The 72,089-nt window shown below is 48.1% G+C and overlaps 1 protein-coding gene across 1 annotated transcript; it reads left to right on the top strand.

The window, feature by feature from the left end:
• The first annotated feature begins 30,098 nt into the window (after positions 1-30,098).
• Positions 30,099-60,921, top strand: MCM5 (minichromosome maintenance complex component 5). The gene is made up of 15 exons (XM_063934468.1): positions 30,099-30,400; positions 31,483-31,609; positions 32,036-32,164; positions 32,733-32,905; positions 33,117-33,272; positions 33,515-33,681; positions 34,340-34,511; positions 49,546-49,657; positions 49,805-49,948; positions 51,025-51,267; positions 51,839-51,951; positions 52,043-52,171; positions 59,073-59,215; positions 59,566-59,693; positions 60,473-60,921. Exons 1-15 carry the CDS (start codon positions 30,231-30,233, stop codon positions 60,572-60,574), a joined length of 2,208 nt encoding a protein of 735 aa, XP_063790538.1. The 5' UTR covers positions 30,099-30,230; the 3' UTR covers positions 60,575-60,921.
• The last annotated feature ends 11,168 nt before the right edge of the window (positions 60,922-72,089 follow it).

Raw genomic sequence — 72,089 nt, 5'->3', positions numbered from 1 at the left:
TGGAATGGGCTTTTACAGATTTTGGCTGTGGCAGGCCTGCCACAGAATGTGCAAGCTGAATTGTACTACAAATCCAACGAGCAATAGTCTGCTTAGAAGCAGGAGCACCCAGCTTGTTGGGTGCATACAGAATAAACAACGAGTCAGATTTTCTGACTCCAGCCGTCCTGGAAACCTATATTTCCAGGGCTCTGACAACGTCTAGCAACTTGGAGTCCTCCAAGTCCCTAGTAGCTTTCCATGTGAGATATTTTAACTCCACATATTTAAGTGGTTCAAACCAATGTGACTTTTGGAACCCAAAAACTACATTTAGATCCCAAGGTGCCACTGGAGGCACAAAAGGAGGCTGTATATACAGTACCCCTTTCACAAACGTCTGAACTTCAGGGACTGAAGCTAGTTCTTTTTGGAAGAAAATTGACAGGGCCGAAATTTGAACCTTAATGGACCCCCATTCAGGCCCATAGACACTCCTGTTTGCAGGAAATGTAGGAATCGACCTAGTTGAAAATTCCTCCGTCGGGGCCTTACTGGCCTCGCACCACGCAACATATTTTCGCCAAATGCGGTGATAATGTTTTGCGGTTATATCTTTCCTGGCTTTGATCAGGATAGGAATGACTTCATCCGGAATGCCTTTCTCCTTCAGGATCCGGCGTTCAACCGCCATGCCGTCAAACGCAGCCGCGGTAAGTCTTGGAACAGACAGGGTCCTTGCTGGAGCAGGTCCCTTCTTAGAGGTAGAGGCCACGGATCCCCCGTGAGCATCTCTTGAAGTTCCGGTTACCAAGTCCTTCTTGGCCAATCCGGAGCCACGAATATAGTGCTTACTCCTCTCCATCTTATAATTCTCAGTACCTTGGGTATGAGAGGCAGAGGAGGGAACACATACACTGACTGGTACACCCACTGTGTTACCAGAGCGTCTACAGCTATTGCCTGAGGGTCCCTTGACCTGGCGCAATACTTGTCGAGTTTTATAAACATGTGGAAGACTTCTGGGTGAAGTCCCCACTCTCCCGGGTGGAGGTCGTGTCTGCTGAGGAAGTCTGCTTCCCAGTTGTCCACTCCCGGAATGAATACTGCTGACAGTGCTATCACATGATTTTCCGCCCAGCGAAGAATCCTTGCAGCTTCTGCCATTGCCCTCCTGCTTCTTGTGTCACCCTGTCTGTTTACGTGGGTGACTGCCGTGATGTTGTCCGAATGGATCAACTCCGGGTGACCTTGAAGCAGAGGTCTTGCTGAGCTTAGAGCATTGTAAATGGCCCTTAGCTTCAGGATATTTATGTGAAGTGATGTCTCCAGGCTTGACCATAAGCTCTGGAAATTCCTTCCCTGTGTGACTGCTCCCCAGCCTCGCAGGCTGGCATCCGTGGTCACCAGGACCCAGTCCTGAATGTGCGGCCTTCTAGAAGATGAGCACTCTGCAACCACCACAGGAGAGACATCCTTGTGCTTGGTGACAGGGTTATCCGCTGATGCATCTGAAGATGCGACCCGGACCATTTGTCCAGCAGGTCCCACTGGAAAGTTCTTGCGTCGAATCTGCCGAATGGGATTGCTTCGTAGGAAGCCACCATTTTTCCCAGAACCATTTCATTGATGTACTGAGACTTGGCTCGGTTATAGGAGGTTCCCGACTAGCTCGGATAACTCCCTGACTTTCTCCTCCGGGAGAAACACCTTTTTCTGGACTGTGTCCAGGATCATCCCTAGGAACAGAAGACGAGTCGTCGGAATCAGCTGCGATTTTGGAATATTGAGAATCCAATCGTGCTGCCGCAACACTACCTGAGATAGTGCTACACCGACCTCCAACTGTTCCCTGGATCTTACCCTTATCAGGGAATCGTCCAAGTAAGGGATAACTAAAATTCCCTTCCTTCGAAGGAGTATCATCATTTCGGCCATTACCTTGGTAAAGACCCAGGGTGCCGTGGACCATCCATACGGCAGCGTCTGAAACTGATAGTGACAGTTCTGTACCATAAACCTGAGGTACCCTTGGTGAGAAGGGTAAATTGGGACATGAAGGTAAGCATCCTTGATGTCCCGAGACATCATGTAGTCCCCTTCTTCCAGGTTCGCAATCACTGCTCTGAGTGACTCAATCTTGAATTTGAACCTCCGTATGTAAGTGTTCAAGATTTTAGATTTAGAATCGGTCTCACCGAACCGTCCGGCTTCGGTACCACAACAGTGTGGAATAATACCCCGTTCCCTGTAGCAGGAGGGGTACCTTGATTATCACCTGCTGGGAATACAGCTTGTGAATGGCTTCCAAAACTGCCTCCCTGTCAGAAGGAGACATCGGTAAAGCCGACTTTAGGAAACGGCGAGGGGGAGACGTCTCGAATTCCAATTTGTACCCCAGAGATATCACCTGAAGGATCCAGGGGTCTACTTGCGAGTGAGCCCACTGCGCGCTGAAATTCATTGAGACGGGCCCCCACCGTGCCTGATTCTGCTTGTAAAGCCCCAGCGTCATACTGAGGGCTTGGCAGAGGCGGGAGAGGGCTTCTGTTCCTGGGAATTGGCTGATTTCTGCAGCCTTTTTCCTCTCCCTCTGTTTTGCCCGCTTGCCCACGAAAAGACTGCGCCTGATAATACGGCGTCTTCTTATGTTGAGAGGCGACCTGGGGTACAAACGTGGATTTCCCAGCTGTTGCCGTGGCCACCAGGTCTGAAAGACCGACCCCAAATAACTCCTCCCCTTAATAAGGCAATACTTCCAAATGCCGTTTGGAATCCGCATCACCTGACCACTGTCGTGTCCATAACCCTCTACTGGCAGAAATGGACAACGCACTTAGACTTGATGCCAGTCGGCAAATATTCCGCTGTGCATCACGCATATATAGAAATGCATCTTTTAAATGCTCTATAGGCAATAATATACTGTCCCTATCTAGGGTATCAATATTTTCAGTCAGGGAATCCGACCACGCCAACCCAGCACTGCACATCCAGGCTGAGGCGATTGCTGGTCGCAGTATAACACCAGTATGTGTGTAAATACATTTTAGGATACCCTCCTGCTTTCTATCAGCAGGATCCTTAAGGGCGGCCATCTCAGGAGAGGGTAGAGCCCTTGTTCTTACAAGCGTGTGAGCGCTTTATCCACCCTAGGGGGTGTTTCCCAACGCACCCTAACCTCTGGCGGGAAAGGATATAATGCCAATAACATTTTAGAAATTATCAGTTGTTATCGGGGGAAACCCACGCATCATCACACACCTCATTTAATTTCTCAGATTCAGGAAAACTACAGGTAGTTTTTCCTCACCGAACATAATACCCCTTTTTGGTGGTACTCGTATTATCAGAAATGTGTAAAACATTTTTCATTGCCTACATCATGTAACGTGTGGCCCTACTGGAAGTCACATTTGTCTCTTCACCGTCGACACTGGAGTCAGTATCCGTGTCGGCGTCTATATCTGCCATCTGAGGTAACGGGCGCTTTAGAGCCCCTGACGGCCTATGAGACGTCTGGACAGGCACAAGCTGAGTAGCCGGCTGTCTCATGTCAACCACTGTCTTTTATACAGAGCTGACACTGTCACGTAATTCCTTCCAACAGTTCATCCACTCAGGTGACGACCCCCTAGGGGGTGACATCACTATTACAGGCAATCTGCTCCGTCTCCACATCATTTTTCTCCTCATACATGTCGACACAAACGTACCGACACACAGCACACACACAGGGAATGCTCTGATAGAGGACAGGACCCCACTAGCCCTTTGGGGAGACAGAGGGAGAGTTTGCCAGCACACACCAGAGCGCTATATATATACAGGGATAACCTTATATAAGTGTTTTTCCCCTTATAGCTGCTGTATTTTTAATACTGCGCGTAATTAGTGCCCCCTCTCTTTTTTAACCCTTTCTGTAGTGTAGTGACTGCAGGGGAGAGCCAGGGAGCTTCCCTCCAACGGAGCTGTGAGGGAAAATGGCGCCAGTGTGCTGAGGAGAAAGGCTCCGCCCCCTTCTCGGCGGCCTTATCTCCCGTTTTTCTGTGTATTCTGGCAGGGGTTAAATTCATCCATATAGCCCAGGAGCTATATGTGATGCATTTTTTGCCATCCAAGGTGTTTTTATTGCGTCTCAGGGCGCCCCCCCCCCAGCGCCCTGCACCCTCAGTGACCGGAGTGTGAAGTGTGCTGAGAGCAATGGCGCACAGCTGCAGTGCTGTGCGCTACCTTGTTGAAGACAGGACGTCTTCTGCCGCCGATTTTCCGGACCTCTTCTGTCTTCTGGCTCTGTAAGGGGGCCGGCGGCGCGGCTCTGGGACCTATCCATGGCTGGGCCTGTGATCGGTCCCTCTGGAGCTAATGTCCAGTAGCCTAAGAAGCCCAATCCACTCTGCACGCAGGTGAGTTCGCTTCTTCTCCCCTTAGTCCCTCGATGCAGTGAGCCTGTTGCCAGCAGGTCTCACTGAACATAAAAAACCAGCTACACATGACATGCCCCGCAGCAGTGCCAGCTACACATGACATGCCCCGCAGCAGTGCCAGCTACACATGACATGCCCCGCAGCAGTGCCAGCTACACATGACATGCCCCCCAGCAGTGCCAGCTACACATGATAGTGTTCACTTTTTAGGGCATGGTGCTGATCACAGGAAGGGCACATTTTTAAGTTAGGAGGGCAAAGTGATTTACATACTGTAATGCTTGTTTTTCACATACCTACATGCCAAAGCATGGACAGTGCGCGCCGAAGGCGCGCAGCAAAAATTAAGGGGAGTTACTTCGTGGGGAAGGTACGTGGCCACATAATAGTGGCAATTTGCATTACACCACACAGTAGTGCAGCTAATACACACTGCACCAGGTAGAACCTCCTATACACTTTGCGCCAGGCACAGCACTGAGACACATTGCACCAGGGAGAGCACTGAGACACATTGCCTAGCCACAGACGCCTAGCGGGAACACTACATAACATGCCCCCCAGCAGTGCCAGCTACACGTGACATGCCCCCCAGCAGTGCCAGCTACACGTGACATGCTCTCCAGCAGTGCCAGCTACACCTGACATGCCCCCCAGCAGTGCCAGCTACACGTGACATGCCCCCAGCAGTGCCAGCTACATAAATGGCCACACAGTGCCAGATATGCACCCACAGTTCAGATACATAAATGCCCCCAAAGTGCCAGATACATAAATGCCCTCACAGTGCAGATATGCCCCCCAAAGTGCCAGATACATAAATGCCCCCACAGTGCAGATATGCCCCCCACAGTGCCAGATACATAAATGCCCCCACAGTGCCAGATACATAAATGCCCCCACAGTGCCAGATACATAAGTGCCCACACAGTGCCAGATACATAAGTGCCCCCACAGTGCTAGATACATAAGTGCCCACAGTGCCAGATATGTCCCCACAGTGCCAGATATAAAAATGCCCCCACAGTGCCAGATATGCCCCCACAGTGCCAGATATAAAAATGCCCCCACAGTGCCAGATATGCCCCCAATGCCAGATACACATGTCTCATGCCCCCAGTGACAGACATGTTCGCAGTGCCAGATATCCCCCCCTCACCTGCCCCCGTGCTGCTCACCGGTCACCGCGATGGTTGCTGAGGCTGCTGCTAGGTGCTGCTCTTTGGCTGGGGGCAGGGAGGAGAGCGCAGCGTGCGCCTCTCCTAGGAGCCCTCAATCTCCGGCGGCGGTGTACAGGTTCAACTAGGCGCCGGTCCGCAAGCCAATCAAAGCTCGCGGTCCGGCAGCCAATCAGCCTCAGCTGCCGGACCGCGAGCTGTGGTTGGCTCACGGGCCGGCGCCGGTTAGCGGGGAGGGGAGGGGAGCGGACTGCAGCTGTAGCGACGGCTCCAGGCTCCAATATGGCGGCCAGAGCTAGCGGAGCCCATAAAGTTCGGCCGCTCTATTGGAAACATGCCTGGAGCCGGCCCTGATTTCACCGTTGTGACTTTTGCATTCAGTCACTATTTAATATCTGAGAGAGCACTGACTGATGATTGGACTCATTATTGCAGCATTCATTGTGGACAGAAAGTGTGTCCTGGTGATATACGGACATATTTATTCATTCAGGTGGAGGATTGATACATAAAATCATTTAAAAGTCTCTTGAAGATTGATACACCTGACCGCGGAGATCAGTAACCATTGTTACAGTATTAGTGTTATAGATAGTATCAGCTGGAGTTTTAAATACTAATTGCAATAATGATGTTGTTTATGAGAACTGCAAGAATGCTTTTATATATGTGTTAGTGGAATGTGCAACACTGGCTGTGTGTATTGTATGTAAAATAAATTTTTAATATATAAAGTATTGTATTTGATTCTGTTCTGGGACAGCAGCGCTCTAAATAGGTTTAGGTATATCATTATATTTTAAGGGGTTGAAGTGGCCCTTCTTGGCGCAGCAGCTGTCCCAGAGGTGAATTATAAACATAGTATCTCACCGAGAGAGAAGGTCAGCGCCTGGGATTATTTCCCCTACCACTGAGAGGTAAGGGGAAAACATATACTTGATTATTTTGTGATCACGCTGCTACTTTGTGAGATCAATGTCCCTTTATAAAGTAAGGGAAGTAGGGCACTAATTTATAATTTGCAGGGAGGTGCCGAAAACACTAGCACTGTCCCTGGCATCGCTTAATGTGAGGGGAGGGGGGAAAGGTGCTACGGTAAATGAGTTCCACCACCTCTCCAGGACCACTTTAAGCTCTGCTAGCGAGGCAGGGTCAAGGTAAGGGTTACCTGGTATATGCAAGGTCTGTAGTTGTATACTGTATGTGGATTGCATCACTACTATCCACTTGTCATAGGTCATAGTGTGGTTCACTGCTATCCACTTGTTGAGTGTGTGGTGTGGGTCCTATACTCACTTCTCCAGAGTCCGACGTCCACGCTGCAGCCGTATCAGAAATCACCGGGGAAATTATGTGGTGGCCTTTTTTCCAGAGATTTGCACATGTGCATTGGAGTAGTCACTGGGAACAAGGCGTTGGTGCAATGTTCATGTAGACCTGTGTATACGCAGTAAACTGTGTCACAAACCTGGAATATATACGGTGCCGCAAAAAGGAGTGGGACCGCACAGCCTGCACACGGGCCCTCTCCTCTCTTAGGCCATGTACACACTAGATGACTCGCAAACAATGTGATGTCGTCAGTGACGGGATCTGGCAGGGGTGCCGGCATCGGCAAGTGCATACACACTTGCTGATGCTGGCAGTGACGAACACCGTTGGGGAGGGGGGGTTAGAGGTTGAGCGGCAGGGCTGCATGGCCCTCGCTGGCGATGTCGCCTGTCGGACAGACTATGTCGCTGATGCTTACTTGAAATGGCATGAATCTCATCTCAAGACAGTACTTAATGGGGGAGATTCAATTATTTGAAAAGTCAGTTGGGTGTCTGTTTATTCCTATCTAATAGACAGGAAAAAAAAGAAACCCAACCGACTTTTCAAACATTTGAATTCAACCCATTTTGTCCTGAAATGACATGTTTGAAAGCTGAGAGAGGTATGCTATTTGGTATTAAGAAAAGACTAGTGATACAGATCATAACCAGGTATATATACATGTCTACAATGGATCATGATTAATTTCTACTAGTCTCTAACTATTAAGACTTCAATACACGGCAGCAGTAGTAATGTAACACAGCTCGGATACCACAATAAAGTGGGTGTGGTATGGAGGGTCGACCACACTTAGGTCGACAGTGTTTAGGTCGACCACAATTGTCCGACAGTAACTAGGTCGACAGTGATTCTAGGTCGACATGAGTTTTTTTATTTTTTGGGGTGTTGTTTTCTCCGTACAGTGACCGGCAACCCCAATTAGTGCACCATGTCCCCTCGCATGTCTCGCTTCGCTTGTCATGCTTCGGGCAAGGTGCCTCACTGCGCTTGGCACAGGTTACTATTCCTAATCGTAGTCCACGTGAATCGTTAAGTATGCAAATGTTCAAAAGAATAAAAAAACTAAGAATTTACTCACCGGTAATTCTATTTCTCGTAGTCCGTAGTGGATGCTGGGACTCCGTAAGGACCATGGGGAATAGCGGCTCCGCAGGAGACTGGGCACAACTATAAAGAAAGCTTTAGACTACTGGTGTGCACTGGCTCCTCCCACTATGACCCTCCTCCAGACTTCAGTTAGGATACTGTGCCCGGAAGAGCTGACACAAGAAGGAAGGACTTTGAATCCCGGGTAAGACTCATACCAGCCACACCAATCACACCGTATAACTCGTGATACAATACCCAGTTAACAGGATGATAACAACTGAGCCTCTCAACAGATGGCTCAACAATAACCCTTTAATTAGGCAATAACTATATACAAGTATTGCAGACAATCCGCACTTGGGATGGGCGCCCAGCATCCACTACGGACTACGAGAAATAGAATTACCGGTGAGTAAATTCTTATTTTCTCTAACGTCCTAAGTGGATGCTGGGACTCCGTAAGGACCATGGGGATTATACCAAAGCTCCCAAACGGGCGGGAGAGTGCGGATGACTCTGCAGCACCAAATGGGCAAACTCTAGGTCCTCCTCAGCCAGGGTGTCAAACTTGTAGAATTTAGCAAACGTGTTTGACCCCGACCAAGTAGCTGCTTGGCAAAGTTGTGGAGCCGAGACCCCTCGGGCAGCCGCCCAAGAAGAGCCCACCTATCTCGTGGAATGGGCTTTTACTGATTTAGGATGCGGCAGTCCAGCCGCAGAATGTGCAAGCTGAATCGTACTACAGATCCAGCGAGCAATAGTCTGCTTTGAAGCAGGTGCACCCAACTTGTTGGGCGCATACAGGATAAACAGCGAGTCAGTCTTTCTGACTCCCGCCGTCCTGGAAACATAAATTTTCAGGGCCCTGACTACGTCCACCAACTTGGAAGCCTCCAAGTCATTAGTAGCCGCAGGCACCACGATAGGTTGGTTCAGATGAAAGGCTGATACCACCTTAGGGAGAAATTGGGGACGAGTCCACAATTCTGCCCTATCCATATGGAAAATCAGATAAGGGCTTTTACAAGACAAAGCCGCCAATTCTGATACACGCCTGGCCGAAGCCAAGGCCAACAACATGACCACTTTCCACGTGAGATATTTCAATTCCACGGTTTTAAGTGGCTCAAACCAATGTGATTTTAGGAAATTCAACACCACGTTGAGATCCCAAGGTGCCACTGGAGGCACAAAAGGGGGCTGAATATGCAGCACTCCCTTAACAAAAGTTTGAACTTCAGGTAGAGAAGCCAGTTCTCTCTGGAAGAAAATCGATAGAGCCGAAATCTGGACCTTAATGGAACCCAATTTTAGGCCCATAGTCACCCCTGACTGTAGGAAGTGCAGGAAACGGCCCAGCTGAAATTCCTCCGTTGGGGCCTTTCTGGCCTCACACCACGCAACATATTTTCGCCATATGCGGTGATAATGGTTTGCGGTTACTTCTTTCCTAGCTTTAATCAGCGTAGGAATGACTTCCTCCGGAATGCCCTTTTCCTTCAGGATCCGGTGTTCAACCGCCATGCCGTCAAACGCAGCCGTGATGTTGTCTGACTGGATCAGTACCGGCTGGTTTTGAAGCAGGGGTTTTGCCTGACTTAGGGCATTGTAAATAGCCCTCAGTTCCAGAATATTTATGTGCAGGGAAGTCTCCTGACTTGACCATAGTCCTTGGAAGTTTCTTCCCTGTGTGACTGCCCCCCAGCCTCGAAGGCTGGCATCCGTGGTCACCAGGACCCAGTCCTGTATGCCGAATCTGCGGCCCTCTTGAAGATGAGCACTCTGCAGCCACCACAGCAGAGACACCCTGGTCCTCTGAAGATGCGATCCGGACCACTTGTCCAATAGGTCCCACTGAAAGGTTCTTGCATGGAACCTGCCGAATGGAATTGCTTCGTAGGAAGCTACCATCTTTCCCAGGATCCGTGTGCAGTGATGCACCGACACCTGTTTTGGTTTTAGGAGGCCTCTGACTAGAGATGACAGCTCCTTGGCCTTCTCCTCCGGGAGAAACACTTTTTTCTGTTCTGTGTCCAGAACCATCCCCAGGAACAGTAGACGTGTCGTAGGGATCAGCTGTGACTTTGGAATATTTAGAACCCAGCCGTGCTGTTGTAGCACCTCCCGAGATAGTGCTACCCCGACCAACAACTGCTCCCTGGACCTCGCCTTTATCAGGAGATCATCCAAGTACGGGATAATTAAAACTCCCTTCTTTCGAAGGACTATCATCATTTCGGCCATTACCTTGGTAAAGACCCTCGGAGCCGTGGATAGACCGAACCAGAGCCGGCCATAGGCATAGGCAAACTAGGCAATTGCCTAGGGCAGCCGTGGCCAACCTGTGGCTCTTGAGCCGCATGCGGCTCTTTCTTTATTCAAATGTGGCTCCCGACACTCAGTCACCTGACCACAACAGATCCTAGAAACTGGTGCACTCCAACCAGACACACAGCAGCACTTCGGCAACTGAAAACTGAGGGAGCCAGATACTGGGCTGTAGTGACATATGAGGGTGGGCTGGAGTGACACAAGTGGGAGCTGGCTGGTGTGACACAGAAGGATCCTGGTAGGCGAGACATAATGGGGGAGCTGACTGGAGTGATAAAGGAGGGTGCTGGCTGGAGTGACTCATGAGGGTGCTGGCAGGAGAGACACAATGGGGAGCTGACTGGAGTGACACAGGAGGGTGCTGGCTGGAGTGACACAGGAGGGTGCTGGCCGGAGTGACACATGGAGGAGCTGAAGTATATTATGGGAATATGGCTTTTTCAATATCTTTTATGTGGATCTGGATTTTTACATTATTTTATGGGGAGGTGTATTTTTCAATGTATTTTATGTTGATTCTGGCTTTAAAATGTATTTTATGTGGATCTGGCATTTTCATTGTCTTTTATACCAGGGGTGTGGCCTAGCAGGCACAAGGTCACACCCCATTTTTGCACACGCGCCTTCGGCTTGATGTCGGCTCTTTGACGTACCTAACAAGATTTGTTGGCTCTTTGTCTCTGACTGGTTGGCCACCCCTGGCCTAGGGCATTTGATATGCCTAGGGGCATCAGCAGCTTCTGCTGATTAAAATGATATGTGGCATGCCTATATTCTGTGTGTAGCATTTCATATGCAGATACAGCCACAGCCTCACACAGTATATAGGCATGCTGCATATCATTGTAATCAGCAGAAGCGGCTTGTGCATCCTAGCCACATAGCAATGCAAATAAGATGCATTTTCATTAAAAACATGTGCCCAATGTTAGCACTGAGGCAAGATTTATGAGGACGCATCTGTATCCAAGCAGAGGCAGAGGTCACAGTGCTAGTGGCAGTGTGAGTGCTGTGTGCATGTGAGTGGGTTGGTTGTGCAGTAGTGTTCGGAATATGTGTAAGGAGCATTATGTGTGTTATGTAAAAATGCATAAAAAATGTGCAACATATGTGTAAGGAACACTATGTGCGTCATTATGTGTATAAGGGCATTAATAATGTGCGGCATATGTGTAACAGGGTACTACTGTATGTGTGTCATTATGTGTATAGGGGCACTAATAATGTGCAGCAAATGTGTAGGGGGCACTATGTGTGTCATTATGTGTATAAGGTCATTAATAATGTGCAGCATATGTGTAAGGGACATTATGTGTTAAAGGGCATTAATAAAGGTTGTCATAATGTGTAAGGCACATTATGTTTATAAGGACATTAATAATATGTCTCATATGTGTAAGGGACATTACTGTGTGGCATTATGTGTATAAGGTGCTCTACTATGTGGCATTGCATATAGAAAGGGCACTACTGTGTCGTCTAATGTGAATAAAGAGCAATAGGGTGGGGTGTAATGTGAATAAGGAGCAATTCAGTGTGATATAATGTGAATAAGGGGCTCTACTGTGAGGAGTAACGTTTATAAGGTTAAGTGATACTACTGTGGGATGTAATATGAATTATGGACACTATTGCATGATCAAATGTGGATAAAGTTGCAGTACTGTGTGGCGTAATTGGAATTGGGGTTGCTATTGTGTGGCCATGCCCCTTGCCAGCAAAAACACACCCCTTTTTGGGCTGTGTGCCAAATGTGCGAACTGTTCCTACTTAAAATATAGGGGGTACAAACACCAAAATAAGGACTGCTATGGATGAGGGGTGGTGGTGCTGGGAAAGAGGTGCAAGGTCAGAGGCGGAACCAGCGGTGGTGCTAGGGGGCACCAGCCAAAATCTTGCCTAGGGCATCATATTGGTCAGGGCCGGCTCTGGACCGAACGGCAACGTCTGGAATTGGTAATGACAATCCTGTACCACAAATCTGAGGTACTCCTGGTGAGGATGGTAAATGGGGACATGCAGGTAAGCATCCTTGATGTCCAGTGATACCATGTAATCCCCCTCGTCCAGGCTTACAATAATCGCCCTGAACGATTCCATCTTGAACTTGAATTTTTTTATATATGTGTTCAAGGATTTCAAATTTAAAATGGGTCTCACCGAACCGTCCGGTTTCGGTACCACAAACATTGTGGAATAGTAACCCCGTCCTTGTTGAAGTAGGGGCACCTTTACTATCACCTGTTGTGAATACAGCTTGTGAATTGCCTGTAGCACTGCCTCCCTGCCTGAGGGAGTGGTTGGTAAGGCAGATTTGAGGAAACGGCGAGGGGGAGACGTCTCGAATTCCAGCTTGTACCCCTGAGATACTACTTGAAGGATCCAGGGATCCACCCGTGAGCGAGCCCACTGATTGCTGAAATATTTGAGACGGGCCCCCACCGTACCTGGCTCCGCCTGTGGAGCCCCAGCGTCATGCTGTGGACTTAGAGGAAGCGGGGGAGGACTTTTGCTCCTGGGAACTGGCTGTATGCTGCAGCTTTTTCCCCCTACCTCTGCCTCTGGGCAGAAAGGACGCGCCCTTAACCCGCTTGCCCCTATTGGGCCGAAAGGACTGTACCTGATAATACGGTGCTTTCTTTGGCTGTGAGGGAACATGGGGTAAAAATGTAGACTTCCCAGCTGTTGCTGTGGAAACGAGGTCCGAGAGACCATCCCCGAACAACTCCTCACCCTTATAAGGCAGAACTTCCATGTGCCTTTTGGAATCTGCATCTCCTGTCCACTGCCGAGTCCATAACCCTCTCCTGGCAGAAATGGACATTGCACTAATTTTGGATGCCAGCCGGCAAATATCCCTCTGTGCATCCCTCATGTATAAAAGTGCGTCTTTAATATGCTCTACGGTTAGCAATATAGTGTCCCTGTCTAGGGTATCAATATTTTCCGACAGGGAATCTGACCACGCAGCTGCAGCACTGCACATCCATGCTGACGCAATAGCTGGTCTCAGTATAACACCTGTGTGTGTATATATAGACTTCAGGATAGCCTCCTGCTTTCTATCAGCAAATTCCTTCAGGACGGCCGTATCCGGAGACGGTAGTGCCACCTTTTTTGACAAGCGTGTGAGCGCTTTATCCACCTTAGGGGATGTTTCCCAGCGTGACCTAACCTTTGGCGGGAAAGGGTACGCCATTAGTAACCTCTTAGAAATTACCAGTTTCTTATCAGGAGAAGCCCACGCTTCTTCACACACGTCATTTAACTCCTCAGATGGAGGAAAAGCTACTGGTAGTTTTTTCTCTCCAAACATAATACCCTTTTTTGTAGAGATGAGCGGGTTCGGTTCCTCGGAATCCGAACCCGCCCGAACTTCAGCTTTTTTTACACGGATCCGAGCGACTCGGATCTTCCCGCCTTGCTCGGTTAACCCGAGCGCGCCCGAACGTCATCATGACGCTGTCGGATTCTCGCGAGGCTCGGATTCTATCGCGAGACTCGGATTCTATATAAGGAGCCGCGCGTCGCCGCCATTTTACACGTGCATTGAGATTGATAGTGAGAGGACGTGGCTGGCGTCCTCTCCGTTTAGAGAAGAAATAGATAGGAGAGTGAGAGTGAGACAGTGACACTTCATTTACTGGAGCTTAGGAGGAGTACTCAGACAGAGAGTGCAGAATTTTGCTGATAGTATTAGTTAGTTATACTAGTGACAGAGTGAGACAGTGACACTTCATTTACTGGAGCTTAGGAGGAGTACTCAGACAGAGAGTGCAGAATTTTGCTGATAGTATTAGTTAGTTATACTAGTGACTGACCAGTGACCACCAGTGCAGTTTTATATTATTTAATATAATCCGTTCTCTGCCTGAAAAAACGATACATAGTGACTCAGTCACATACCATATCTGTGCTCAGCCCAGTGTGCTGCTGCATCATCTATGTATAATATCTGACTGTGCTCACACAGCTTAATTGTGGGGGAGACTGGGGAGCAGTTAGGTTATAGCAGGAGCCAGGAGTACATATTAAAATTAAACAGTGCACACTTTTTTTCTGCAGGAGTGCCACTGCCAGTGTGACTGACCAGTGACCTGACCACCAGTATATAGTATACTATATTGTATTGTGAATGTCTGCCTGTAAAAGTTAAACACACGTCGTGTGACTTGTGTGGTGTTTTTTTATTCTATAAAATAAAAAACTCATTCTGCTGACAGACAGTGTCCAGCAGGTCCGTCATTATATAATATATACCTGTCCGGCTGCAGTAGTGATATATATATATTTTTTATATCATTATTTATCATCCAGTCGCAGCAGACACAGTACGGTAGTTCACGGCTGTAGCTACCTCTGTGTCGGCACTCGGCAGTCCATCCATAATTGTATACCACCTACCCGTGGTTTTTTATTTCTTTCTTCTTTATACATACTACATCTCATTATCATCCAGTCTATATTAGCAGCAGACACAGTACAGTACGGTAGTCCACGGCTGTAGCTACCTCTGTGTCGGCACTCGGCAGTCCGTCCATAATTGTATACCACCTACCCGTGGTTTTTTTTTTCTTTCTTCTTTATACATACTACATCTCATTATCAACCAGTCTATATTAGCAGCAGACACAGTACGGTAGTCCACGGCTGTAGCTACCTCTGTGTCGGCACTCGGCAGTCCATCCATAATTGTATACCACCTACCCGTGGTTTTTTTTTCTTTCTTCTTTATACATACTACATCTCATTATCATCCAGTCTATATTAGCAGCAGACACAGTACAGTACGGTAGTCCACGGCTGTAGCTACCTCTGTGTCGGCACAAGGCAGTCCATCCATAATTGTATACCACCTACCCGTGGTTTTTTTTTCTTTCTTCTTTATACATACATACTACATCTCTTTATCAACCAGTCTATATTAGCAGCAGACACAGTACGGTAGTCCACGGCTGTAGCTACCTCTGTGTCGGCACTCGGCAGTCCATCCATAATTGTATACCACCTACCCGTGGTTTTTTTTTCTTTCTTCTTTATACATACATACTACATCTCTTTATCAACCAGTCTATATTAGCAGCAGACACAGTACGGTAGTCCACGGCTGTAGCTACCTCTGTGTCGGCACTCGGCAGTCCGTCCATAATTGTATACCACCTACCCGTGGTTTTTTTTTCTTTCTTCTTTATACATACATACTACATCTCTTTATCAACCAGTCTATATTAGCAGCAGACACAGTACGGTAGTCCACGGCTGTAGCTACCTCTGTGTCGGCACTCGGCAGTCCATCCATAATTGTATACCACCTACCCGTGGTTTTTTTTTCTTTCTTCTTTATACATACATACTACATCTCTTTATCAACCAGTCTATATTAGCAGCAGACACAGTACGGTAGTCCACGGCTGTAGCTACCTCTGTGTCGGCACTCGGCAGTCCGTCCATAATTGTATACCACCTACCCGTGGTTTTTTTTTCTTTCTTCTTTATACATACATACTACATCTCTTTATCAACCAGTCTATATTAGCAGCAGACACAGTACGGTAGTCCACGGCTGTAGCTACCTCTGTGTCGGCACTCGGCAGTCCGTCCATAATTGTATACCACCTACCCGTGGTTTTTTTTTCTTTCTTCTTTATACATACATACTACATCTCATTATCATCCAGTCTATATTAGCAGCAGACACAGTACAGTACAATAGTCCACGGCTGTAGCTACCTCTGTGTCGGCACTCGGCAGTCCATCCATAATTGTATACTAGTATCCATCCATCTCCATTGTTTACCTGAGGTGCCTTTTAGTTGTGCCTATTAAAATATGGAGAACAAAAATGTTGAGGTTCCAAAATTAGGGAAAGATCAAGATCCACTTCCACCTCGTGCTGAAGCTGCTGCCACTAGTCATGGCCGAGACGATGAAATGCCAGCAACGTCATCTGCCAAGGCCGATGCCCAATGGCATAGTACAGAGCATGTCAAATCCAAAACACCAAATATCAGTAAAAAAAGGACTCCAAAACCTAAAATAAAATTGTCGGAGGAGAAGCGTAAACTTGCCAATATGCCATTTACCACACGGAGTGGCAAGGAACGGCTGAGGCCCTGGCCTATGTTCATGGCTAGTGGTTCAGCTTCACATGAGGATGGAAGCACTCAGCCTCTCGCTAGAAAACTGAAAAGACTCAAGCTGGCAAAAGCACCGCAAAGAACTGTGCGTTCTTCGAAATCCCAAATCCACAAGGAGAGTCCAATTGTGTCGGTTGCGATGCCTGACCTTCCCAACACTGGACGTGAAGAGCATGCGCCTTCCACCATTTGCACGCCCCCTGCAAGTGCTGGAAGGAGCACCCGCAGTCCAGTTCCTGATAGTCAGATTGAAGATGTCAGTGTTGAAGTACACCAGGATGAGGAGGATATGGGTGTTGCTGGCGCTGGGGAGGAAATTGACCAGGAGGATTCTGATGGTGAGGTGGTTTGTTCAAGTCAGGCACCCGGGGAAACACCTGTTGTCCGTGGGAGGAATATGGCCGTTGACATGCCTGGTGAAAATACCAAAAAAATCAGCTCTTCGGTGTGGAAGTATTTCACCAGAAATGCGGACAACATTTGTCAAGCCGTGTGTTCCCTTTGTCAAGCTGTAATAAGTAGGGGTAAGGACGTTAACCACCTCGGAACATCCTCCCTTATACGTCACCTGCAGCGCATTCATAATAAGTCAGTGACAAGTTCAAAAACTTTGGCCGACAGCGGAAGCAGTCCACTGACCAGTAAATCCCTTCCTCTTGTAACCAAGCTCACGCAAACCACCCCACCAACTCCCTCAGAGTCAATTTCCTCCTTCCCCAGGAATGCCAATAGTCCTGCAGGCCATGTCACTGACAATTCTGACGAGTCCTCTCCTGCCTGGGATTCCTCCGATGCATCCTTGCGTGTAACGCCTACTGCTGCTGGCGCTGCTGTTGTTGCTGCTGGGAGTCGATGGTCATCCCAGAGGGGAAGTCGTAAGCCCACTTGTACTACTTCCAGTAAGCAATTGACTGTCCAACAGTCCTTTGCGAGGAAGATGAAATATCATAGCAGTCATCCTGCTGCAAAGCGGATAACTGAGGCCTTGACAACTATGTTGGTGTTAGACGTGCGTCCGGTATCCGCCGTTAGTTCACAGGGAACTAGACAATTTATTGAGGCAGTGTGCCCCCGTTACCAAATACCATCTAGGTTCCACTTCTCTAGGCAGGCGATACCAAGAATGTACACGGACGTCAGAAAAAGACTCACCAGTGTCCTAAAAAATGCAGTTGTACCCAATGTCCACTTAACCACGGACATGTGGACAAGTGGAGCAGGGCAGGGTCAGGACTATATGACTGTGACAGCCCACTGGGTAGATGTATGGACTCCCGCCGCAAGAACAGCAGCGGCGGCACCAGTAGCAGCATCTCGCAAACGCCAACTCGTTCCTAGGCAGGCTGCGCTTTGTATCACCGGTTTCCAGAATACGCACACAGCTGAAAACCTCTTACGGCAACTGAGGAAGATCATCGCGGAATGGCTTATCCCAATTGGACTCTCCTGTGGATTTGTGGCATCGGACAACGCCAGCAATATTGTGTGTGCATTAAATCTGGGCAAATTCCAGCACGTCCCATGTTTTGCACATACCTTGAATTTGGTGGTGCAGAATTTTTTAAAAAACGACAGGGGCGTGCAAGAGATGCTGTCGGTGGCCAGAAGAATTGCGGGACACTTTCGGCGTACAGGCACCACGTACAGAAGACTGGAGCACCACCAAAAACTACTGAACCTGCCCTGCCATCATCTGAAGCAAGAAGTGGTAACGAGGTGGAATTCAACCCTCTATATGCTTCAGAGGTTGGAGGAGCAGCAAAAGGCCATTCAAGCCTATACAATTGAGCACGATATAGGAGGTGGAATGCACCTGTCTCAAGTGCAGTGGAGAATGATTTCAACGTTGTGCAAGGTTCTGATGCCCTTTGAACTTGCCACACGTGAAGTCAGTTCAGACACTGCCAGCCTGAGTCAGGTCATTCCCCTCATCAGGCTTTTGCAGAAGAAGCTGGAGACATTGAAGGAGGAGCTAACACGGAGCGATTCCGCTAGGCATGTGGGACTTGTGGATGGAGCCCTTAATTCGCTTAACAAGGATTCACGGGTGGTCAATCTGTTGAAATCAGAGCACTACATTTTGGCCACCGTGCTCGATCCTAGATTTAAAACCTACCTTGGATCTCTCTTTCCGGCAGACACAAGTCTGCTGGGGTTGAAAGACCTGCTGGTGAGAAAATTGTCAAGTCAAGCGGAACGCGACCTGTCAACATCTCCTCCTTCACATTCTCCCGCAACTGGGGGTGCGAGGAAAAGGCTCAGAATTCCGAGCCCACCCGCTGGCGGTGATGCAGGGCAGTCTGGAGTGACTGCTGATGCTGACATCTGGTCCGGACTGAAGGACCTGACAACGATTACGGACATGTCGTCTACTGTCACTGCATATGATTCTCTCAACATTGAAAGAATGGTGGAGGATTATATGAGTGACCGCATCCAAGTAGGCACGTCACACAGTCCGTACTTATACTGGCAGGAAAAAGAGGCAATTTGGAGGCCCTTGCACAAACTGGCTTTATTCTACCTAAGTTGCCCTCCCACAAGTGTGTACTCCGAAAGAGTGTTTAGTGCCGCCGCTCACCTTGTCAGCAATCGGCGTACGAGGTTACATCCAGAAAATGTGGAGAAGATGATGTTCATTAAAATGAATTATAATCAATTCCTCCGCGGAGACATTGACCAGCAGCAATTGCCTCCACAAAGTACACAGGGAGCTGAGATGGTGGATTCCAGTGGGGACGAATTGATAATCTGTGAGGAGGGGGATGTACACGGTGATATATCGGAGGATGATGATGAGGTGGACATCTTGCCTCTGTAGAGCCAGTTTGTGCAAGGAGAGATTAATTGCTTCTTTTTTGGGGGGGGTCCAAACCAACCCGTCATATCAGTCACAGTCGTGTGGCAGACCCTGTCACTGAAATGATGGGTTGGTTAAAGTGTGCATGTCCTGTTTATACAACATAAGGGTGGGTGGGAGGGCCCAAGGACAATTCCATCTTGCACCTCTTTTTTCTTTTATTTTTCTTTGCGTCATGTGCTGTTTGGGGAGGGTTTTTTGGAAGGGCCATCCTGCGTGACACTGCAGTGACACTCCTAGATGGGCCCGGTGTTTGTGTCGGCCACTAGGGTCGCTTATCTTACTCACACAGTCAGCTACCTCATTGCGCCTCTTTTTTTCTTTGCGTCATGTGCTGTTTGGGGAGGGTTTTTTGGAAGGGACATCCTGCGTGACACTGCAGTGCCACTCCTAGATGGGCCCGGTGTTTGTGTCGGCCACTAGGGTCGCTTATCTTACTCACACAGTCAGCTACCTCATTGCGCCTCTTTTTTTCTTTGCGTCATGTGATGTTTGGGGAGGGTTTTTTGGAAGGGCCATCCTGCGTGACACTGCAGTGCCACTCCTAGATGGGCCCGGTGTTTGTGTCGGCCACTAGGGTCGCTTATCTTACTCACACAGTCAGCTACCTCATTGCGCCTCTTTTTTTCTTTGCGTCATGTGCTGTTTGGGGAGGGTTTTTTGGAAGGGCCATCCTGCGTGACACTGCAGTGCCACTCCTAGATGGGCCCGGTGTTTGTGTCGGCCACTAGGGTCGCTTATCTTACTCACACAGTCAGCTACCTCATTGCGCCTCTTTTTTTCTTTGCGTCATGTGCTGTTTGGGGAGGGTTTTTTGGAAGGGACATCCTGCGTGACACTGCAGTGCCACTCCTAGATGGGCCCGGTGTTTGTGTCGGCCACTAGGGTCGCTTATCTTACTCACACAGTCAGCTACCTCATTGCGCCTCTTTTTTTCTTTGCGTCATGTGCTGTTTGGGGAGGGTTTTTTGGAAGGGACATCCTGCGTGACACTGCAGTGCCACTCCTAGATGGGCCCGGTGTTTGTGTCGGCCACTAGGGTCGCTTATCTTACTCACACAGTCAGCTACCTCATTGCGCCTCTTTTTTTCTTTGCGTCATGTGCTGTTTGGGGAGGGTTTTTTGGAAGGGACATCCTGCGTGACACTGCAGTGCCACTCCTAGATGGGCCCGGTGTTTGTGTCGGCCACTAGGGTCGCTTATCTTACTCACACAGTCAGCTACCTCATTGCGCCTCTTTTTTTCTTTGCGTCATGTGCTGTTTGGGGAGGGTTTTTTGGAAGGGACATCCTGCGTGACACTGCAGTGCCACTCCTAGATGGGCCCGGTGTTTGTGTCGGCCACTAGGGTCGCTTATCTGACTCACACAGCGACCTCGGTGCAAATTTTAGGACTAAAAATAATATTGTGAGGTGTGAGGTATTCAGAATAGACTGAAAATGAGTGTAAATTATGGTTTTTGAGGTTAATAATACTTTGGGATCAAAATGACCCCCAAATTCTATGATTTAAGCTGTTTTTTAGGGTTTTTTGAAAAAAACACCCGAATCCAAAACACACCCGAATCCGACAAAAAAAATTCGGTGAGGTTTTGCCAAAACGCGGTCGAACCCAAAACACGGACGCGGAACCGAACCCAAAACCAAAACACAAAACCCGAAAAATTTCCGGCGCTCATCTCTACTTTTTTGTGGTACCGGGGGTAACATCAGAAATGTGCAACACATTTTTCATTGCCTCAATCATGTAACGTGTGGCCCTATTGGAAGTTACATTAGTCTCATCGTCGTCGACACTGGAGTCAGTATCCGTGTCGACATCTGTGTCTGCCATCTGAGGTAGCGGGCGTTTTAGAGCCCCTGATGGCTTTTGAGACGCCTGGGCAGGCACAGGCTGAGAAGCCGGCTGTCCCATAGTAGGTATGTCGTCAAACCTTTTATGCAAGGAGTCGACACTGTCGCGTAATTCCTTCCACAGAACCATCCACTCAGGTGTCGACCCCGCAGGGGGTGACATCACATTTACAGGCATTTGCTCCGCCTCCACATAAGCCTCTTCATCAAACATGTCGACACAGCCGTACCGACACACCGCATACACACAGGGAATGCTCTGACAGAGGACAGGACCCCACAAAGCCCTTTGGGGAGACAGAGAGAGAGTATGCCAGCACACACCAGAGCGCTATATAATACAGGGACTAACTGAATTATATCCCCTTATAGCTGCTATATATATATATATATATATAATATATACTGCGCCTAAATTTAGTGCCCCCCCCCCCCTCTCTTTTTTACCCTTCTGTAGTTGTAGACTGCAGGGGAGAGCCAGGGAGCTTCCTTCCAGCGGAGCTGTGTGGGAAAAATGGCGCCAGTGTGCTGAGGGAGTTAGCCCCGCCCCTTTTTCGGCGGACTTCTCCCGCATTTTTGAAACTCTGGCAGGGGTATTAATTTACACCTATATAGCCTCTGGGACTATATATGGTGTATATTTGTCAGCCAAGGTGTGTAATGTTGCCCTCAGGGCACCCCCCCCCAGCGCCCTGCACTCATCAGTGACCGGAGTGTGAGGTGTACATGAGGAGCAATGGCGCACAGCTGCAGTGCTGTGCGCTACCTTGATGAAGACCAAAGTCTTCTGCCGCCGATTTTCCGGACCTCTTCATGCTTCTGGCTCTGTAAGGGGGACGGCGGCGCGGCTCCGGGAACGAACATCAAGGTCGGGTCCTGCGGTCGATCCCTCTGGAGCTAATGGTGTCCAGTAGCCTAAGAAGCCCAAACTACCACCTGTTAGGTAGGTTCGCTTCTTCTCCCCTTAGTCCCTCGCTGCAGTGAGTCTGTTGCCAGCAGATCTCACTGTAAAATAAAAAACCTAAATATACTTTCTTTCTAGGAGCTCAGGAGAGCCCCTAGTGTGCATCCAGCTCAGCCGTGCACAAGAATCTAACTGAAGTCTGGAGGAGGGTCATAGTGGGAGGAGCCAGTGCACACCAGTAGTCTAAAGCTTTCTTTATAGTTGTGCCCAGTCTCCTGCGGAGCGGCTATTCCCCATGGTCCTTACGGAGTCCCAGCATCCACTTAGGACGTTAGAGAAAAAAGGATTTTAATACCTACCGGTAAATCTTTTTCTCTTAGTCCGTAGAGGATGCTGGGGTCACTTCAAGAACCATGGGGTATAGATGGGATCCACAGGAGATATGGGCACTTTAAGACTTTCAAATGGTGTGACCTGGCTCCTACCTCTATGCCCCTCCTCCAGACTCCAGTTTAAGGAACTGTGCCCAGGGAGACGGACATTTCGAGGAAAGGATTTATTGTTAAACCACGGTGAGCATCTTACCAGCTCACACCTCAAGCATGCCGCAGAACGTGGCCTTCAACAGAACCTAAGTCAACGGCATGAAGAATGTGCTGCAATATGCTGACAAAAATCGTAACACAACCTGTGTGTAACCACAACCACTAACTGCAGGTACAGTACGCACTGGGACGGGCGCCCAGCATCCTCTACGGACTAAGAGAAAAGGATTTACCGGTAGGTATTAAAATCCTATTTTCTCATACGTCCTAGAGGATGCTGGGGTCACTTCAAGAACCATGGGGTTTATACCAAAGCTCTAGAACGGGCGGGAGAGTGTGGATGACTCTGCAGCACCGATTGACCAACTTAAGGTCTACATCGGCCAAGGTGTCAAACGTGTAGAACTTTGCAAAATGTGTTTGACCCCGATCAAGTAGCTGCACGGCAAGTTGCTATGCCGAGACCCCCCCCCCCCCCCCCGGACAGCCATCCAGGATGAGCCCATCTATTTAGTAGAGAGGGCTTTCACCGATATCGGTAATGACAAACCAGCCTTGGAATGAGCGTGCTGAATGGTGTTCCGGATCCAGCATGCCATGATCTGCTTGGAAGCAGGACACCCAACCTTGTTGGGAGCATACAGGACAAACAGAGCCCCTGTTTTCCAAATCTGAGCCGTTCTGGTGACATAAATCTTCAACGCTCTGACCACATCCATAAATTTTGACTGAGCGCAGGCGTCAGTAGCCACAGGCACCACAATAGGTTGGTTGATGTGGACAGAGGAAACCACCTTCGGTAGAAATTGATGACTTGTCCTCAATTCAGCTTTATCTTCCAGGAAGATCAACTAAGGGCTCTTGAGAGACAAGACCGCTAACTCAGACATCTGCCGTGCAGATGCCAAGGCCAATAGGCTGACCACTTTCCAAGTGAGGAATTTCACCTCCACCTTCTATAAAGGTTCAAACCAATGTGATTGAAGGAACTGCAACACCACATGATGATCCCAAGGTGCCACCGAAAGCACAAATGAAAGTTGGACGTGCAAGACGTCTTTCACGCAAACTGAACTTTCGGAAGGGAAGCTAATAGTTTCAGAAAGAAAATTTCCAATGCTGAAAACTGGACCATAATGGAGTCCAACTGCAGTCTGCATTTCCCCCAGCCTGTAGGAAACAGAGAAAACGCCTTACTGAAACACCTCCATTGAAACCGTCTTGGATTTAAACTAAGACATATATTTTCTCCAAAAACGGTGGTAATGTCTAGACGTTACTCCTTTCCTGGCCTGAACAAGAGTGGGGATAACTTCCTTGGGAATACCCTTTCGGGGTAGGATTTGGCGCTGAACAGTCATGCCGGCAAATGTAGCCGCGGCAAGTCTAGGTACACGCCCGGTACCTACCGTAGTAGGTCCTTGCGAAGAGGAAAAGGCCCAGGATCTTTTAATAAGCAACTTCTGAATATCTGAGCACCAAGCCCTCCTTGGCCAGTCTGGGGCAGTGAAAATTGCCCGAACCCTTGTTCTTCCTATTATCCCGAGAACTTTTGGGATCAGTGGAAGTGGAAGGAATATACTGACCAGAATAGTCACTGGGTTACCAGAGTATCTACTGGTACTGCCTGAGGGTCTCTTGACCTGGAACAATTTTTTTCTGAAGTTTCTCGTTGAGACGAGAAGTCCTCCTGTCCACTGGAGGAACTCCCCAAAGACTTGTCACCTCTGCGAAGACTTTTTGGTGGAGGTCCCACTCTCCTGGACGGAGAGCGTGTCTGCTGAGGAACCATGCTTCTCGGTTGTCCACCAGAATGAAAATTGCCGACAGAGCCTTTACAGATTTTTCTGCCCAGAGGAGGATCTTCGTCACCTCAGCCATTTCCGCTCTGCTTTTTTCTCTTACCTTATCCAACTGGATCTGCACAGGGTGATCTTGAAGAAGATGTATCGCCTGCTGAAGGCCGTCGTAAATGGCTCTCAATTCCAGCATTTTCATGTGAAGGCAGGCTTCCCGACTTTAGCATTTTTCTTGGAAGCTTTTCCCTTGAGTGACAGCTCCCCAGCCTCGGAGACTTGCATCCGTGGATACCAGGACCCAGTCCTGACCCCGAACCTACGTCCCTCTAGTAAGTGCGAGGTGTGGAGCCACCACAGGAGCGAAACCCTGGCTTTTGACAACATGGATTATCCCGTGTATGTGTAGGTGGGAACCGGACCCCTCGTCCCACAGGACCCACTAGAACACCTTGGCAAGGAACCCGCCAACTGAACGGCCTTGTAGGCCGAAACCATTTTTTCTAATGTATTGATGGATTGACACTCCAGCTGGTCTTGGAATTCGTATGACCAGACTCTGGATCTCCAGATCCTGTTCCACTGGAAGAAAATACTCTCTGTAGTATCTAGTATTATTCCCATAACCGACAACCGCGTCGGTGGGCCATCAGTGATTCTGGTAAGTTCAGGAGCCAACCCTTTTGTTGAGGAACTGTCAGGGAGAGTGCAACCTTTTGCACCAACTGGTTTCTTGATCTCATCGTTATCAGGAGATCGTCCCCGTACGGGATAAACGTGGCTCCGTACTAGAGGAGGAGAACCATCATTACTGCCATCACCCTGGTGAAACTGGTAATGACCATCCTGAATAGCAAACCTCAGGTAAACTAATGCGGAGGAAAATGTAATTAGACCTACTTTATTCTTCTTTAGATTGGATTTGAATTTCTTTAATTTCTATTTAAAGTATGTCAGATTTTGGATTGGTCTGACCTAGCCGTCTGGCTACGGGAGCACGAAGAGGCTTGAATAACAGTCTTCTCCCTATTGTGACAGTGTACACCAGGACCATGACCTGATCCTGACACAACTCTTGTGTTGCGTCGCATACTCCCTCCCCGTCCGGAGGAGAATCGGTAATAATGAAAAATTGGTGAGGGAAAACGCCTGGAAACTCCAGTATGCACCCTTGGGACACTATTCGTAAACCCCACGGGTCCAAGTCCGTTCCAGGACCGACTGAAAAGTTTTAGACATGACCTCACCGGTGTGGGCTCCCGCAAGAGAGTCCCATCGTCATGCGGTGGATCTGGCAGAAAACAGAGGATGATTTCTGCCCCTGTGACCTTGAAGAGGCTGCTGACCTCTTCCCTTTTCTCCTTCCTCTACCTGCAAAGAAAGAAGGGGGAATCCCTATCTATCGGGCTGACATGGCTGCATCTGACAATTATGCGTCATCATCTGTTGTGAGGGAACATAGGCCCAGAAGGTAGACCTACCCACGGCATCTGCCGAGATCAAATTACCTAGGTCGTCACCGAACCGGGCTTCACCTTCATCTGGAAGAGACGACTCCATATCTTCTCGGAGTCAACCTCAGCATTCCATTGGTGAATACACAACTCCCTCCTAGCCGAAACCATGGAATCGGTCCGCGAACCCAAGAGTCCTCTATCCCTTGCAGTCACACAAAAGCATGCTGCAGCGTCCTTGATACGACCCAACGTAAGGAGTATACCATCTCTCCCCAGGGTATCTATAACGGATGACCAGGCAACCGACCATTTTTGAATACTACTACTCCCCATGCGCATGTAATGGCCAGGTCTAACTGACGTACGCGTGGACACATAACTAGAACATAAGAAAAGCTTCCTACATATGATCCGCTGGCTTCGTGACAGGGCCCCGTGCAGAACAGGGGGTGACACCCACTTTATTCTATCCGCGGCGGGAAAAGAATAAACAATCGGAATCCTCTTGAGGATTTGAAATAATCTTGTCAGGGCTTACCCAGACCTTCTCGAACAGAGCGTTCAGCACAGCACATGAGAATGAAGAATGTTACTTCAGCAGTATTTTATATATATATATATATATATATATATACACACACATATTGGGGGTAATTCCAAGTTGATCGCAGCAGGAATTTAGTTAGCAATTGGGCAAAACCATGTGCACTGCAGGGGAAGCAGATTTAACATGTGCAGAGAGAGTTAGATTTGGGTGGGGTGTGTTCAATCTGCAATCTAATTTGCAGTGTAAAAATAAAGCAGCCAGTATTTACCCTGCACAGAAATAAAATAACCCACCCAAATCTAACTCTCTCTGCACATGTTAAATCTGCCTCCCCTGCAGTGCACATGGTTTTGCCTAATTGCTAACTAAATTCCTGCTGCGATCAACTTGGAATTACCCCCATAGTCCCCTTTGTTCGGAACAGCAGGATCCACAGTGACGTTGATACGTCCTTATTATGTACTAATCATGTACTAAATGGTCTTTTTTTTTTTATCTCATCAGGAAGCATTATGGTCGACACAGGAATTAGCATCCGTGTCGGTATGAGGGAGTAGTAACTGGGCAAAATAACCTGTTTTCGACCCAGAGGGGTCTGAGGGAAACATAGGTATGACCAAGACATCCATAGATATTCCTGTGTCTCTTACACCGAATTATTTAACCTTACTATATATATATATATATATATATATATATACACGTATATACATAGCCCTTTTTGATATGCATCACATTAATATGCAATTTTTTACCCAGTCATATATCGGAGGTGCCGACAGGGTCCCCCCCCCCCCTCCCCCGCGTCTGTGTCCCCAATATAGTTTTCACTTGTCCATCCTCTTACATTTTGACTCACATGTAACAGGAGTCGGGGATCCGGTCTGAAGATCGACAGTATCTAGGTCGACAATGTTTAGGTCGACCACTATAGGTCGACAGTCACTAGGTCGACATGGATGGAAGGTCGACAGGGTTTCTAGGTCGACATGTGCTAGGTCGACAGGTCTAAAGGTCGACATGAGTTTTTCACATTTTTTTTAAATTTTTTCATACTTAACGATCCATGGCCCTCATTCCGAGTTGATCGCTCGCAAGGCGATTTTAGCAGAGTTACACACGCTAAGCCGCCGCCTACTGGGAGTGAATCTTAGCTTCTTAAAATTGCGACCGATGTATTCGCAATATTGCGATTACTAACTACTTAGCAGTTTCAGAGTAGCTTCAGACTTACTCTGCCTGTGCGATCAGTTCAGTGCTTGTCGTTCCTGGTTTGACGTCACAAACACACCCAGCGTTCGCCCAGACACTCCCCCGTTTCCCCGGCCACTCCTGCGTTTTTTCCGGAAACGGTAGCGTTTTTTCCCGCACGCCCATAAAACGGCCTGTTTCCGCCCAGTAACACCCATTTCCTGTCAATCACATTACGATCGCCGGAACGATGAAAAAGCCGTGAGTAAAAATACTATCTCCATTGTAAAATTACTTGGCGCAGTCGCAGTGCGAATATTGCGCATGCGTACTAAGCGGAATTTCACTGCGATGCGATGAAAAATACCGAGCGATCAACTCGGAATGAGGGCCCATGTGGACTACAATTGGAACGGTAATCTGTGCCGAGCGAAGCGGTAGCGGAGCGAAGGCACCATGCCCGAAGCATGGCGAGCGAAGCGAGCCATGCGAGGGGACGCGGTGCACTAATTTGGGATCCCGGTCACTCTACGAAGAAAACGACGCAAAAAAAATTAAAAATCCTCATGTCGACCTTTAGACCTGTCGACCTAGCACATGTCGACCTTCCATCCATGTCGACCTAGTGACTGTCGACCTATAGTGGTCGACCTAAACATTGTCGACCTAGATACTGTCGATTTGATGAACCACACCCCAGGAGTCGGCCGTGCCGACAGGGTCACTCCCACGGCCATTTGTGGGAAGCACTCCGCTTCAGACATGCCGACACACGTGTACCCAACATGTCAGAGAGACACAGAGTTTGTCAGCTCATAACACAGCGCTTAATTAACAGTTCTGAACATTATAGAATGCCCCCAAACCTGCAGCACTTTATGTTACACATATATTTCACCATTTGACTGTGCCCCCCGTTTTGCACCCTGATACATTCAGCAGTGTGAGGAAGGACCAGTGTACAGCAAAGGAAAATGGCGCTGGCTGTGTGAGCTGAGGGCTAAGCCCCGCCCCCGCAATGGCGCACTTCAGTCCCGTTATTTTAGTTAAAATTTTTATACTGGCGGGGGTTAGGACAGTGCCCCAGCACCTATGTCCCCTGTTGCCAGTCTTATAATTGAGGTGTATATGCTGCCCAGGCCCCCCCCCCCTCCCGCGCCGTGCACCCTGAAGTGCCTCTGTGTGTGGGACCATGGCGCGCAGCGTGCGATCGCTGTGCGGTACCTCAGAAGCCGTCACTGTAGTCTTCATTTCTTCTTCTACTCACCTGTCTTCTGACTTCTGGCTCTGTAAGGGGGGTGACGGCGGGCTCTGGGAATGAGAATCTGGGCGTACCTAGCGATCAGACCCTCAGGAGCTAATGGTGTCCTGTAGCCAAAGAAGCAGAGCCTTTAAACTCCCTAGAAGTAGGTCTGACTTCGTTCCCCTAAGTCCCACGATGCAGGGAGACCGTTGCCAGCAGCCTCTCTGAAAATAAAAAACCTAACATAAAGTCTTTTCCGAGAAACTCAGTAGAGCTCCTCAGTTGTGCATCCAGTCTGCCTGGGCACAGATCTAAACTGGAGTCTGGAGGAGGGGCATAGAGGGAGGAGCCAGGTCACACCATTTGAAAGTCTTAAAGTGCCCATGTCTCCTGCGGATCCCGTCTATACCCCATGGTTCTTGAAGTAACCCCAGCATCCTCTAGGACGTATGAGAAATTGTGAAAAACTCTTGTCGACCTTTTGACCTCTCGACCTAAAGACATACTTGCCGACATTCTGGCTGCTCTCTGCGGGAGAGAGTAGCCAGGTCGGCTCAGCAGGGGGGCAGGGGAGGGCTGTGACGTGGTGGAGGAGGTGGACCGGAGGCGGGACGGGGTGGAGCAGGGGCGGGGCGGGGGAGGAGTTATCGTTGCACATCCGTTAAGCCACGCCCCCGCTCTGTAATGCTGCGATCCCCAGCATTACACTGCAGGGGGCGTGGCTATGATGACGCGATTCAGCAAGAATCGCGTCATCAACTGCCCGGACCGCCCACTTTACACATTAAAGTGGGCGGACGGGCAGGGGGACCCCTGATTCCGGGAGACTTGCCTGCTCTTCCGGGGGGCCGGGAGGGTCACCCGATTTTCGGGAGCCTCCCGGCCATTTCGGGAGAGTAGGCAAGTATGCCTAAGACCCTGTCGACATAGAAACCCTGTTGACCTCGTTACTGTCGACCAGCAGTGGTCGACCTAGACATTGTCGACATAAGTGTGGTCGAGCTAGAGACTGGATACCCAATGAAGTTACTTGAAATTAGTTTACATCTCTTTGGTCTCCAGCAAAATGGCTGCTTTCTGTAAGACCTTTAGGTAGTTGCTTTGAACGCCTAGCACACAGGAAGGACTGTAAATTTACGTCACGTCTATCCCCCCGCCTACATTGGTGGAGCTACATACAAGGTGTGTGGGCGGGAGCCAGATTGACCAATGTATGCGCCGGGTGGGCGGGTTTTTCTCCGTGCCGCGAAGTCTATTTTGGCGCGAAAGTAGTGTTTTCGCGCGCTTTGTCCTGCTGGTCTGATCACCGCCATTCTTTGAGCTGTACTCTCGCACTCACTGTCCCTACTTCTAGCATGTCCGGATTTGATGATCCCGGTGTCTACTACAGTGACAGCTTCGGTGGGGAACAGCCGACTGGGGACGATGGTCAAGCCAAGAAGTCCCAGCTGAAGAAGCGGTTTAAAGAGTTCCTCCGGCAGTATCGGTTCGGCACCGATCGCACCGGATTCACCTATAAATACAGGTCGGTGGGATAAAAATAAAGTTTGCTTGTTATAAACGGGATTAAAAGACTCATTTAAGAAAGTCCTCCTCTGTTACTGACAGCTTGGTGACAATGTGGCAAGGGGAATACAGTGTATGTGTATATATATATATATATATATCTCCTCACCTATTATTCTGGCTGGGGCAGTGTGCCTGTCTGTAAGGAAGGTCCTAAGGCTAGCTCACGGGTGACTGCAACCTTCTGTGGAGCAGAAGGGATACTGATTATTTCTGTAGTTAATAAAGCAGCCGGCTTTAATGCTGACATTGTCGCTGGTTACTGTCACTGCGCCAGCTGGTAGTGCCATGCATATGCATAGAAGTGACTGATTTGGAAATGAGTGTGTGGTCTTGCCAGTTTAAACAAAATGGATTTTAGATCTTCAAGCTGCACTTTACACAGGCAGATACTGTGCTGCAAGAATTTGCGTAATGTGAAGACATGGTTAAGTATAACACCATCCAGAGATACCGTGTTTTGATCAGGAGATGCAAAGTGTCATTGTGGACAGGTACTGCACCTATTGCAATCTTTGGAGGCTACAGTGCAGTGATAAATGTTCAAATATTGCAATTGCACAAATTGCTTAAAAATGTAAAAAACGTACACAGGTCGTCTTCTCAGCTGATTTCACAAAGGTTTTTATTGTACTATAGCAAGAGGGAAGAGTAGCCTGCTTAGGTGTGCCATCCATTCTTAAACTGGGTTACACACTAGGCAAAATATTATTTGTGCTACTGACAAATAATATTTCTACTTTAAGGTCCATATGTCTGAGTGGCGTTGTTCAGACATACCATGTTGACCCTGCAGATTTATCTGTACATTTGCCAGTATGTACAAACAACCTAGCGACCCATATGTTGGTACTGCCGACAATGTCATCACAACTAGACATACATATTTAAATGTAACGTCTGGTCAGACACATCATGTGACCTGTTGGTAAATGTATATGTGTACCAAAATGGGCTGTTGGACGTCAGGTCTGTTAAATTGCGTACCTAGTCTGTAACCTATCAATGACAGTATTTTACTGATTGGTGATTTGTCCACAGAGATGAACTAAAGCGTCATTATAACCTGGGCGAGTATTGGATTGAGGTGGAAATGGAGGACCTGGCCAGCTTTGATGAGGACCTTGCAGACTACCTTTACAAGCAGCCCACAGAACATCTACAGTTGGTAAGATATTGTCTGGTAGCCGACCATCGGAAATGCATGCTTCTGCATAGTCATACCATACTCTCAGCACACTGTGGCATCCTTGTGAAATGTTTAGACTAAGGGGGACATTTACTAAGCAGTGATAAGAGCGGAGAAATGAGCCAGTAGAGAAGTTGCCCCATCAACCAATCAGCAGCTTTGTATCATTTTATAGTATGCAAACTATATAGATGTTACTTCAATGCTGATTGGTTGCCATCGGCAACTTCTCCACTGGCTCACTTCTGTTCTTATCACTGCTTAGTAAATGTCCCCCTAACTGACCATGTTATAGCTTGCTACTTTCCACTGGCATTCCAGTTCCGTCATGTATCTAAGGTGGACGGTAACAACAATCTAGCACTTTAAAATTGTCTACATTCCATGCTTTGCTTCTTATTGTAGCTAGAGGAAGCTGCGCAGGAGGTAGCGGATGAGGTCACACGGCCTCGACCCACAGGTGAAGAAACTGTACAGGAAATCCAGGTCATGTTGCGATCTGATGCCAACCCTACCAACATTCGCAGTCTAAAGGTAATGGTTAAGAAAGCTAACCATTTTGTATTTATATTGTGTCAGATGATTCAATAAAACGTTAGAACTAGATTTCCGAATAAAATCTGTTGGAATTACTTGCCACCTTTCTGGTGGAGAAATAAGTAACTTGTCAGTGTGTGTGGGCCTCCCAATTCAAGATCAAAATGTTAACGCAATCCTGGCAGTTTTAGGGTATGTGTTAAGACATCAGGTTATATTGTGAAAATAGTTTAATTGCTAATATGGTATTTACAGCACTGACTGTGCCACACTTAAATGGCCATGCCATGAACGTTTAGTCTCTATCATGTTGATGGTCACGAATTTCTGTCTTGCGAGTCAAAGAATTTATCCAGTTTGTATTCAGTTTGTATCCAGTTTGTTCCATATAGGTCAGCATTCAGAGCAAATTCTCTTCAAATAGTTTTTTTTTTTAACAAGGAAATAATTAACTTTTAATTATTTGCTTCTAAAAGCATTCCTGTATTCATTATGTTGAACGTAAAGTTAGCTTTTCCATTTTAATATATTTTCCCCCCTACATCATTCTCTATGTATTTTGTAGTCAGAGCAGATGTCTCACCTCGTGAAGATCCCTGGTATCATCATTGCTGCAACGGCAGTGAGAGCCAAAGCCATCAAAATCTCCATTCAGTGCCGCAGCTGCCGTAATACAATCGGTAATATAGCAGTGCGGCCTGGCCTGGAGGGTTACGCAATGCCGCGCAAGTGCAACACGTAAGTCCCTGAAACAAGCTTGCTGTTATGCATACAGTAGAATGTCGAGTAATATTAATAGCCCTAGTCTCTATGGAAGTTATGGTCTATGGGCCTTCATGTACATGCATTGTTGCTTTGTGTGAAAACTGTAGTCATGCTTTATATAAGTATAGTGGCTGCTTTTTGGAGCACCACACCCTCTTCATTCTGCAATTCTACCTTATTACAGGGAACAGGCTGGTCGTCCCAAGTGCCCCCTGGATCCTTACTACATCATACCAGACAAATGCAAATGTGTGGATTTCCAGACATTGAAACTTCAGGAGTCACCAGATGCTGTACCCCATGGAGAGCTGCCACGTCATATGCAACTGTACTGTGACAGGTAAGTGCTCCATCTTCTTATTCAGTCATAAGACACTAGTACAAAATCTTGTAAGAAGTGCTTCTAATAGATTGACAGTAGACAATTTACAACGTGCAGTCCGCGTGTCTGAGTATTTGAGTGCTGAGAAAAGAAACCATTTGAATGAACTTGTAGTGTATTCAGCTTATAACTAGTCGTAGTGCTAGTTAAAGTTGCTGTCTTGGTATCTAAGCCTTTCAATTTCTTTACTTTGTTATTAGGTATCTCTGTGACAAAGTTGTTCCCGGCAACAGAGTGACAATAATGGGTATTTATTCAATTCGTAAAAGTGGCAAAACCTCTACTAAAGGGCGTGACAGAGTAGGTGTGGGTATACGAAGCTCATACATTCGTGTGGTCGGGATTCAAGTGGATACAGAAGGCACAGGTGAGGTGTGATAAACATGAAGTTCTTCTTGATGGTGTTCTACTGCACCTATTGTAATTTTGATCTGTACTATAGCTAAAGTGACAAATTTCTCCCTAACTTTACTATTTAAGGGATCCCTTTAGCTCTTACTTGATATTTAAAGAGACATAAATTCTGATAAATAGGTGAGCTATTGTGTTCTAAGGGATGATTAAATTCCCTGGGATGACCGCAAAGTGTCACTGGAACAGCCAGACAAATGCATACCACAACCAGTATCTTTGATCATTTCCCCTCACGCCCACTAGAGGTGTGCAGGAAAACTGGATGATGATGTCCACAGTTATAGACTATAACTTGTACAGCTGGACATCGTTCCAGATTTAATTCCCCTCCCAATTAATTTTTGAAACTGGTTATCTAGTGGACATTGGTCAGGTTATGATTTGCAGCCTTGTGGTGGCATGCACTGAGCATTCTCAGATTTTAGCGGTTAGACTGTGTCCAGCCTGGACAAACCTATGCAGTGCATGTTACAAAACTACAAATCCCATGTCCTATAGCTTTCTGGCAAAGCATGAAGGGGTTTGCGGTTTCACAATGATTTCCAGACCTTGCCTGTGGGAGGCCTGAGCAGCTAAAGGCATTCTTACATTTTAAATTTTTCACTATAAAGGGAGAAGTGCGGTAGGAGCTGTGACCCCGCAGGAAGAGGAGGAGTTTAGACGCCTGGCTTCAAAACCTGACATTTATGAGACTATTTCCAAAAGTATTGCTCCATCTATTTATGGTAGCAGCAACATTAAGAAGGCCATTGCATGTCTTCTCTTTGGTGGCTCCCGCAAAAGGTGAGTTTCTAGTGTCACTTTCTCTAACATCCTAGTGGATGCTGGGGACTCCGTAAGGACCATGGGGAATAGACGGGCTCCGCAGGAGACAGGGCGGGGAATAGACGGGCTCTTTAAGAAAGAATTTGGATACTGGTGTGCTCTGGCTCCTCCCTCTATGTCCCTCCTCCAGACCTCAGTTTGAATCTGTGCCCGGACGAGCTGGGTGCTACTTAGTGAGCTCTCCTGAGCTTGCTAAAAAGAAAGTATTTCTCTGACGTCCTAGTGGATGCTGGGACTCCGTAAGGACCATGGGGAATAGCGGCTCCGCAGGAGACGGGGCACAAGAATAAAAGCTTTAGGATCAGGTGGTGTGCACTGGCTCCTCCCCCTATGACCCTCCTCCAAGCCCCAGTTAGATTTTTGTGCCCGAACGAGAAGGGTGCAGGCTAGGTGGCTCTCCTGAGCTGCTTAGAATAAAAGTTTAATTTAGGTTTTTTTATTTTCAGTGAGTCCTGCTGGCAACAGGCTCACTGCATCGTGGGACTAAGGGGAGAAGAAGCGAACTCACCTGCGTGCAGAGTGGATTGGGCTTCTTAGGCTACTGGACATTAGCTCCAGAGGGACGATCACAGGTACAGCCTGGATGGGTCACCGGAGCCGCGCCGCCGTCCCCCTTACAGAGCCAGAAGAGACGAAGAGGTCCGGTGAAATCGGCGGCAGAAGACAATCCTGTCTTCAGACTAAGGTAGCGCACCGCAGCTGTGCGCCATTGCTCTCAGCACACTTCACACTCCGGTCACTGAGGGTGCAGGGCGCTTGGGGGGGAGCGCCCTGAGACGCAATATAAATGATAATACCTTAGGTGGCAAAAGAATACATCACATATAGCTCCTGGGCTATATGGATGTATTTTAACCCCTGCCATTTTTACACAAAAAAGCGGGAGATAAGGACGTCGTGAAGGGGCGGGGCCTATCTCCTCAGCACACAAGCGCCATTTTCCCTCACAGTTCCGCTGGAAGGACGGCTCCCTGACTCTCCCCTGCAGTCCTGCTTCAGAATCGGGGTAAAAAAGAGAAGGGGGGGCACTATTGGCAGCAAATGACAATATAAACAGCAGCTATAAGGGAATAACACTTATATAAGGTTATCCCTGTATATATATATATATATATATATATATATAGCGCTGGGTGTGTGCTGGCAGACTCTCCCTCTGTCTCTCCAAAGGGCTCGTGGGGTCCTGTCCTCTATCAGAGCATTCCCGGTGTGTGTGCTGTGTGTCGGTACGTGTGTGTGTCGACATGTATGAGGAGGAAAATGATGTGGAGGCGGAGCAATTGCCTGCGTTAGTGATGTCACCCCCTAGGGAGTCGACACCTGACTGGATGATCGTGTTCAAACAATTAAGTGATAATGTCAACACTTTGCAAAAAACTGACGACATGAGACAGCCGGCAAATCAATTAGTGCCTGTCCAGGCGTCTCAGACACCGTCAGGGGCCCTAAAACGCCCGTTACCTCAGTGGGTCGACCCAGACACAGATACGGAGTCTAGTGTCGACGGTGATGAGTCGAACGTAATGTCCAGTAGGGCCACACGTTACATGATCACGGCAATGAAGGAAGCATTGCACATTTCTGACACTACAAATACCACTAAGAAGGGTATTATGTGGGGGGTGAAAAAACTACCAATAGTTTTTCCTGAGTCAGATGAATTGAATGAGGTATGTGATAAAGCGTGGGTTTCTCCCGACAAAAAACTGCTAATTTCTAATAAATTATTGGCACTATATCCTTTCCCATCAGAGGTTAGGACACGTTGGGAAACACCCCCTAGGGTAGATAAGGCGCTCACACGTTTATCTAAACAAGTAGCGTTACCGTCTCCTGATACGGCCACCCTCAAAGAACCAGCTGATAGAAGGCTGGAAAATATCCTAAAAAGTATATACACACATACTGGTGTTATACTGCGACCAGCAATCGCTTCAGCCTGGATGTGCAGTGCTGGAGTCGCGTGGTCGGATTCCCTGACTGAAAATATTGATACCCTGGATAGGGACAATATATTGTTAACTATAGAGCATTTTAAGGATGCATTACTATATATGCTTGATGCACAGAGGGATATTTGCACCCTGGCATCAAGAGTAAGTGCTATGTCCATCTCTGCCAGAAGAACGTTATGGACGCGTCAGTGGTCAGGGGATGCGGATTCAAAACGACATATGGAAGTATTGCCGTATAAAGGGGAGGAGTTATTTGGGGCTGGTCTTTCGGACCTGGTGGCCACGGCAACGGCTGGAAAGTCCACCTTCTTACCCCAGGTCACTTCACATCAACAGAAAAAGACACCGTCTTTTCAAACTCAGTCCTTTCGTTCCCATAAATACAAGCGAGCAAAAGGCCATTCCTTTCTGCCCCGGGGCAGAGGAAGGGGAAAAAGACTGCACCATGCAGCCGCTTCCCAGGATCAGAAGCCTTCCCCTGCTTCTGCCAAGTCTTCAGCATGACGCTGGGGCTTTACAAGCAGACTCAGGCTTGGTGGGGGCCCGTCTCAAGAATTTCAACGCGCAGTGGGCTCACTCGCAAGTGGATCCCTGGATTCTACAGGTAGTATCGCAGGGGTACAAACTGGAATTCGAGGCGTTTCCCCCTCGCCGGTTCCTGAAGTCTGCTCTGCCAAAGTCTCCCTCCGACAGGGAGGCAGTTCTGGAAGCCATTCACAAGCTGTATTCCCAGCAGGTGATAATCAAGGTACCCCTCCTACAACAAGGAAAGGGGTATTATTCCACGCTGTTTGTGGTACCGAAGCCGGACGGCTCGGTGAGACCAATTTTAAATCTGAAATCCTTGAACACTTACATAAAAAGGTTCAAATTCAAGATGGAATCACTCAGAGCGGTGATAGCGAACCTGGAAGAAGGGGACTATATGGTGTCTCTGGACATCAAAGATGCTTATCTCCACGTCCCAATCTACCCTTCTCACCAAGGGTATCTCAGGTTTGTAGTACAAGACTGTCATTATCAGTTTCAGACGCTGCCGTTTGGGTTGTCCACGGCACCTCGGGTCTTTACCAAGGTAATGGCCGAAATGATTCTTCTTCGAAGAAAAGGCGTATTAATTATCCCTTACTTGGACGATCTCCTGATAAGGGCAAGGTCCAGGGAACAGTTAGAAGTCGGAGTAGCACTATCTCAGATAGTGTTACGTCAGCACGGGTGGATCCTAAATATTCCAAAATCGCAGCTGATTCCAACGACACGTCTTCTGTTCCTAGGAATGATTCTGGACACAGTCCAGAAGAAGGTTTTCCTCCCGGAGGAGAAGGCCAAGGAGTTATCCGAGCTAGTCAGGAACCTCCTAAAACCAGCCCAGGTGTCAGTGCATCAGTGCACGAGGGTCCTGGGAAAAATGGTGGCTTCTTACGAAGCAATTCCATTCGGAAGATTCCATGCAAGAACGTTTCAGTGGGATCTACTGGACAAATGGTCCGGTTCGCATCTTCAGATGCAGCAGCGGATAACCCTGTCACCAAAGACAAGGGTGTCTCTCCTGTGGTGGTTGCAGAGTGCTCATCTTCTAGAGGGCCGCAGATTCGGCATTCAGGATTGGATCCTGGTGACCACGGATGCAAGCCTGAGAGGCTGGGGAGCAGTCACACAGGGAAAAAACTTCCAGGGCTTGTGGTCAAGCATGGAAACATCTCTTCATATAAACATTCTGGAACTACGGGCCATTTACAATGCCCTAAGTCAAGCGAAACCCCTGCTTCAGGGTCAGGCGGTATTGATCCAATCGGACAACATCACGTCAGTCGCCCACGTAAACAGACAGGGCGGCACGAGAAGCAGGAGGGCAATGGCAGAGGCTGCAAGGATTCTTCGCTGGGCGGAAAATCATGTGATAGCTCTGTCAGCAGTGTTCATTCCGGGAGTGGACAACTGGGAAGCAGACTTCCTCAGCAGACACGACCTTCACCCGGGAGAGTGGGGACTTCACCCAGAAGTCTTCCACCTGATTGTAAACCGTTGGGAAAAACCAAAGGTGGACATGATGGCGTCACGTCTAAACAAAAAATTAGATGGATATTGCGCCAGGTCAAGGGACCCTCAGGCAATAGCGGTGGACGCTCTGGTGACACCGTGGGTGTACCAGTCAGTGTATGTGTTCCCTCCTCTGCCTCTCATACCAAAAGTACTGAGAATCATAAGGAGAGGAGTAAGAACGATACTCGTGGTTCCGGATTGGCCAAGAAGGACTTGGTACCCGGAACTTCAGGAGATGCTCACGGAAGACCCGTGGCCTCTACCTCTAAGAAAGGACCTGCTCCAGCAGGGGCCTTGTCTGTTCCAAGACTTACCGCGGCTGCGTTTGACGGCATGGCGGTTGAACGCCGGATCCTGAAGGAAAAAGGCATTCCAGATGAAGTCATCCCTACCCTGGTCAAAGCCAGGAAGGATGTAACCGCAAAACATTATCACCGCATTTGGCGAAAATATGTTGCGTGGTGTGAGGCCAAGAAGGCCCCTACAGAGGAATTTCAACTGGGTCGTTTCCTCCATTTCCTGCAAACAGGACTGTCTATGGGCCTAAAATTAGGGTCCATTAAGGTTCAAATTTCGGCCCTGTCGATTTTCTTCCAGAAAGAACTGGCTTCAGTACCTGAAGTTCAGACATTTGTAAAAGGGGTACTGCATATACAACCTCCTTTTGTGCCTCCAGTGGCACCTTGGGATCTCAATGTTGTTTTGAGGTTCCTTAAGTCACATTGGTTTGAACCACTCACCACTGTGGACTTAAAATATCTCACATGGAAGGTGACGATGCTGTTAGCCCTGGCTTCAGCCAGGCGTGTGTCAGAATTGGCGGCTTTATCATATAAAAGCCCTTACTTAATTTTTCATTCTGACAGGGCAGAATTGAGGACTCGTCCTCAATTTCTCCCTAAGGTGGTTTCTGCTTTTCACATGAACCAACCTATTGTGGTGCCTGCGGCTACTAGGGACTTGGAGGACTCCAAGTTACTTGACGTTGTCAGGGCCCTGAAAATATGTTTCCAGGACGGCTGGAGTCAGAAAGTCTGACTCGCTGTTTATCCTGTATGCACCCAACAAGCTGGGTGCTCCTGCTTCTAAGCAGACTATTGCTCGTTGGATTTGTAGTACAATTCAACTTGCACATTCTGTGGCAGGCCTGCCACAGCCTAAATCGGTAAAAGCCCATTCCACAAGGAAAGTGGGCTCATCTTGGGCGGCTGCCCGAGGGGTCTCGGCTTTACAACTTTGCCGAGCAGCTACTTGGTCAGGGGCAAACACGTTTGCTAAATTCTACAAATTTGATACCCTGGCTGAGGAGGACCTGGAGTTCTCTCATTCGGTGCTGCAGAGTCATCCGCACTCTCCCGCCCGTTTGGGAGCTTTGGTATAATCCCCATGGTCCTTACGGAGTCCCAGCATCCACTAGGACGTCAGAGAAAATAAGATTTTACTTACCGATAAATCTATTTCTCATAGTCCGTAGTGGATGCTGGGCGCCCATCCCAAGTGCGGATTGTCTGCAATACTTGTACATAGTTATTGGGGGTTGTGAGCCATCTTTTCAGAGGCTCCTTCGTTGTTATACTGTTAACTGGGTTCAGATCACGAGTTGTACGGTGTGATTGGTGTGGCTGGTATGAGTCTTACCCGGGATTCAATATCCTTCCTTATTATGTACGCTCGTCCGGGCACAGTATCCTAACTGAGGCTTGGAGGAGGGTCATAGGGGGAGGAGCCAGTGCACACCACCTGATCCTAAAGCTTTTATTCTTGTGCCCTGTCTCCTGCGGAGCCGCTATTCCCCATGGTCCTTACGGAGTCCCAGCATCCACTACGGACTATGAGAAATAGATTTATCGGTAAGTAAAATCTTATTTTTGTTAGGTTTTTTATTTTCAGAGATCTGCTGGCAACAGACTCTCTGCTACGTGGGACTGAGGGGAGAGAAGCAGCCCTACTCACTGAAGATAGGTCCTGCTTCTTAGGTTACTGGACACCATTAGCTCCAGAGGGATTGTACACAGGATCGCACCCTTTGTCGTCCGATCCCGGAGCTGCGCCGCCGTCCCCCTCGCAGAGCCGGAAGACAGAAGCCGGTGACAGAAGCAAGAAGACTTCGAAATCGGCGGCAGAAGACTCCAGTCTTCATATGAGGTAGCGCACAGCACTGCAGCTGTGCGCCATTGCTCCCACACTAAACCCACATACTCCGGTCACTGTAGGGTGCAGGGCGCAGGGGGGGGCGCCCTGGGCAGCAATTAGAGACCTCTTGGCAAAAGTGGGCATATATACAGTTGGGCACTGTATATATGCATGGGCCCTGCCATATTTTTACACAGAAACGCGGGACAGAAGCCCGCCGCTGAGGGGGCGGGGCTTCTTCCTCAGAACTCACCAGCGCCATTTTCTCTCCACAGCTCCGCTGAGAGGAAGCTCCCCAGGGTCTCCCCTGCAGAATCACTGTAGAAGAGGGTAAAAAGAAAGGGGGGGGCACATAAATTTGGCGCAAAACAGTATATACAGCAGCTACTGGGTTAACACTAAGTTACTGTGTGATTCCTGGGTCATATAGCGCTGGGGTGTGTGCTGGCATACTCTCTCTCTGTCTCTCCAAAAGGCCTTGTGGGGGAACTGTCTTCAAAAAAAACATCCCTTGTGTGTGTGGTGTGTCGGTACGCTTGTGTCGGCATGTTTGACGAGGAAGGCTATGTGGAAGCAGAGCGGGAACAAATGAATGTGGGGTCGCCGCCGACGGTGCCGACACCCGATTGGATGGATATGTGGAAGGTTTTAAATGATAATGTTATTTCCTTGCATAAAAGGTTGGATAAAGCTGAAGCCTTAGGACAGCCGGGGTCTCAGCCTATGCCTGATCCTATGTCGCAGAGGCCGTCAGGGTCTCAGAAGCGCCCACTATCCCAAATTGTTGACACAGATATCGACACGGATTCTGACTCCAGTGTCGATGGCGATGATGCAAAGTTACAGCCTAAAATGGCTAAAGCCATCCGTTACATGATTATAGCAATGAAGGATGTGTTGCACATCACAGAGGAAACCCCAGTCCCTGACAAGAGGGTTTATATGTATGGGGAAAAAAGGCAAGAGGTGACCTTTCCCCCTTCACATGAGTTAAATGAGTTATGTGAAAAGGCTTGGGAATCTCCAGATAGAAAACTACAGATTTCCAAACGGATGCTAATGGCGTATCCTTTCCCGCCAACGGACAGGTTACGCTGGGAATCCTCCCCTAGGGTAGACAAAGCTTTAACACGCTTATCCAAGAGGGTAGCCCTGCCGTCACAGGATACGGCCACCCTAAAAGATGCTGCGGATAGAAAGCAGGAGGGTACCCTGAAGTCCATTTATACACATTCAGGTACCTTACTAAGGCTGGCGATTGCGTCTGCCTGGATGTGTAGTACTGTAGCAGCATGGACGGATACCTTATCTGAGGATCTTGATACCTTGGACAAGGATACTATATTACTGACCCTGGGGCATATAAAAGACGCTGTCCTATATATGAGAGATGCTCAAAGAGACATTAGCCTACTGGGCTCTAGAATAAATGCAATGTCGATTTCTGCCAGAAGGGTCCTGTGGACTCGGCAATGGACAGGAGATGCCGACTCAAAAAGGCACATGGAGGTTTTACCTTACAAGGGTGAGGAGTTGTTTGGGGAGGGTTTCTCAGACCTGGTCTCCACTGCTACGACTGGAAAGTCAAATTTTTTGCCATATGTTCCTTCACAACCTAAGAAAGCACCGTATTACCAAATGCAGTCCTTTCGATCACAAAAAGGCAAGAAAGTTCGAGGTGCGTCCTTTCTTGACAGAGGCAGGGGTAGAGGAAAGAAGCTGCACAATACAGCTAGTTCCCAGGAACAGAAGTCCTCCCCGGCTTCCACTAAATCCACCGCACGACACTGGGGCTCCACAGGCGGAGCTAGGCCCGGTGGGGGCGCGTCTCCGAAATTTCAGCCACGAGTGGGTTCACTCCCAGGTGGATCCCTGGGCTATAGAGATTGTGTCTCGGGGATACAAGCTGGAATTCAAAGAGATGTCCCCCCACCGTTACCTCAAATCGGCCCTGCCAGCTTACCCCTTAGAGAGGGAAATAGTGTTAGCTGCAATTCACAAATTGTATCTTCAGCAAGTGGTGGTCAAGGTTCCCCTCCTTCAACAAGGAAAGGGTTACTATTCGACCATATTTGTGGTACCGAAACCGGACGGTTCGTTCAGACCCATATTGAATTTTAAGATCCCTGAACATATACCTGAAAAGGTTCAAGATGGAAAGTTTATGTAGCCAGAACGGCTAGGGTCAGGAAAACAGAATCTTTGTTTATCCTGTATGCTTCCAACAAGCTTGGTGCTCCTGCTTCAAAGCAAACTATTGCTCGCTGGATCTGTAACACGATCCAGCAGGCTCATTCTGCGGCTGGATTGCCGCTGCCAAAATCAGTTAATGCCCATTCCACTAGGAAGGTGGGCTCTTCTTGGGCGGCTGCCCGAGGGGTCTCGGCATTACAGCTTTGCCGAGCGGCTACTTGGTCAGGTTCAAACACTTTTACTTTTGCAAAGTTCTACAAGTTTGATACCCTGGCTGAGGGGGACCTTGTGTTTGCTCATTCGGTGCTGCAGAGTCATCCGCACTCTCCCGCCCGTTTGGGAGCTTTGGTATAATCCCCATGGTCCTTTACGGAGTCCCCAGTATCCACTAGGACGTTGGAGAAAATAAGATTTCTCTAACGTCCTAGTGGATGCTGGGGACTCCGTCAGGACCATGGGGAATAGCGGGCTCCGCAGGAGACAGGGCACATCTAAAAAGCTTTTTAGGTCACATGGTGTGTACTGGCTCCTCCCCCTATGACCCTCCTCCAAGCCTCAGTTAGGTTTTTGTGCCCGTCCGAGAAGGGTGCAAACTGGATGGCTCTCTTAAGGAGCTATTTAGTAAAGTTTTTTTTTAGGTTTCTAATCAGTGATTCCTGCTGGCGACAGGATCACTGCAACGAGGGACTTAGGGGAGAGACTGGCAACTCACCTGCGTGCAGGAGGATTGAAGTCTTAGGCTACTGGACACTGAGCTCCAGAGGGAGTCGGAACACAGGTCAGCCTGGGGTTCGTCCCGGAGCCGCGCCGCCGATCCCCCTTACAGACGCTGAAGAAAGACGGCGGAACGGAGGTCCGGAAACAGGCGGCAGAAGACTTCAGTCTTCAGAGAGGTAGCGCACAGCACTGCAGCTGTGCGCCATTGTTGTCACACGGCTCACTGACACGGTCACGGAGGGTGCAGGGCGCTGCTGGGGGCGCCCTGGGCAGCAATATAAATACCTATTTGGCAAATAAATACATCACATATAGCCATTAAGGCTATATGTATGTATTTTAACCCAGGCCAGTTATTAAAAAACCGGGAGGAAAAGCCCGCCGAAAAGGGGGCGGAGCTTATTCTCCTCAGCACTCAGCGCCATTTTCCTGATCAGCTCCGCTGGTGAGGAAGGCTCCCACTCTCCCCTGCACTGCACTACAGAAACAGGGTTAAAAGAGAAGGGGGGCATAAATTGGCGATATAATGATATATTAAGAGCGCATATATAGAAACAACACCTTCTAGGGTTGTTATATACATTATAGCGCTTTTGGTGTGTGCTGGCAAACTCTCCCTCTGTCTCCCCAAAGGGCTAGTGGGTCCTGTCCTCTATCAGAGCATTCCCTGTGTGTGTGCTGTATGTCGGTACGTGTGTGTCGACATGTATGAGGAAAATGTTGGTGAGGAGGCGGAGCAAATTGCCTGTAATGTTGATGTCACTCTCTAGGGAGTCGACACCGGAATGGATGGTCTACTTATGGAATTACGTGATAATGTCAACACGCTGCAAGACGGTTGACGACATGAGATGGCCGGCGGACAAATTAGTACCGGTCCAGGCGTCTCAGACACCGTCAGGGGCTTGTAAAAACGCCCATTTACCTCAGTCGGTCGACAGACACAGACATGGACACTGACCCCAGTGTCGACGGTGAAGAAACATACGTAATTTTCCTTTAGGGCCACGAGTTACATGTTAAGGGCAATGAAGGAGCTGTTACATATTTCTGATACTACAAGTACCACAAATAAGGGTATTTTGTAGGGTGTGAATAAACTACTTGTAGTTTTGCCTGAATCAGATAAATTAAATGAAGTGTGTGATGATACGTGGGGTTCCTCCGATAGAAAGTTATGGGCGGTATACCCTTTCCCGCCAGAAGTAAGGGCGAGTTGGGAAACACACCTTAGGGTGGATAAGGCGCTCACACGCTTATAAAAACATGGCGTTACCGTCTCTAGATACGGCCGCCCTCAAGAAGCCAGCTGATAGGAAGCTGAAAAATATCATGACAGTATATACACACATACTGGTGTTATACTACGACCAGCAATCGCCTCAGCCTGGATGTGCAGCGCTGAGGGGGCTTGGTCGGATTTCCTGACTGAAAATTTTGATACCCTTGACAGGGACAAGATTTTATTGACTATAGAGCATTTTAAGGATGCATTTCTATATATGCGTGATGCGCAGAGGGATATTTGCATTCTGGCATCAAGAGTAAATGTGATTTACATATCTGCCAGACGAAGACACGACAGTGGTCAGGTGAGGCAGATTCCAGACGGCATGTGGAAGTATTGCCGTATAAAGGGGCGGTCCATCGGACCTGGTGGCCATGGCAACAGCTGAAAAATCCACTTTTTGTTACCCCGAATCACATATCGGCAAAAAAGGACAGTCTTTTCAGTCTCAGTCCTTTCGTCCCCATAGGGGCAGGCGGGCAAAGGCCAGTCATATCTGCCCAGGGGTAGAGGAAAGGGAAGAAGACTGCAGCAAGCAGCCCATTCCCAGGAACAGAAGCCCCTCACAGCTTCTGCCAAGTCCGCAGCATAACGCTGGGGCCGTACAAGCGGACTCAGGTGCGGTAGGGGGTCATCTCAAGAGTTTCAGTACGCAGGGGGCTCACTCGCAAGGGAACTCCGGGATCCTACATGTAGTATCCCAGGTGTACATTGGAAATTCGAGACATCTCCCCCTCACACAATTCACAGGCTGTATTCCCAGCAGGTGATAATCAAAGTACCCCTCTTACAACATGGAAGGGGGTAGTATCCCACACTATATTGTGGTACTGAAGCCAACCGGCTCGGTGAGATCTGAAATATTTGAACACTTACATACAAGCGTTCAAATCAAGATGGAGTCACTCAGAGCAGTGATAGCGAACCAGGAAGAAGGGGACGATATGGTGTCACTGGATATCAGGGACGCTTACCTACAGGTCCAAATTTGCCCTTCTCACCAAGGGTACTTCAGGTTCCTGGTACAGAACTGTCACTATCAGTTCAGACGCTGCCGTTTGGGTTGTCCACGGCGCCCCGGGTCTTTACCAAGGTAATGGCCGGAATGATGATTTTTCTTAAAAGGAAACATGGACGCTTTCCTGATAAGGGCAAGGTCCAGAGAACAGTTGGAGGTCGGAGTAGCACTATCTTAAGTAGTTCTACGTCAGCACGAGTGGATTCTAAATATTCCAAAATCGCAGCTTTTTCCGATGACACGTCTACTGTTCATAGGGATGATTCTGGACACAGTCCAGAAAAACGTGTTTCTCCCAGTGGAGAAAGCCAGTGAGTTCTCCGAGCTAATCGGGATCCTCCTAAAACCAGGAAAAGTGTCAGTGCATCATTGCACAAGAGTCCTGGTAAAAATGGTGGCTTATTACGAAGCAATTCCATTCGGCAGATTTCCCGCAAGAACTCTTCGGTGGGATCTGCTGGACAAATGGTCCGGATCGCATCCTCAGATGCATCAGCGGATAACCCTATATCCAAGGACAAGGGTGTCTCTCCTGTGGTGATTACAGAGTGCTCATCTTCTAGAGGGCCGCAGATTTGGCATTCAGGATTGGATGCCGGTGACCACGGAGGCCAGCCTGAGAGGCTGGAGAACAGTCACACAGGGAAAAAATTTCCAGGGAAGTGTGATTAAGTCTGGAGAATTCTCTCTGCATAAATAAGCTTAGAGCAAATTTATAAGGCTCTAAACTTAGCAAGACCTCTGCTTCAAGGTCAGCCGGTATTGATCCAGTGGGATAACATCACGGCAGTCGCCCACGTAAACAGAAAGGGCGGCACAAGAAGCAGGAGGGCAGTGACAAAACTGCAAGGATTTTTCGCTAGGCGGAAAATCATGTGATAGCACTGTCAGCAGTGTTCTTTCCGGGAGTGGACGACTGGGAAGCAGACTTCCTCAGCAGGCATGACCTCCACCCGGGAGAGTGGAAACTTCATAGGGAAGTTTTTCAGCATGATTGTGGACCGTTGGCAAAGACCAAAGGTGGACATGATAGCGTCCCGCCCGAAAAACGGGACAGGTATTCCGCCAGGTCATGAGACCTTCAGGCGATAGCTGTGGATGTTCTGGTAACACCGTGGGTGTACCAGTCAGTGTATGGGTTCCCTCCTCTGTTTCTCATAACCAAGGTATTGAGAATTATAAGACATAGAGGAGTATGAACTATACTAGTGGCTCCGGATGGGCCAAGAGGGACTTGGTACCCGGAGCTTCAAGAGATGCTCACAGACGACTAAGGGCCTGGGGAGCTAAGAAGGGACTTGCTTCAGCAAGTACCATGTCTTTTCCAAGAATTACCGCGGCTGCGTTTGACGGCATGGCGGTTGAATACCGGATTCTGAAGGGAAAAAGACATTCCATAAGAGGTCATACCTACCTTGGTCAAAGCCAGGAAGGAGGTGACCGCACAACGTCATCACCACATGTGGTGAAAATATGTTGCGTGGGTAAGGCCAGGAAGGCTCCACGAAGGAAATTCAACTAGGTCGATTCTGCACTTCCTGAAAACAGGAGTGTTTTGAGTCTCAAATTGGGGTTCATTAAGATTTAAATTTCGGCCCTGTAGATTTTCTTCCAGAAAAAATTGACTTCAGTTCCTGAAGTCCAGATTGTAAAGGGTGTATTCCATATACAGTTCTTTTGTGCCTCTAGGGGCACCGTGAGATCTCAACATAGTGTTGGGATTCCTTAAAATCATATTGGTTTGAACCGCTCAAATCTGTGGATTTGAAATATCTCACATGGAAAGTGACCATGCTGTTGACCAATATCTCACATGGAAAGTGACCATGTTGTTAGTCCTGGCCTCGGCCAGGCGATTGTCAAAAAGAATGGGCGGTTTTGTTTTACAAAAGCCCATATTAGAATTTTCCATTTGAACCGGGCAGAACTGGGACTCGTCTCCAGTTTCTTCCTAAAGGGGTGTCAGCGTTGTCACCTGAAACAACCTATTGTGGTGCCTGCGGCTACTGGGGACTTGGAGGACTCCAAGTTACTAGACGTTGTCAGGGCCCTAAAAATGTATGTATGTATGTATGTATGTATGTATGTATGTATGTATGTATGTATGTATGTATGTATGTATGTATGTATATATATATATATAAATAATGTATGTATATGTTAGGACGGCTGGAGTCAGAAAGTCTGACTTGCTGTTTATATTGTATGCACCCAACAAGCTGGGTGCTCCTGCTTCTAAGCAGTCTATTGCACGCTAGATTTGTAGTACAATTCAGCTTGCACATTCTGTGGCAGGCCTGCCACAGCCGAAATATGTAGATGCCCATTCCACAAGGAAGGTGGCCTCATCCTGGGCGGCTGCCCGAGGAGTCTCGGCATTATAACTTTGCCGAGCAGCTACGTGGTCAGGGGAGAACACGTTTGTAAAATTTTTACAAATTTGATACTCTGGCTAAAGAGGACCTGGAGTTCTCTCATTCGGTGCTGCAGAGTCATCCGCACTCTCCCGCCCGTTTGGGAGCTTTGGTATAATCCCCATGGTCCTGACGGAGTCCCCAGCATCCACTAGGACGTTAGAGAAAATAAGAATTTACTTACCGATAATTCTATTTCTCGTAGTCCGTAGTGGATGCTGGGCGCCCATCCCAAGTGCGGATTGTCTGCAATGCTTGTACATAGTTATTGTTACAAAAATCGGGTTATTACTATTGTTGTGAGCCATTTTTTCAGAGGCTACTTCGTTTTGTTATCATACTGTTAACTGGGTTCAGATCACAAGTTGTACGGTGTGATTGGTGTGGCTGGTATGAGTCTTACCCGGGATTCAAGATCCTTCCTTATTGTGTACGCTCGTCCGGGCACAGTACCTAACTGAGGCTTGGAGGAGGGTCATAGGGGGAGGAGCCAGTACACACCATGTGACCTAAAAAGCTTTTTAGATGTGCCCTGTCTCCTGCGGAGCCCGCTATTCCCCATGGTCCTGACGGAGTCCCCAGCATCCACTACGGACTACGAGAAATAGAATTATCGGTAAGTAAATTCTTATTTTTACTTACCGGTAAATCTATTTCTCGTAGTCCGTAGTGGATGCTGGGCGCCCGTCCCAAGTGCGGACTTCTTCTGCAATACTTGTATATAGTTATTGCTTGCATAAGGGTTATGTTATAGTTGCATCAGGGTTGATCTGATGCTCCGTTGTTGTTCATACTGTTAACTGGGTAAGTTTATCACAAGTTATACGGTGTGACTGGTATGAGTCTTGCCCTGGATTCCAAAATCCTTTCCTTGTACTGTAAGCTCTTCCGGGCACAGTTTCTCTAACTGAGGTCTGGAGGAGGGACATAGAGGGAGGAGCCAGAGCACACCAGTATCCAAATTCTTTCTTAAAGTGCCCTGTCTCCTGCGGAGCCCGTCTATTCCCCATGGTCCTTACGGAGTCCCCAGCATCCACTACGGACTACGAGAAATAGATTTACCGGTAAGTAAAATCTTATTTTTGTGTTTGTACCAGGATACTTGCTGCTCTTGTTTGGGTTTACCATCCATAAAGTAACAGTAGTGCCATGGGTTGTACCTGCTTTGCCACAACTGTATGTTCTCTTGGCCATAATGCCAGGCTTTTTCTTTTTTATTTCTTAACTTCAGGCTTCCAGATGGTCTGACTCGTAGAGGAGATATTAATTTACTGATGCTGGGAGACCCTGGAACTGCTAAGTCTCAGCTCTTGAAATTTGTGGAAAGATGCTCTCCTATTGGGGTATGATTTGGTTGTTCTCGGAACACTTTAGACATGTTAGTGTACTGTGAAGACTTATCGGTGGCCATTGGATACAGTTATGCAGTAAAATCTACTGATCTAGTCATTGAATGTCCGTAATGGAGATAACCGTTTGTCTTCTGACAGGTTTACACCTCTGGGAAGGGCAGCAGTGCCGCTGGTTTGACTGCTTCTGTCATGCGGGATCCTGTGTCTCGTAACTTTATTATGGAGGGTGGTGCCATGGTGCTGGCTGATGGAGGAGTAGTGTGCATTGATGAGTTTGATAAGGTAATGTGTTTGGAACTATTTCACAGCCATTTTGTTTAGCTAAAATGGGCAAACTCCGTTTATAATGTATTCTTTATTGTGTCCTGCATGATGCGATTGCATGTCTGGAACTGTAAAATGTCAACTAGGATGCTGTATCCTTTAGTAGTGCTTAACCATGTTACAGCACCTGTGCTAAGGCCATTAAACGGGACAACAGCAGGATGCTTATCTGGCCAAAGAGGTCATGACTAATAGTATAATGCCAATTCGTTTGTATATCTGCTCACTGGGTGGTGATAGATTCGGGCTAGCTGCTGCACCTAGGTGACTAGCCCACGGACAATACTTCTATTTATGGTGCTGCGCTGTGCCCTACCTGCTGTCCCTAAATGTGATGGAGTCCGGATGGTGGTTGACAACCGGGACCAGTACTTACCCGGACATTGCCCCCCAGACACTGTGTAGATTCACATCCACTAAGTGCACTTAGCAACTCGGATGAGCGGGACGCCGCTGTCCGACGGACACGCATACCTGTTCCCGTCCATTCGCACTTGTCAACCATCTGGACTACATCACATTTAGGGTCAGGTCCTGTGCACAGCAACAGCACTGACCCAGAGCTGGGCATCACTTATTGCAGGACAATTCCCATCGATTGCAATATGTTAGTGTGAACTACAGATTGACCGTTTGATATTGCTTATTCACTGTGGACTCATTGCAGAACCACCGTATTGATAACTTCTGTAATAGTGTTTTTACCAGTAAAGTATTGTAGCATACCAGATTGTGGAACACTTATTCATTACATATACCCTATTTATTTTCCACATTTCACACAAAACATATACATTTGTAGACAGCAGATAGGGCTGAGCGCAGCACCGTAAATAGAAGTAATGACTGTTGGTATGTTAGCCAATCACATGACTTCCTGGGCCTTTACATTGTTCTCTAATCTCCCAGTCATAACTTGCATGCATTTGTGTCTGGTAGTTCCTTCAATTTAAAGCTTTCATGTTCACTTGGCATGATGCTTAACCATAGGCAACACAGAGTTCAATGTTACCATGATAAATTCAATTTCTCAGATGCGAGAGGACGACAGAGTTGCTATCCATGAGGCCATGGAGCAGCAGACCATTTCCATTGCAAAAGCTGGCATCACCACCACACTCAACTCCCGCTGTTCAGTGCTTGCTGCTGCCAATTCAGTGTATGGTCGTTGGGATGACACAAAGGGTGAGGACAATATTGACTTCATGCCCACCATCCTTTCAAGATTTGACATGATCTTCATCATCAAGGATGAGCACAATGAACAGAGAGATATGGTAAGAACTAGAATCTTTCCAAATGGAAGCAGCACGGTTACTCAGCTTGTAAATAGCTGTCCATAAGACTTGCCTGTGTTCTGACCGCTTACCAACAAGGTTGGACATATTCATCTACCACATACATTTTCATCAAGATGTTTGTATAAACGATGGTCTGAGTTCATCTTGCTGTAGACAATCATGGTTTCTGAATTCTGTAACTGGAATTGTAGGTATTAATCATTGAATGCAAAATTGTATACAGATGAAGCATCAGTCATCTCTGCCTGCCTAGTCGCGGGCGTGACTAGGCGATCTGTCTGCCTAGTCCCTTCGGGACTGCAGAGACGCTCCCATTCAGAGCGTCTGTCCGGGCGCGCGGATGGAGACTCTCTCCGTTCAAGTGAATGGGGCGCGTCTCTGCCCGGGCGGGCGCCCCTAGTCACAGAAGAACAGAAAACGGAGGCTCCATCTGTATCAAATGTTCCCTAAAATGCTGATTGTGCAGCAGTATAGGTTTATTTCCCCTGTAAGCACATGCAGTGCAACTGACACTCCTATTCTGGCTCATAATCTGGTTTTCCTGTAGACCCTGGCCAAGCATGTTATGAATGTACATCTTAGTGCACGGACGCAAACTCATTCCGTAGTAGGGGAGGTGGAGCTCAATACACTGAAGAAGTACATTGCCTATTGCAGAACGTAAGTCATTTCGTTCTTTGGTCCTACTGTATGTCTCAAGTGGTATTTGAAAGGCTGCATGTTACAAAGTTTTCTCTATAATTTAATGCAGTAAGTGTGGGCCAAGACTCTCCGTTGAAGCAGCAGAGAAGCTGAAAAATCGTTATGTTCTAATGCGTAGTGGCGCCCGAGAACACGAGAGGGAGAGTGAGAAGAGATCCAGCATTCCTATTACTGTCAGGTAAACTGCTCTTTATAACTGGTTAGGCTTTGGGTGTTCACTAAGCAGCAGATTTTCAGTCCTTTGAGATGTACAGGCTGCAAACCTCATGAGTGTTCTGTGTAATTGAGTATTCACAAATTATTTGGTGTTATCGTTATTTCTGGACAAAATGACTTTATTTGTAAATATAATTATATAATGCTTAGAGGAGGAATCGGTTGTCCCGATAGCTGGTATTATCAGGGACTTCGTTTCACCTGCCGGAGGCAAGAGATAATTCCTAGATAAGTGCCGTGTGTTCACTGCTGCGATTGCAAAAACACATGGATTTGGGAATTTATCCCGGATTCGCTGTGTTTTCGCACAATATCTGGTACGTTTTACTGTGAAAAGAGCTTTCATTGAATTGCCTGAAAAAAATAGAACAAATTGTGAAACCCTGTTTTTGCAGTAAGGTTTCACCACGATCAATTGAATTCCCCTGTCATAAAGGGTAAATTCACTAAAGCGTCTGAAAATGAAAAGTGGTGTTGCCCATAGCAACCATCGGTTTCTGGCTATAATTGCTCTATTGCATCCTAGAAAATCTGGTTACTATGGGCAACATCACAGCTTTACATTTTTAGAAGCTTTTAGTACTGTGACCCCATAGTTTCAGCGTGGTTCTGAAAATTACTGACTCAGTTGCCACAACCTAAATGTTTTCCAAAAATGAACTATATTTGAATCAACATTTTTGTTTAATTTGCTGTGTTCTCTCGCTAGTGTGTGCCATGGTCCTGACATGGTCAGTGCTGCTTAAGTAAAGGAGTTAGAGAGGGCTTACCTTCATATAAATTGCTGAGGTTGTTTTACTGCTACAGTAAGGCTGTTAATGGGTGGCCAAGCCAGTTGCTGCTGTGGCATGTTAAGCAGATGGTCTTGGTTTTGCACACGCAATCTCAGTTGGCACCCTACTGTATGTACAAATGGATGGTAGGAGCTGGTTAACAAGGTGTGCTTTGTCACTTCGGTGTCCTTCACCAGAGATGCAAATGGCTTCTAGATTACATGATATAGATATTTGTAGAAGATAAAACCTTTATACATTTAAACATGGCATATGGTGTAGTTCTAGACTACCTTTAGCGGGGAGCTTCTAGTGATGCTGGGAGATCTCTGTAGAGTAATCGTAGCAACGTATTAATCAGACCTGCTGGCCTTATCTGCTGTTATAGTGCTAAAATCTAAATTTACAATTGACAACATTGCAGTGTGGCTCATTGGGAATAACAATGAGACATGTATTCTGTAACTTCTGTTTCTCTGACGTCCTAAGTGGATGCTGGGACTCCGTAAGGACCATGGGGAATAGCGGCTCCGCAGGAGACTGGGCACAACTAAAAGAGCTTTTGGTTTAACTGGTGTGCACTGGCTCCTCCCACTATGACCCTCCTCCAGACTTCAGTTAGAATCTTGTGCCCGGCTGAGCTGGATGCACACTAGGGGCTCTCCTGAGCTCCTAGAAAAGAAAGTATATGTTAGGTTTTTTATTTTCAGTGAGATCTGCTGGCAACAGACTCACTGTTACGAGGGACTAAGGGGAGAAGAAGCGAACCTACCTGACTGGAGATAGTTTGGGCTTCTTAGGCTACTGGACACCATTAGCTCCAGAGGGATCAAACACAGGACCCGACCTCGATCGTTCGGTCCCGGAGCCGCGCCGCCGTCCCCCTTACAGAGCCAGAAGCATGAAGATGATCCTGGAAATCGGCGGCAGAAGACTTCGGTCTTCAACAAGGTAGCGCACAGCACTGCAGCTGTGCGCCATTGCTCCTCATGCACACCTCACACTCCGGTCACTGATGGGCGCTGGGGGGGGTGCCCTGAGCAGCAATATTAACACCTTGGCTGGCAAAAAATCACAATATATAGTCCCAGAGGCTATATATGTGATAAATACTCCTGCCAGAATCCATAAAAAAAGCGGGAGAAATGTCCGCCGAAAAAGGGGCGGGGCTATCTCCCTCAGCACACTGGCGCCATTTTTCCCTCACAGCTCCGCTGGAAGGATCGCTCCCTGGCTCTCCCCTGCAGTTTCAAGCACAAAAGGGTAAAAAAGAGAGGGGGGGCACTAAATTTAGGCGCAGCAATATATGATATAAGCAGCTATAAGGGAAAACACTCAGTTATAGTGTTAATCCCTGTTATATAGCGCTCTGGTGTGTGCTGACATACTCTCTCTGTCTCCCCAAAGGGCTTTGTGGGGTCCTGTCCTCTGTCAGAGCATTCCCTGTGTGTGCGGTGTGTCGGTACGGCTGTGTCGACATGTTTGAGGAGGCCTACGTGGAGGCGGAGCAGATGCCGATAAATGTGATGTCACCCCCTGCGGGGTCGACACCTGAGTAGATGGTTTTGTGGAAGGAATTACGCGACAGTGTCGACTCCTTGCATAAAAGGTTTGACGACATACCAAATATGGGACAGCCGGCTTCTCAGCCTGTGCCTGCCCAGGCGTCTCAAAAGCCATCAGGGGCTCTAAAACGCCCGCTACCTCAGATGGCAGACACAGATGTCGACACGGATACTGACTCCAGTGTCGACGACGATGAGACTAATGTAACTTCCAATAGGGCCACACGTTACATGATTGAGGCAATGAAAAATGTGTTGCATATTTCTGATGTTACCCCAGGTACCACAAAAAAGGGTGTTATGTTTGGAGAGAAAAAACTACCAGTAGTTTTTCCTCCATCTGAGGAATTAAATGAAGTGTGTGAAGAAGCGTGGGCTTCCCCCGATAAGAAACTGGTAATTTCTAAAAGGTTACTAAAGGCGTACCCTTTCCCGCCAGAGGATAGGTCACGTTGGGAAACATCCCCTAGGGTGGATAAAGCGCTCACACGCTTGTCAAAGAAGGTGGCACTACCGTCTCTGGATACGGCCGCCCTAAAGGAACCTGCTGATAGAAAGCAGGAGGCTATCCTGAAGTCTGTATATACACACACTGGTATTATACTGAGACCAGCTATTGCTTCAGCATGGATGTGCAGTGCTGCAGCTGCGTGGTCAGATTCCCTGTCGGAAAATATTGATACCCTAGACAGGGACACTATTTTGCTAACCGTAGAGCATATTAAAGACGCAGTCTTATACATGAGAGATGCACAGAGAGATATTTGCCGGCTGGCATCTAAAATAAGTGCAATATCCATTTCTGCCAGGAGAGGGTTATGGACTCGGCAGTGGACAAGTGATGCAGATTGTAAAAGGCACATGGAAGTTTTGCCTTATAAGGGTGAGGAGTTGTTCGGGGATGGTCTCTCGGACCTCGTTTCCACAGCAACAGCTGGGAAGTCTACATTTTTACCCCATGTTCCCTCACAGCCAAAGAAAGTACCGTATTATCAGGTACAGTCCTTTCGGCCCAATAAGGGCAAGCGGGTTAAAGGCGCGTCCTTTCTGCCCAGAGGCAGAGGTAGAGGGAAAAAGCTGCAGCATACAGCCAGTTCCCAAGAGCAAAAGTCCTCCCCCCGCTTCCTCCAAGTCCACCGCATGACGCTGGGGCTCCACAGGCGGAGCCAGGTATGGTGGGGGCCCGTCTCAAAAACTTCAGCAATCAGTGGGCTCGCTCACGGGTGGATCCCTGGATCCTTCAAGTAGTATCTCAGGGGTACAAGCTGAAATTCGAGACGTCTCCCCCCCCCCGCCGTTTCCTCAAATCTGCCTTGCCTACAACTCCCTCAGGCAGGGAGGCAGTGTTAGAGGCAATACACAAGCTGTATTCCCAGCAGGTGATAGTCAAGGTGCCCCTCCTTCAACAAGGACGGGGTTACTATTCCACAATGTTTGTGGTACCGAAACCGGACGGTTCGGTGAGACCCATTTTAAATTTGAAATCCTTGAACACATATATAAAAAAATTCAAGTTCAAGATGGAATCGCTCAGGGCGGTTATTGCAAGCCTGGACGAGGGGGATTACATGGTATCACTGGACATCAAGGATGCTTACCTGCATGTCCCCATTTACCATCCTCACCAGGAGTACCTCAGATTTGTGGTACAGGATTGTGATTACCAATTCCAGACGTTGCCGTTTGGTCTATCCACGGCTCCGAGGGTATTTACCAAGGTAATGGCCGAAATGATGATACTCCTTCGAAAGAAGGGAGTTTTAATTATCCCGTACTTGGACGATCTCCTGATAAGGGCGAGGTCCAGGGAGCAGTTGTTGGTCGGGGTAGCACTATCTCGGGAGGTGCTACAACAGCACGGCTGGATTCTAAATATTCCAAAGTCACAGCTGGTCCCTAAGACACGTCTACTGTTCCTGGGGATGGTTCTGGACACAGAACAGAAAAAAGTGTTTCTCCCGGAGGAGAAGGCCAAGGAGCTGTCATCTCTAGTCAGAGGCCTCCTAAAACCAAAACAGGTGTCTGTGCATCACTGCACGCGGATCCTGGAAAAGATGGTAGCTTCCTACGAAGCAATTCCATTCAGCAGGTTCCATGCAAGATCCTTTCAGTGGGACCTGTTGGACAAGTGGTCCGGATCGCATCTTCAGATGCATCGGCTGATAACCCTGTCTCCAAGGACCAGGGTGTCTCTGCTGTGGTGGCTGCAAAGTGCTCATCTTCAAGAGGGCCGCAGATTCGGCATACAGGACTGGGTCCTGGTGACCACGGATGCCAGCCTTCGGGGCTGGGGGGCAGTCACACGGAAGAAACTTCCAAGGACTATGGTCAAGTCAGGAGACTTCCCTACACATAAATATTCTGGAACTGAGGGCCATTTTCAATGCCCTAAGTCAGGCAAAACCCCTGCTTAAAAACCAGCCGGTACTGATCCAGTCAGACAACATCACGGCAGTCGCCCATGTAAACAGACAGGGCGGCACAAGAAGCAGGACGGCGATGGCAGAAGCCACAAGGATTCTCCGATGGGCGGAAAATCACGTGTTAGCACTGTCAGCAGTGTTCATTCCGGGAGTGGACAACTGGGAAGCAGACTTCCTCAGCAGACACGACCTCCACCCGGGAGAGTGGGGACTTCATCCGGTAGTCTTCCAACTGATTGTAAACCATTGGGAAAAGCCACAGGTGGACATGATGGCGTCCCGCCTAAACAAAAAGCTAGAAAGATATTGCGCCAGGTCGAGAGACCCTCAGGCGATAGCTGTGGACGCTCTAGTGACACCGTGGGTGTACCGGTCGGTTTTTGTTCCCTCCTCTTCCTCTCATACCAAAGGTACTGAGGATAATAAGGAGAAGAGGAGTAAGAACTATACTCATTGTTCCGGATTGGCCAAGAAGAGCTTGGTACCCGGAACTTCAAGAAATGATCTCAGAGGACCCATGGCCTCTGCCGCTCAGACAGGACCTGCTGCAGCAGGGGCCCTGTCTGTTCCAAGACTTACCGCGGCTGCGTTTGACGGCATGGCGGTTGAACACCGGATCCTGAAGGAAAAGGGCATTCTGGAGGAAGTCATTCCTACGCTGATTAAAGCTAGGAAAGAAGTGACTGCAAACCATTATCACCGCATTTGGCGAAAATATGTTGCGTGGTGTGAGGCCAGGAAGGCCCCAATGGAGGAATTTCAGCTGGGCCGTTTTCTGCACTTCCTACAGTCAGGGGTGACTATGGGCCTCAAATTGGGTTCCATTAAGGTCCAGATTTCGGCTCTATCGATTTTCTTCCAGAGAGAACTGGCTTCACTACCTGAAGTTCAGACTTTTGTTAGGGGAGTGCTGCATATTCAGCCCCCTTTTGTGCCTCCAGTGGCACCTTGGGATCTCAACGTGGTGTTGGATTTCCTAAAGTCACATTGGTTTGAGCCACTTAAAACCGTGGAATTAAAATATCTCACGTGGAAAGTGGTCATGTTGTTGGCCTTGGCTTCGGCCAGGCGTGTATCAGAATTGGCGGCTTTGTCATGTTAAAGCCCTTATCTGATTTTCCATATGGATAGGGCAGAATTGAGGACTCGTCCCCAGTTTCTCCCTAAGGTGGTATCAGCTTTTCATCTGAACCAACCTATCGTGGTGCCTGCGGCTACAAAAGACTTGGAGGCAGCAGACTATTGCTCGCTGGATCTGTAGTACGATTCAGCTTGCACATTCTGCGGCTGGACTGCCGCATCCTAAATCAGTGAAAGCCCATTCCACGAGGAAGGTGGGCTCTTCTTGGGCGGCTGCCCGAGGGGTCTCGGCTGTACAACTTTGCCGAGCAGCTACTTGGTCGGGGTCAAACACATTTGCTAAATTCTACAAGTTTGACACCCTGGCTGAGGAGGACGTAGAGTTTGCCCATTCGGTGCTGCAGAGTCATCCGCACTCTCCCGCCCGTTTGGGAGCTTTGGTATAATCCCCATGGTCCTTACGGAGTCCCAGCATCCACTTAGGACGTCAGAGAAAATAAGAATTTACTCACCGGTAATTCTATTTCTCGTAGTCCGTAGTGGATGCTGGGCGCCCATCCCAAGTGCGGATTGTCTGCAATACTTGTATATAGTTATTGTTTAACTAAAGGGTTATTGTTGAGCCATCTGTTTAGAGGCTCAGTTGTTGTCATACTGTTAACTGGGTATTGTATCACGAGTTATACGGTGTGATTGGTGTGGCTGGTATGAGTCTTACCCGGGATTCAAAATCCTTCCTTATTGTGTCAGCTCTTCCGGGCACAGTATCCTAACTGAAGTCTGGAGGAGGGTCATAGTGGGAGGAGCCAGTGCACACCAGTTAGACCAAAAGCTTTCTTTTAGTTGTGCCCAGTCTCCTGCGGAGCCGCTATTCCCCATGGTCCTTACGGAGTCCCAGCATCCACTACGGACAACGAGAAATAGAATTACCGGTGAGTAAATTCTTATTTTCTTCAGGTTAGATATCCTTAGTGACATTTTTATTTCTTGCTCTTAAAATATGTATCTATAACGTTTTGCAGACAGCTGGAAGCTGTTGTCCGAATTGCGGAATCTCTCAGCAAGATGAAGCTGCTGCCTTTTGCCACTGAGAGCGACATAGATGAGGCTCTGCGTTTGTTCCAGGTATCCACCCTGGATGCGGCCATGTCTGGAAGTCTGTCTGGTAAGAATGAGTTGAGAAAATGAGTAAATAGACCTTTATTGTCAGCTTTGTTTGCCGTGCAGGCTGGGGTGTTACACATCTGTCTATATGCAAGGAAGTAAGAGGTGCAGGCAAGTGCTTACAGGAATCCATGCCTATAGTGTTTAGTTGTGCACCTTAATGTGGCATAAGGGGGAACAAAAGCAGAGTTCTGAAAAAATGCATCGGTCCCTACGTATGCCAAGTATAAAGTGAGATAGGGAATTCCTGAGCATAGCTAGTTTTGTATGAATACCCTGGTGGAGCCCCTAATTAAATGCTGCTGTTTGTATAGAGAATGTGATGTAGTAATGCTCACTCCCCACTTTAAGGCGTGGAAGGATTCACCACACAAGAAGACCACGAGACGCTGTCTCGCATTGAAAAACAAATGAAGAGGAGATTTGCAATTGGTTCGCAGGTCTCTGAGCACAGCATCATCCAAGACTTTCTAAAGCAGGTGAGAGTTGTGCTGCCAATAGTAAGCTGGTTTAAATGTTTGTAGCATGTCCAGTACAGCAGGTTTCAATTCCTAAGAGACAGTTTCTGCTGATTTTGCTTAATGATGGCAGGTGTAGTGAACCCTATTCCAGTAAGATGATCTCTAGATATTTTATTTTTTTTGTGGTGTGACGTCACATGTAATGTAATGGGTTGTCCTGTATTTGGTATAACTTGCCCATGCTTGCTTAATGAGGTTGTATAATTGTTGCAATAATTTGAGAGAAATTTAATCCACTTCTTTTTTTCTTTTTCTTCTTTTTTTTACGTGTGTTTGACTGTTTAATGTTTGTAAAAGAGAACAAGTTATAATTTTAGGGTAATATATTTAGGTGTAATCTCACATTGTACAAGTCAGTTTTTTCAAACTCTGCCACTACATTCCAAGTTTTAAGCATATCCATGCTTGAATACAGGTGACTTAGGGGTCTATTTACTAAGCCTTGGATGGAGATAAAGTGGACGGAGAGAGTACCAACTAGCTCCTGTCATTTTTCAAACACAGCCTGTAACATGGCAGAGCCTTGATTTGGCTGGTACTTCATCTCTGTCCACATCTCCATCCAAGAATTAGTAAGTAAACCCCATGGTGTCAGTCAATTTGATATAACAATGTGGACTCGTGCATGGATATCCTTAAAACCTGAACTGTTGTCTTAAGCACCTCAGTACACCCCCCTCCCCAATCTGTTTCTGAAATGTTTAAAAAGCTAAATGCTCTTTTGGTCTCGTTTCCAGAAATATCCAGAACATGCTATTCATAAAGTTCTGCATCTCATGATGAGACGGGGAGAGATTCAGCATCGTCTTCAGCGCAAAGTCCTATACCGCATCAAATAAGACTGTATAAATTCAGGATTTGAGTGTGCTTTTCTCCATGAAATGACTGACTAATCCATGCTGTTACAGCACAGTAAAGTGTCAGGCATGGCTGCTTCATAGTTTTTTTTTTTTTACTTCTGCCGTTAACATCAGTATTTATTCACTGGCAAATAGGAAATGGCAGACCGATTGCTTGGTCTCTGGTATAGGATACTGCGGTCTTCGGTCAGACTCTGCATTGTGTAAAGCTTGTGTTCTTTGCAGCGAAGCAAATCATAGATGGCAATTCAGTGCTTTCATTTATTCTTATTCTAATGAATATGTCCTTTATATTAGCAGAGAAATGAATAAAATTCATAAATCTTCTTGTGTTCATTTTAATACTCCAATAGTTGGGACTGCTATCTGAATTTTAAGGTTAAAAATGTGATTTCTTATTAGTCATGCGCAGGTAACCTGAAGCTTATGTAAACCTTTCTATATATGGCTAGCTACTGTACCTATGTCTTTACATCATGCCAACTGGCTGTAACCCACATGCACAAAGAACTCCCTTTTCATTATTGAACTCTAAGTAAGCCTCCATAGGATCTTTCTCTAATAAGCTGGTTAGATGTAATAAACTTTTCTGAATTTTTGTCTGTTTTCTGGTGTTTGGCCGCAAACAGCAGATTGATGTTAGATAGTACTATCTGGTTCTTAATCCAGTTATAATGTTGGAACCCTTAGCTAATTTTCGCAGTTCAATGCTACAGTTTCCAGTATATCCAGTTCTCATTGAGCCAGTCCAACCCCAAAAAGCAGGAGTTCCTACTTAAGAGATGCTATAGATAAAAATATACTTTCTCTATCGTCCTAGTGGATGCTGGGGTTCCTGAAAGGACCATGGGGGGGGTTAGCGGCTCCGCAGGAGACAGGGCACAAAAAGTAAAGCTTTTCCAGATCAGGTGGTGTGCACTGGCTCCTCCCCCTATGACCCTCCTCCAGACTCCAGTTAGATTTTTGTGCCCGGCCGAGAAGGGTGCAATCTAGGTGGCTCTCCTAAAGAGCTGCTTAGAAAAAGTTTAGCTTAGGTTTTTTATTTTACAGTGAGTCCTGCTGGCAACAGGATCACTGCAACGAGGGACTGAGGGGAGAAGAAGTGAACTCACCTGCGTGCAGGATGGATTGGCTTCTTGGCTACTGGACATCAGCTCCAGAGGGACGATCACAGGTACAGCCTGGATGGTCACCGGAGCCGCGCCGCCGGCCCCCTTGCAGATGCTGAAGTCAGAAGAGGTCCAGAATCGGCGGCTGAAGACTCCTGCAGTCTTCTAAAGGTAGCGCACAGCACTGCAGCTGTGCGCCATTTTCCTCTCAGCACACTTCACACGCAGTCACTGAGGGTGCAGGGCGCTGGGGGGGGGGCGCCCTGGGAGGCAAATGTAACCTATATAAAGGCTAAAAATACCTCACATATAGCCCCCAGAGGCTATATGGAGATATTTAACCCCTGCCTGGATTCACTAAATAGCGGGAGACGAGCCCGCCGGAAAAGGGGCGGGGCCTATCTCCTCAGCACACGGCGCCATTTCCTCTCACAGCTCCGCTGGTCAGGACGGCTCCCAGGTCTCTCCCCTGCACTGCACTACAGAAACAGGGTAAAACAGAGAGGGGGGGCAAATTTATGGCGATATTTTGATATATATAAAGCAGCTATAAGGGAGCACTTATTATAAGGCTATCCCTGTTATATATAGCGCTTTTGGTGTGTGCTGGCAAACTCTCCCTCTGTCTCCCCAAAGGGCTAGTGGGTCCTGTCTTCGTTAGGAGCATTCCCTGTGTGTCTGCTGTGTGTCGGTACGTGTGTGTCGACATGTATGAGGACGATATTGGTGTGGAGGCGGAGCAATTGCCAAATATGAGGATGTCACCCCCTAGGGAGTCGACACCAGAATGGATGCCTTTATTTATGGAACTACGGGATAGGGTCAACACGCTAAAGCAGTCGTTTGACGACATGAGACGGCCGGACAATCAATTAGTGCCTGTCCAGGCGACTCAAACACCGTCAGGTGCTGTGAAATGCCCTTTGCCTCAGTCGGTCGACACAGACCCAGACACAGGCACTGACTCCAGTGGTGACGGTGACGAATCAACCGTATTTTCCAGTAGGGCCACACGTTATATGATTTTGGCAATGAAGGAGGCGTTACATTTAGCTGATACTACAGGTACCACTAAACGGTATTATGTGGGGTATGAAAAAACTACCTATAGTTTTTCCTGAATCAGAAGAACTAAATGACGTGTGTAATGAAGCGTGGGTTGCCCCTGATAAAAAGCTGATAATTTCAAAGAAATTATTGGCATTATACCCTTTCCCGCCAGAGGTTAGGGAGCGCTGGGAAACACCTCCTAGGGTGGACAAGGCGCTAACACGCTTATCTAAACAAGTGGCGTTACCCTCTCCTGAGACGGCCGCACTTAAAGATCCATCAGATAGGAGGATGGAAAATATCCAAAAAAGTATATACACACATGCAGGTGTTATAGTACGACCAGCTATAGCGTCTGCCTGGATGTGCAGTGCTGGGGTAGTTTGGTCAGAGTCCCTGATTGAAAATATTGATACCCTGGACAGGGACAATATTTTACTGTCGTTAGAACAAATAAAGGATGCATTTCTTTATATGCGTGATGCACAGAGGGATATCTGCACACTGGCATCACGGGTAAGTGCTATGTCCATTTCGGCCAGAAGAGCTTTATGGACGCGACAGTGGACAGGCGATGCGGATTCAAAACGACATATGGAAGTTTTGCCGTATAAAGGGGAGGAGTTATTTGGAGTCGGTCTATCAGATTTGGTGGCCACGGCTACAGCCGGGAAATCCACCTTTCTACCTCAAGTCACTCCCCAACAGAAAAAGGCACCGACTTTTAAACCGCAGCCCTTTCGTTCCTTTAAAAATAAGAGACCAAAGGGCTAATCATATCTGCCACGAGGCAGAGGTCGAGGGAAGAGACAGCAGCAGGCAGCTCCTTCCCAGGAACAGAAGCCTTCCCCGGCTTCTACAAAAGCCTCAGCATGACGCTGGGGCTTCTCAAGCGGACTCGGGGACGGTGGGTGGTCGTCTCAAAAATTACAGCGCGCAGTGGGCTCACTCGCAGGTAGATCCCTGGATCCTGCAGATAATATCTCAGGGGTACAGGTTGGAATTAGAGACAGATCCACCTCGCCGTTTCCTGAAGTCTGCTTTACCAACGTCCCCCTCCGAAAGGGAGACGGTTTTGGAAGCCATTCACAAGCTGTACTCTCAGCAGGTGATAGTCAAGGTACCTCTTCTACAACAAGGGAAGGGGTATTATTCCACTCTTTTTGTGGTACCGAAGCCGGATGGCTCGGTAAGGCCTATTCTAAATCTGAAGTTCTTGAACCTGTACATGAAGAAGTTCAAGTTCAAGATGGAGTCACTCAGAGCAGTGATAGCGAACCTGGAAGAGGGGGACTTTATGGTATCCTTGGACATCAAGGATGCGTATCTCCACGTTCCAATTTACCCCTCACACCAGGGGTACCTCAGGTTCGTTGTACAAAACTGTCACTATCAGTTTCAGACGCTGCCGTTCGGATTGTCCACGGCACCTCGGGTCTTTACAAAGGTAATGGCCGAGATGATGATTCTTCTTCGAAGAAAAGGCATATTAATTATCCCATACTTGGACGATCTCCTAATAAGGGCAAGGTCCAGAGAACAGCTAGAGATGGGATTAGCACTGTCGCAAGAAGTGCTAAAACAGCACGGGTGGATTCTGAATATTCCAAAATCCCAGTTAATGCCGACAACTCGTCTGCTGTTCCTAGGGATGATTCTGGACACGGTTCAGAAAAAGGTTTTTCTCCCGGAGGAAAAAGCCAAGGAGTTATCCGAGCTTGTCAGGAACCTCCTAAAACCAGGAAAGGTGTCTGTACATCAATGCACAAGAGTCCTGGGAAAAATGGTGGCTTCTTACGAAGCAATTCCATTCGGCAGATTCCACGCAAGAATTTTCCAAAGGGATCTGTTGGACAAATGGTCAGGGTCGCATCTTCAGATGCACCTGCGGATAACCCTGTCTCCAAGGACAAGGGTGTCTCTTCTGTGGTGGTTGCAGAGTGCTCATCTATTGGAGGGCCGCAGATTCGGCATACAGGATTGGATCCTGGTGACCACGGACGCCAGCCTGAGAGGCTGGGGAGCAGTCACACAAGGAAGAAACTTCCAGGGAGTATGGACGAGCCTGGAAACGTCTCTTCACATAAACATTCTGGAGCTAAGAGCAATATACAATGCTCTAAGCCAGGCAGAACCTCTGCTTCAGGGAAAACCGGTGTTGATCCAGTCGGACAACATCACGGCAGTCGCCCATGTGAACAGACAGGGCGGCACAAGAAGCAGGAGTGCAATGGCAGAAGCTGCAAGGATTCTTCGCTGGGCAGAGAATCATGTGATAGCACTGTCAGCAGTGTTCATCCCGGGAGTGGACAACTGGGAAGCAGACTTCCTCAGCAGACACGATCTTCACCCGGGAGAGTGGGGACTTCATCCAGAAGTCTTCCACTTGCTGGTAACCCGTTGGGAAAGACCAATGGTGGACATGATGGCGTCTCGCCTCAACAAAAAACTGGACAGGTATTGCGCCAGGTCAAGAGATCCGCAGGCAATAGCTGTGGACGCGCTGGTAACGCCTTGGGTGTACCAGTCGGTGTATGTGTTTCCTCCTCTGCCTCTCATACCAAAAGTATTGAGAATTATACGGCAAAGAGGCGTAAGGACGATACTAGTGGTTCCGGATTGGCCAAGAAGGACTTGGTACCCGGAACTTCAAGAGATGATCACGGAAGATCCGTGGCCTCTACCTCTAAGGAGGGACTTGCTTCAGCAGGGTCCCTGTCTGTTTCAAGACTTACCGCGGCTGCGTTTGACGGCATGGCGGTTGAACGCCGGATCCTAAAGGAAAAAGGCATGCCGGAAGAAGTCATTCCTACTTTGATTAAAGCAAGGAAGGAAGTAACCGTGCAACATTATCACCGAATTTGGCAAAAATATGTTGCGTGGTGCGAAGATCGGAGTGCTCCGACGGAGGAATTTCAACTGGGTCGATTCCTACATTTCCTGCAATCAGGATTGTCTATGGGTCTCAAATTGGGATCTATTAAGGTTCAAATTTCGGCCCTGTCGATTTTCTTTCAAAAAGAATTGGCTTCAGTCCCTGAAGTCCAGACCTTTGTTAAGGGAGTGCTACATATACAGCCTCCTGTGGTGCCTCCAGTGGCACCGTGGGATCTCAATGTGGTTTTGGACTTTCTAAAATCTCATTGGTTTGAACCACTAAAGAAGGTGGATTTGAAATATCTCACATGGAAAGTGACCATGCTTCTAGCCCTGGCTTCGGCCAGGAGAGTGTCAGAACTGGCAGCTTTATCTTACAAAAGCCCATATCTGATTTTCCATTCGGACAGGGCAGAACTGCGGACTCGTCCGCATTTTCTCCCTAAGGTAGTGTCAGCATTTCATCTGAACCAGCCTATTGTAGTGCCTGCGGCTACAAGTGACTTGGAGGACTCCAAGTTACTGGACGTTGTCAGAGCATTAAAAATATATATTGCAAGGACAGCTGGAGTCAGAAAATCTGACTCGTTGTTTATATTGTATGCACCCAACAAGATGGGTGCTCCTGCGTCTAAGCAGACGATTGCTCGTTGGATCTGTAGCACAATCCAACTTGCACATTCTGTGGCAGGCCTGCCACAGCCTAAATCTGTAAAGGCCCACTCCACAAGGAAGGTGGGCTCATCTTGGGCGGCTGCCCGAGGGGTCTCGGCATTACAACTTTGCCGAGCAGCTACGTGGTCAGGGGAGAACACGTTTGTAAAATTTTACAAATTTGATACTCTGGCTAAGGAGGACCTGGAGTTCTCTCATTCGGTGCTGCAGAGTCATCCGCACTCTCCCGCCCGTTTGGGAGCTTTGGTATAATCCCCATGGTCCTTTCAGGAACCCCAGCATCCACTAGGACGATAGAGAAAATAAGATTTTACTTACCGATAAATCTATTTCTCGGAGTCCGTAGTGGATGCTGGGCGCCCATCCCAAGTGCGGATTATCGGCAATAATTGTACATAGTTATTGTTAACTAATTCGGGTTATTGTTGAAGGAAGCCATCTTTCAGAGGCTCCGCTGTTATCATACTGTTAACTGGGTTTAGATCACAAGTTGTACGGTGTGATTGGTGTGGCTGGTATGAGTCTTACCCGGGATTCAAAATCCTCCCTTATTGTGTACGCTCGTCCGGGCACAGTACCTAACTGGAGTCTGGAGGAGGGTCATAGGGGGAGGAGCCAGTGCACACCACCTGATCTGGAAAAGCTTTACTTTTTGTGCCCTGTCTCCTGCGGAGCCGCTAACCCCCCCCATGGTCCTTTCAGGAACCCCAGCATCCACTACGGACTCCGAGAAATAGATTTATCGGTAAGTAAAATCTTATTTTTCTCTAACGTCCTAAGTGGATGCTGGGGACTCCGTAAGGACCATGGGGAATAGCGGCTCCGCAGGAGACTGGGCACAAAAGTAAAGCTTTAGAACTACCTGGTGTGCACTGGCTCCTCCCCCTATGACCCTCCTCCAAGCCTCAGTTAGATTTTTGTGCCCGAACGAGAAGGGTGCACACTAGGTGGCTCTCCTGAGCTGCTTAGTGAAGTTTAGTTTTAGGTTTTTTATTTTCAGTGAGACCTGCTGGCAACAGGCTCACTGCATCGAGGGACTAAGGGGAGAAGAAGCGAACTCACCTGCGTGCAGAGTGGATTGGGCTTCTTAGGCTACTGGACATTAGCTCCAGAGGGACGATCACAGGCCCAGCCATGGATGGGTCCCAGAGCCGCGCCGCCGGCCCCCTTACAGAGCCAGAAGACAGAAGAGGTCCGGAAAATCGGCGGCAGAAGACGTCCTGTCTTCAACAAGGTAGCGCACAGCACTGCAGCTGTGCGCCATTGCTCTCAGCACACTTCACACTCCGGTCACTGAGGGTGCAGGGCGCTGGGGGGGGGGCGCCCTGAGACGCAATAAAAAACACCTTGGATGGCAAAAAATGCATCACATATAGCTCCTGGGCTATATGGATGAATTTAACCCCTGCCAGAATACATAGAAAAATGGGAGATAGGCTCCGCCCCCTTATCGGCGGCCTTATCTCCTCAGCACACTGGCGCCATTTTCCCTCACAGCTCCGTTGGAGGGAAGCTCCCTGGCTCTCCCCTGCAGTCACTACACTAAAGAGAGGGGGGGGCACTAATTACACGCAGTATTAAAGATACAGCAGCCATAAGGGGAAAAACACTTCTATAAGGTTATCCCTGTATATATATAGCGCTCTGGTGTGTGCTGGCAAACTCTCCCTCTGTCTCCCCAAAGGGCTAGTGGGGTCCTGTCCTCTATCAGAGCATTCCCTGTGTGTGTGCTGTATGTCGGTATGTTTGTGTCGACATGTATGAGGAGAAAAATGATGTGGAGACGGAGCAGATTGCCTGTAATAGTGATGTCACCCCCTAGGGGGTCGACACCTGAGTGGATGAACTGTTGGAAGGAATTACGTGACAGTGTCAGCTCTGTATAAAAGACAGTGGTTGATATGAGACAGCCGGCTACTCAGCTTTTGCCTGTCCAGACGTCTCATAGGCCGTCAGGGGCTCTAAAGCGCCCGTTACCTCAGATGGCAGATATAGACGCCGACACGGATACTGACTCCAGTGTCGACGGTGAAGAGACAAATGTGACTTCCAGTAGGGCCACACGTTACATGATGGAGGCAATGAAAAATGGTTTACACATTTCTGATAATACGAGTACCACCAAAAAGGGGTATTATGTTCGGTGAGGAAAAACTACCTGTAGTTTTCCTGAATCTGAGAAATTAAATGAGGTGTGTGATGATGCGTGGGTTTCCCCCGATAACAACTGATAATTTCTAAAATGTTATTGGCATTATATCCTTTCCCGCCAGAGGTTAGGGTGTGTTGCGAAACACCCCCTAGGGTGTATAAAGCGCTCACACGCTTGTAAGGGCTCTACCCTCTCCTGAGATGGCTGCCCTTAAGGATCCTGCTGATAGAAAGCAGGAGGGTATCCTAAAATGTATTTACACACATACTGGTGTTATACTGCGACCAGCAATCGCCTCAGCCTGGATGTGCAGTGCTGGGTTGGCGTGGTCGGATTCCCTGACTGAAAATATTGATACCCTAGATAGGGACAGTATATTTTTGCCTATAGAGCATTTAAAAGATGCATTTCTATATATGCGTGATGCACAGCGGAATATTTGCCGACTGGCATCAAGTCTAAGTGCGTTGTCCATTTCTACCAGTAGAGGGTTATGGACACGACAGTGGTCAGGTGATGCGGATTTCAAACGGCATTTGGAAGTATTGCCTTATTAAGGGGAGGAGTTATTTGGGGTCGGTCTTTCAGACCTGGTGGCCACGACAACAGCTGGGAAATCCACGTTTGTACCCCAGGTCGCCTCTCAACATGAGAAGACGCCGTATTATCAGGCGCAGTCTTTTCGTGGACAAGCGGGCAAAAGGTTCCTCATTTCTGCCCCATGACAGAGAGAGAGGAAAAAGGCTGCAGAAATCAGCCAGTTCCCAGGAACAGAAACCCTCTCCCGCCTCTGCCAAGCCCTCAGTATGACGCTGGGGCTTTACAAGCAGAATCAGGCACGGTGGGGGGCCCGTCTCAATGAATTTCAGCGCGCAGTGGGCTCACTCGCAAGTAGACCCCTGGATCCTTCAGGTGATATCTCAGGGGTACAAATTGGAATTCGAGAAGTCTCCCCCTCGCCGTTTCCTAAAGTCGGCTTTACCGATGTCTCCTTCTGACAGGGAGACAGTCTTGGAAGCCATTCACAAGCTGTATTCCCAGCAGGTGATAATCAAGGTACCCCTCCTGCAACAGGGAACGGGGTATTATTCCACACTGTTGTGGTACCGAAGCCGGACGGCTCGGTGAGACCGATTCTAAATCTAAAATCTTTGAACACTTACATACAGAGGTTCAAATTCAAGATTGAGTCACTCAGAGCAGTGATTGCGAACCTGGAAGAAGGGGACTACATGATGTCTCGGGACATCAAGGATGCTTACCTTCATGTCCAAATTTACCCTTCTCACCAAGGGTACCTCAGGTTTATGGTACAGAACTGTCACTATCAGTTCAGACGCTGCCGTATGGATGGTCCACGGCACTCCGGGTCTTTACCAAGGTAATGGCCGAAATGATTATATTCCTTCGAAGGAAGGGAATTTTAGTTATCCTTACTTGGACGATTCCCTGATAAGGGTAAGATCCAGGGAACAGTTGGAGGTCGGTGTAGCACTATCTCAGGTAGTGTTGCGGCAGCACGATTGGATTCTCAATATTCCAAAATCGCAGCTGGTTCCGACGACTCGTCTTCTGTTCCTAGGGATGATCCTGGACACAGTCCAGAAAAAGGTGTTTCTCCCGGAGGAGAAAGCCAGGGAGTTATCCGAGCTAGTCAGGAACCTCCTAAAGCCGAGCCAAGTCTCAGTGCATCAATGCACAAGGGTTCTGGGTAAAATGGTGGCTTCCTACGAAGCAATCCCATTCGGCAGATTCCACGCAAGAACTTTCCAGTGGGACCTGCTGGACAAATGGTCCGGGTCGCATCTTCAGATGCATCAGCGGATAACCCTGTCACCAAGAACAAGGGTGTCCCTCCTGTGTTGGTTGCAGAGTGCTCATCTTCTAGAGGGCCGCAGATTCGGCATTCAGGACTGGGTCCTGGTGACCACGGATGCCAGCCTGCGAGGCTGGGGAGCAGTCACACAGGGAAGGAATTTCCAGGGCTTATGGTCAAGCCTGGAGACATCACTTCACATAAATATCCTGAAGCTAAGGGCCATTTACAATGCTCTAAGCTTAGCAAGACCTCTGCTTCAAGGTCAGCCGGTGTTGATCTAGTCGGACAACATCACGGCAGTCACCCACGTAAACAGACAGGGTGGCACAAGAAGCAGGAGGGCAATGGCAGAAGCTGCAAGGATTCTTCGCTGGGCGGAAAATCATGTGATAGCACTGTCAGCAATTCCGGGAGTGGACAACTGGGAAGCAGACTTCCTCAGCAGACACGACCTCCACCCGGGAGAGTGGGGACTTCACCCAGAAGTCTTCCACATGATTATAAACCGTTGGGAAAAACTCGACAGGTATTGCGCCAGGTCAAGGGACCCTCAGGCAATAGCTGTAGACGCTCTGGTAACACCGTGGGTGTACCAGTCAGTGTATGTGTTCCCTCATCTGCCTCTCATACCCAAGGTACTGAGATTGATAAGATGGAGAGGAGTAAGCACTATATTCGTGGCTCTGGATTGGTCAAGAAGGACTTGGTAACCGGAACTTCAAGAGATGCTCACGGAGGATCCGTGGCCTCTACCTCTAAGAAGGGACCTGCTCCAGCAAGGACCCTGTCTGTTCCAAGACTTAACCGCGGCTGCGTTTGACGGCATGGCGGTTGAACGCCGGATCCTGAAGGAAAAAAGGCATTCCGGATGAAGTCATCCCTATCCTGATCAAAGCCAGGAAGGATGTAACCGCAAAACATTATCACCGCATTGGCGAAAATATGTTGCGTGGTGCGAGGCCAGTAAGGCCCGACGGAGAAAATTTAACTGGGTCGATTCCTACATTTCCTGCAAACAGGAGTGTCTATGGGCCTGAAATTGGGGTCCATTAAGGTTCAAATTTCGGCCCTGTCAATTTTCTTCCAAAAAGAACTAGCTTCAGTCCCTGAAGTTCAGACGTTGAAAAAGGGGTACTGCATATACAGCCTCCTTTTGTGCCTCCAGTGGCACCTTGGGATCTCAATGTAGTTTTTGGGTTCCAAAAGTCACATTGGTTTGAACCACTTAAATCTGTGGAGTTAAAATATCTCACATGGAAAGTGGTCATGCTGTTGGCCCTGGCTTGGGCCAGGCGCGTGTCAGAATTGGCGGCTTTATCCTGTAAAAGCCTTTATCTGATTTTCCATTCGGACAGGGCGGAATTGAGGACTCAGTTTCTCCCTAAGGTGGTTTCAGCGTTTCACCTGAACCAACCTATTGTGGTGCCTGCGGCTACTAGGGACTTGGAGGACTCCAAGTTGCTAGACGTTGTCAGGGCCCTGAAAATATGTTTCCAGGATGGCTGGAGTCAGAAAATCTGACTCGCTGTTTATCCTGTATGCACCCAACAAGCTGGGTGCTCCTGCTTCTAAGCAGACTATTGCTCGTTGGATTTGTAGTACAATTCAGCTTGCACATTCTGTGGCAGGCCTGCCACAGCCAAAAATCTGTAAATGCCCACTCCACAAGGAAGATGGGCTCATCTTGGGCGGCTGCCTGAGGGGTCTCGGCTTTACAACTTTGCCGAGCAGCTACTTGGTCAGGAGCAAATACGTTTGTAAAATTCTACGAAATTGATACCCTGGCTGAGGAGGACCTGGAGTTCTCTCATT

The sequence above is a fragment of the Pseudophryne corroboree genome, chromosome 7 (assembly GCF_028390025.1).
Source record: "Pseudophryne corroboree isolate aPseCor3 chromosome 7, aPseCor3.hap2, whole genome shotgun sequence".
Taxonomy (NCBI): Eukaryota; Metazoa; Chordata; class Amphibia; order Anura; family Myobatrachidae; genus Pseudophryne; species Pseudophryne corroboree.
The sequence above is the reverse complement of the archived record's forward strand: the minus strand, read 5'-3'. Positions and strand labels throughout refer to the sequence as shown.

Bases quoted from the DNA above. Each gene is read 5' to 3' on its own strand.
- MCM5 (XM_063934468.1), top strand. From the start codon at position 30,231: ATGTCCGGATTTGATGATCCCGGTGTCTACTACAGTGACAGCTTCGGT. The intron at 30,401-31,482 runs GTCGGTGGGATA...ATTTGTCCACAG, and splicing joins GGATTCACCTATAAATACAG to AGATGAACTAAAGCGTCATT. The intron at 59,694-60,472 runs GTGAGAGTTGTG...TCTCGTTTCCAG, and splicing joins TCCAAGACTTTCTAAAGCAG to AAATATCCAGAACATGCTAT.